Consider the following 72,089-nt stretch of genomic DNA (forward strand, 5'->3'; position numbering starts at 1 on the left):
CCCAAGATAACACCACAAATACTACACGCCCAGAATCAGTCAAAGAGAATGTTTTTACCCATGCAGCATATTCTAGTCTGGAGACACAGATGTCTGTTTACGCACATTGGAACGTTAACGGCAGCTATCTATTATGTCTATGAAGGCAGCAACAGGTCTCTGTGACCCTGGACACCACAGTGTTGAGATAGACTGGCATCCAGTCAAAGACAAACAATTAATACTGCTGAGGACCTCAAGACCCACACGTGACCTTGTGTAACCTAAGGATAGAAAATTCCATAACACTAAAATATGTTGCATTAGTTAAAGATTATGTAGATACATATTTGACAAGTAGGGGGCACAAAAATATCAAAACACAACTAAAGACCTATATGGACCCAAACATCAACACGTCTATGGACGAGCGACTATTAAGTAAGCAATCAATTAAGTTCGACTATTGTTAAGTATGCTCAAGTATTTGAGCAATTATATGAAAAACAACCAGCAGAACCATAACTTCAATAAAAAAAGAACTTTCCCCTTGAACGTGCCCTTCATACATTTCAACCATAGACTGTGGAACATATGGACGTCCTATCCGCTCAGTGTGGTGGCTCTGGCCAGACAGGGTTCATGGGCGGACCTGAGGTGGGCTGAATGAAGCCTTCTTGCTCAGAGAAGCCACCTGTGACAGCATCCACCTGTCAGCCTGTTTTAATTATCTAATAAACTATTAACTTTAAGCCTTAATATAATTTAAACAGGCAGTTATGAACAGTCACCTATACCGTTATTTTTTAGGTAAGCACATCTCTTTCATCCTCCTTGAAGCCATATTGTTCTTTGTAGCCTGTCTCCTGTTGCCGGGTAATAAATTGGTTGACACCAGACATTTAGGCCCGGCAATGGAAATATCACACCCAAATATCACGCTGACCCTTCTGAAGCACTCTCATTGCCCATCCGGACATTGTCCTCCTTTGTTCTTCACACACAAGAGGACAAGAGTGAGGAAGCATGATGGAGAGAGGAAAGGAAAGAAAGGTTTAAGAGAGAATATTTAAAAAGAGGAGGAGGATACAGATGGAGACCGAAAGGAGAATCCGACATTGGACAGATCAGGTGTTTGATTATTGTAATTTCATCTCGCTCTCTCTCTTGCTCTCTGAGGGGTCCATAGCATCATTAAAAGCTCATTTGTTCTTTTCACAAACCCCTCCCCCTCTGCATCAATTAGATTAGACGTCTCATTGATGCTCCGGTGATTAAGACAATGATTGTCAGACTTTACCATGTCAGACCTACCATCCAACACACATTTACATGTTTTTCACATGTTGTTTCACCTTTATGACCAAATGTAATGTATCCACACATGTATCTGACGAATACTCAACATATTATGCATATTTATTTTTTATATTCCTGCAGTCAGTTGGGTCCTCTGAGGTAAACGCAATTAAGCTTCATGGACTGGAAGTTTGAGTTGCTTCTTGTATTTCTCTGATTTTGCCCATTAAAAGAGAAGAAAAGGTGACGTTAGATCATAATTATGTTTCATTAATTAGTTTTAAATGACATCTCTCATTTCTCACATCTCAAGTAACACAGAAGAAAACAATGGGGGAAACAGATTTCTGAGATGCTGAATCCTCGTTTAACGGTACCCACAATGTCACCTGGATGTGGGTGCATCTTACATCATCTTGAACTACCTTCTACACTATATGAGACACTATCAGCTCACCTTTGCTGATCTTCACTTTGGGGATTATGTTCTCGTTGTCCTTCAGCCTCTTTTTGGATGTTTGTCCACCCCTATCCACTTTTTGTGGCTCGCTCGGTGGCGGCAACTTTTGTTTTGTTCAGTCTCTTCTCAGGGGTCTCTGGGTCAGCTCTGGCTTTTCTTTTATGTGCCCTGACCTCGTCCAACTACACATCGCTGGGTTTACCAGTGTCAGTGTTTTTGTACCTCCCCCTGTGTCTCTTCCTCGGTGATGTTCTGTCAGGGCTCGCCTTCCTCTTGCCCTGACATCCTCCATGGACACATATCTGACGCATTCCTCACAGCCCCCTTCCAGTGACCGCACACAGAACAGAACCAAAACTGATTTATAAACAGGGGAACGGGAAAACAAAGAATTTTAAATGTGTGATTCAAATGTAGATACTGTTCCCAATGCAGCAATATAAATAAAAAATACATTGTTCAACCACCGTCACACGGGAAACATGACCTTATCCTCTTGAACAAAGACTTTTCAATATATAGATTGACTGGTAAATGATAGATGGTTCACTCTTATATCAAGCCTGCACTGTTTTATGAGAAGGCGTATCCATCAGCATGTTAAAGAAACTTTGATAAATCGTTGACAACATATATATATATTCATTTGTCTTCCTTCATCACTGCATCTTGGTTTGCTTGCTATCACGCCTCTACCCCCTACTTACCGCAATCATCTCCTAACTCGCTTCACTTAACTGTATCTTGCACAGTTGCGACACTGCGGCGTTGACAGATCCGTCTACAGGCAGACAAAGTACTTGAAACCACTTGTTGAGCTATCACTTGAACCCCGATCGCTTCAGAAGAAATTAAATACTGTTTCTTCAAGTTGACAATTACACTGCAGCGATCACAAAGGTAATCTTGGCGACAGAATTATCCGTGAAAGACTTCAGATGACATTTCAGTTAACAACCTTTCCAGAGCGAAAACACTGTATGTCATTTATTTAACCACTGATTGACTGAATTATTATTATTATTGAATTACCCACAGGGGATGGTGTTGATTGTGATGTAACAGATTGCAATAGCAATTTCATAGAAGGCTGCTGAGGAACAAATTGTTTCTTGTTGCTATGTGAACAGGCGCTTTCTTTTTTCTTTTCTTCTTTTTTTTTGCGTTGCTTTGTGTTGCTGCATTTGATCTGTTTTGATTCCTTGACAGTTGGATTGAATCCGATGACAGCTCAGGGTCTGCGATGCTCCGTGTGTGTGTGTGTGTGTCTTCTGTAATTGGTAATGCTTGATTTTCCTGTTTCAGAGGAAGAAATACCAGAGCAGCAATCTGTCTGCGCACATTCAAACAGTCAAACCATCAAGGCAAGTTTTCTTTAAGATGTAAGAAGTAGAAAGGAGGAGAATATTGCTACTGATAGATCAAGGCTAAAATCAATGGAGCTGGCGCAAGATGGGGATTCGCTCTCTAACATATACACACAAATACACGGGCTAATTAAAGGAAAGCCAGAGTGAAAGAGGATGAGACAGGCAGGTATGCCGATGGGATGAAGGAGACTTTAGACTTCATAAAGAAAAGCGAGCAAATTGACCTCCTGAATGAGGGAACTGTTTCATTACACGTCCCCCGGGTGCGCAGGATAATAAGGTTAAAGCTCGGGGCACGCACTACAGGATTAAAAGACACAAAGACACGGAGGCAGAATGGAGTGAGGATGGAGATGAAGCCATTGCAGCACTGTAACGACACCTCTGACATTCATCTCATGAGAATACCTTAAATTTAAATTGCATGTAAGATAAGAATCATATTCTTTACTACCAGCTTATGAGTCTGAAACAGGAGTTCGTTATTTGTAAATCATGTGCAAACGCTGCCTAAAAGGTACGCTGTACGTTTCTGACGTCTGTCTCTCGGGAGAGATACACTTTGATTTTTACAAATGTATGACTCTTCATCACCAAGGTGACATGCGTACGATCGCACGGCGATCAAGTTAAAGTCTATTTGCTTATTGAAGAATAAACTTCACAGCTTCATAAGTGAAACAACAGATTCATTCTCAAAGTGGAGAATATGCATCATTTAGGTATTTTATTGTATTTGGAATTTTCTCAAACACAATTTCTGAAATATTTTGTACAAGTCATGCACTACTTACCTACATCATCATCATCATCCTGCTACAATATGATTTTAAATGTATTCATAGAGAATAACGGTAGCATTTTTTTTAAATGGCCTTAGGTAATTAAACTTTATCTCTGTTTAATAATGTCAACAGAAAGTGTAACCAGCCACACTTACTTCTTTTAGAGGCCCATGTCTTTGAACAGCGTACAGATATCGTGGCAGAGACAGGACTACAAATCTGTAACTTGTTATGGCCACAGTGCCACAGACGAACATACCAATCCAACCCTGGTCCACCAGGTACTCATCACAATCTGATTCGCGGCCACGGGAACTTTCCAAAGGGACAGGAACCAGATCTGGTGTGTGTTGTGTTTATCTTGGTCATCAAACCATTAAAATACCGTATAAATACTGTACAGAATAAAGTCGTATTTTATATTAGAGACTGTTAATTACACAGTAAAACGCTGTGATATTTAATGTCATATTTTACGGTCTTTTACTGTCACAGTTTTGGCAGTTTTTCACAGTACAGTCGTCCCTCGCTATATCGCGGTTCACTTTTCGCGGACTCGCTATTTCGCGGATTTTTTTCAGTGTAATTTTGCATGCTTTTTTTTACAGCATACTGTACAGTATGAACGCGCATTGTGTTCTGCGTCCTAAATTGGCTAAGGGAGAACCGCACATGTGTTCTGCGGCCTGTTTAAGGGAGACAAAATGCGTGTAAAAAGCTGTATAAAAGTGTGTGGTTAGGGGTTTTACGGCCTTAAAACGTATAATAATTGTAAAACTTACTTCGCGGATTTCGTTTATTGCGACTTATTTTTAGAACGTATCCCCCAGCGATAAACGAGGGACCACTGTAAATGTTTTAAATTATTGAATAAAACACCAACCTTAGATGTGAATTCAACACGACTGACATCCTTTTACCGTAATATTAGAAAAGGTTATACCGTATTTATTATGGTAAGATTCTGGCAACCACAGCTGACGGGTTTTTTTTACCGTAAAAACTTTTTTACATTTCACGACACCTCGATTCAACCCACAGAGTAGACAGAGGTTCTCATATAACAAGCGTCATACGTGCACCCGAGCAAAGGGGTTTTGAAGGCCAGGTGGGTGCGCCTTGACACAGCTGGTGGCAAGCTGCTCTACAGCCCGGAGAAGGCATGTCGGCTTATTTTAGCATGCTGTGTATTGCATAATCATGCAGTGCACCTGCAGAGAACATGCCAGATGACCCCCTACATTAACCACGCCATCATGTAGAGGGGGGGGGCGTACAACTTAATTGCATGACTCTAGGGTTGGTGGTAATGATGCAGGTCATTGAAGATAATCAACGGCTTTATTCGGACGAAGATTTATTAGTTTGGATTTTATGATTTATTTTTAACTCATCAGCTATACTCGCCTGACACGAATAGTTTGAAGACATTTCAACATCTCCTCCTGCTTTTTTAGACACCACCTGTGAGCGTGGGAGCCGACGGAGCATCAGATGGTCCTGGCTGTGGTGCAGTGTCTAATTGATCTTGAACCGAATACCACTGACAATTCCTTCCTTCCCACATAACGTACATTTACAACAACGTTGTTACGTTCATACATTTAAAAATGGGAAATGGTTTTACATCATACCATTATGTCAAGCCTATTTGCCGTAAGTTGTGGTCCTTTGTTTCAGTTCCTGACAGTACAACATCTCCCATTAAAGCACATATTCTGTCATCAATCTGATGATGGGTACCTCCTTCCACCTGCCTTGCTGTGGAAAGATGATTTTTTTAAAGCCATTTTTATATCAAACCAATTCTTCTTCATTTCATCGACAGTGTGAACCTAAGGTGACACGGCGTTAACAGCACTCATTATTTTTTTCCCCCATTTCTGGGCTTCAACAGGTCCCTTAATTCGACTCCTGGAGGTATTAAAAATGATAGATTTTCTTTTATGGATCTCCAAATGCAGAAAGTTCTTTTAAGTTCTTCTTTTCATTTTAAGGTGCGATTTTCGTGAATGAACACTTCCTGACGCGTCGGCCAGGAGAGCTTTATCTGCTATTACCGGGGTGTTAAAGGTCCAGGGTGTAGGATTTAGTCGCACCGAGCAGTGAAGTGAGAATAGAACCAAATGAATACTCTCCTACGCCCTCTTCTTCCAAGCATGTAGGAAAAACTGCGAAATTCATATAAAAAGCAAAAGTCCACATTTAGATCAGCGTTTGGTTTGTCTATTCTGGGTTACTGTAGAACAACGGCAGTTTTTACGAGAAAGAAACATATAAAATATAAAAGAAATGCAAGAATCTGAAAATGTCTTTTCTGTCATGTTTTGATAAATCATGTTATCCTTATGTCTCACCTCCTGTCTTGTCTTTTAGGTCTCCACCTTCCCCTGTGAGTCATCACTCCTCCCTGATTACCTGCCTCCCTCAATGTGTTGCACCTGGGCCTGATTGGGTTTCCCCTCCCCTTTTACCTCTGTATTTAGTCTCTGTGCTCCCTTTGTTTGTCGCCAGTTCGTCTTGTCTTGTGCAGCGTCCCAGCGTTTCTTTGTCTTGCATTCCTAGTTTTTTGATTACCTGATCTTCGACCTTTAGCCTGTTTTTCTGACCATGATTATTGCCTAAGGTATTTGTACTTTTGCCTGTGCTCTTTTGGTTTTCCTAGCTTGTCTAGTAAACTTTTTGAATCTTTACTTTTGTCTGCATTGCGAATGCTTCTTTGAGCCCCTCTGGTATTTTCTTGTGTTGCGTAGCCTGTAACATCTCCGTCATGCAAACATCATTGCATCTTATGTTGAATTTCGGTCAAGATATCTCACCATAAGACTTGGTCATTGGCATTTATACATTTGAAAGACTGTACGGTGCAAAATTAAAGGATCTGCATGATGATTTAAATACACACATTTTTAACAAAGGTCACTGAAGTGACTGACCTCAGTGAATGTAAATAAAAAGAGTCAGTGGTAATCAGTCTCACTGACACTCCACGGTTTTGTTACAAATCCCTCTCTGCGTCTAAGTTATGGAACATTTCTTGCTTTCTTTAATGAATTTCTGTTCCATTAAAACATTGTACAATAAAGATACCTACATGTGACGCCTATATTTAGATAAAGACCGTCCTCTTGAGAAGAACGACAGCATCTGTCATTTTAGCAAGTGCCCCAAAACGACATATGCTTATGTGCAAGTGACAAATCCCTCTAGTGGCTGTCATAATTATGTTGAGAGAAAAGATGTAAGTTAGGTGATGTTATTTAACAGAAACAAAGTCTATGTAGGTAGATGGTCGCGGGTTTTAACAATCTCTGAAGCTACAAGGAAAGTCTGTCATGGTCATGGTCAAGGTTAGAATCACAAATGATGTGACTTTTTGATGAAGGTGGTATCATAAAAACAATTCACTAAACTCCCAAAGCTGTCCAGACAATCAAAAAGCTCAATCGTTTAAGTATGTCACACATTTTCTGTACATACACGGTCTGAACACGTAGCTGCGTCTCTCGTTATCGCGTGACACTTTCCATATAGACCGTACTCTTTATAATTTTGTCTACAGAGACCCAACAATTTGGTGAGGAAAAACTTCCCTTTAACAGGCAGAAACCTGAAGCAGAACCAAGCTCAATGGTGGACGGTCATCCGCCGCAACTTCCATATTACACTTGCTCTTTTGAGTAGTGCATTCACACTTGAGTACTGAGCAAAGGTGATCATAATGGTCTAAAAGTTGAGTGATGAACGGTGGTCACCATTTTGGATACTGGCGTTGAATACCACTGTTGTGGAGAAATTGCTAAAGTCAAAGGTCAGTGGTGAGGTCAGGAGGGAAGAAAGTGTTCAGGAGCCTCTGATGTCTTATGCTGTATTATTTATTGCCATTAGAGACACTTTCAAAGTTCATCAGAAGTGCCTGAGTCGGTCTCACATTCTGCCCAACTCATCCTGGTGGATCGACTTTAAACCCCAAGATAACACCACAAATACTACACGACCAGAATCAGTCAAAGAGAATGTCTTTACCCATGGAGGTGTTATTGTCAGCATATTCTAGTCTGGAGACACAGATGTCTGTTTACACAGATTGGAACGTCAATGGAAAGCTATTATGTCCATGAAGGCAGCAACAGGTCTCTTCGACCCTGGACACCACAGTGTTGAGATATGGTGGCACCTAGTCAAAGCCAAACAGTTAATACTGCAGAGGACCTCAAGGCCCACACGTGACCTCGTGTAACCTAAAGATAGAAAATTCCATAACAACCACAATATATAAATGTAAGTTCTTAGCCAAATGTTGGCACCAATGCTCCACCTGGTTGCAGTTTGGCAAAGAAGAAGTGGTAATTTCTTGTAACAACACTACCCTCCTGAAATTAGAGAATTACGCCAGGAAGTACATACAGAAGTATCCGAATTAAGACACAGCATTACACACAGGACTGTCATTACACAATACCAACTCCCGTCATGATGGATATTGTGTAATGATATGAGCTATAATTTAAATTCTACTTTGCATTAGTTATATTATATAGTTTCAGCAATTATGCCAAGAGTTAGATTGGTACCATTCTCATTTCTGTACAGTAGCTACAGCCAGCAGGCCAACACCTCTAAAGAAATTAATTACCATGTTATATCTGGTTTGTTTGCTCCATAAGAAAAGCAAAAGTGTGAAAATGACAGAAAGTTCTTGGAGGTTTATGTGCCAGACTATTTCTCGTTTGACCGTGAGCACTGACTTCCTAGAGTCACTGCTTGGAGGTTGCCTGGCAACATCTCTGTGACAACTCCTCATCTCCTGGTTGTGGAGAATGAAAACACCCAACAAAAATTATATAATATATATATATATATAATCATATATAATATATATAATATATATATAATATATTATATATCTATATCTATATACTAAATCTGTAGATTTTTGGTCCCACCCCTACCATGACGGTAAAAGACTGTAAAATATGCCATTAAATATTACAGTGTTTTACACTCTATAATATAAAATACTACTTTATTCTGTATAAATTATCCTAAAATGGCGTATAAATAGACGCTCTGAAATATGACTGTGTTTTACTGCATACAGAAAACTTTGTGGCATGTTTTACAGTCTCTTACGGTCATTGTTATTTCACCGTAAGACATTTTAAAATATCGAATAGAACGGGAACCTTATACATCCTTTACCGTAATATTAGAAAAAGTTATTTCAAAATATATTTTAAATATGTTTTTTTGTGTACATCCAACAGCAGCATTTCTTCCACATCTTTGTCCCTGAACTTGTCATTTTGTTTTGTTACAGAAATGCTCCACGTCTTTGAGACCAGCACCGATGCTTGATGATGGTTTGCCTCGGGGTGCCGTGGTGAAAGTGAATTTTTGATGTGTTTTCTTTGTCAAAGCAAAGGTTAAATTAAAAAAAAAAAAAAGTCTACAAAAGAAGACTGTTTGGAAAAAGTGAGAGGTTTTTAGTTGGCCGTGGTCGTCTGTCACTCCTGAATTTTTTATAGCACAGCTGAATGACCTACTGCTCTCACACACACTCACACTGTCCATACACTGACTGGAGATGGGCAGTAAAGACGGGCATACACACACACACGGGATAGCCTGCTGTTACCGCCATACACATGAAATCCCTGGCTGAATGGGCAATGAGAGTTCATCACACTCACACACACACACACATACAGTGTGCACCCAGAGTGAATAGTACTGGTTTGAAGGGCAGAGGGGCGGGGTTGAGAGGTCACCAGTGTCCAGGTGTGCCTCTCCAATTATCTGCTACCTCTCAAAAGTACACACACACACTTGCGAGCACACACACACACAAAAACACACTCTCCTAACTCGAATTCCCTTCTCAACCCTCCCCACGATGCAATTGAGGCACATCCCTGCTCCAGCACCTGGTCTCCCACTGCAGAGAGGAGAGAGAGAGAGGGAGGCAGGTACAGGAGGAGAAAGATCAATCTGATATCCTGTTTGTGTTTGTCTCTACCTCCCTCTCTCTTTTATTTCTTTCTTTTTTTTTGTATTTGAAGTGAGATGGCAACCTGTGTGAGTCGACCTGGTTCTATGAAAATATGAAATCCGTGAGGAACGGGAGGTGGGGAAGGAGGAGGAGGAGGAGGAGGACGGGGAAGGAGTGGAAAGAGCAGGCGAGATTGAGGAGGAGGGGTCTGAACACGGTGATGTGAAGAGGAGAAAAAGAGGACAGGTGATGTGAACAATGTGGAGGAGGTAGAGAGAGAGAGAGAGAGAGAGAGAGAGAGAGAAGGGGAGGTGATGGGAGGGGGCCGGGGTGAAATTGTTAAACAAACAGAGAAAGTAATAACAGGAGCTGAACGTGAGAACGTGGCGGGGGATGAAAGGAAGCAGAGGAACGGGAAGCGGATCAAAGCGAGATGAAATGAAAAGGAAGCTGGGAAAATGAGTTAGAGCGACAGAACAGGTGAGGAGGCATCCGGAGGGAAGTGTCTATGCACGGGGTCAGAGGTTACCACCACACACACTTCCTGTTGGACTGTAAAAAAAACGCTCAGTTTCCCGTCTTGTGTTTTTAACGTCAAGTTATCTGCAAATCCGCGGATGGCGCTTTCAGTCGGTTTGTTTGTTTGCACCAGCTGTGTGTAGGTTTCTTTCCTCCACCACGGTTTGGTGCTTTAGTGATCCGCACACAGTGTGAGAGATCAGGCGGTTCACTGCAGCTTTGTTGTCGAGGTTTTGCTCTTTTTGAACCGCTTGCCGCCCGCCTGCTTGGACCAGGTCAGCGGTGTGCTACGTATGTGTTGAGTGTCAGTGTAATTGGTGGAGGTGCACCAGCATAAACCACCGTCGAGTCACTCAAACATCTCCCATCCCGTCCCGGGAAGTTTCTAGCCCGGCGAAAGTTCTTCTTTTGTTTTCTACAGTTTTAGGTGCATTACCAGGCCAAGGAGGAGCCTGGAAGAGGGTTGTGGAGAGCTTCCACTTTTCTTAAATTCACATTTTTGTCTGATTCTCTGCCCTCTCTATCACCATGCTCTGTCTCTGCATCTCCTCTTTCCTTCTCTCACACGCTGACTCTCTGACACTGAGGCTCTCTGGGCAGAGAAGATGATTTATCTTTGGATGAACTCCCTCAGCTGCTTCGATAATACAGTAAAGTCAAATACTAGGTAAGCACATTGTAATACATGTGTTAAATTAAATATATATATATATATATTAGTGCTGTCAAAATTAACGCGTTTAACAACATTTTTACGCAATTAACATGTTTTGTTACTTCCGCTGGCAGCTGACCCTAACCTTTGGGTCACATGCGCGGTCAAACATCTATCCTAACTAAAGGAGAGTCTGTTATATGTCTATGATCTATCCTAACTAAAGGAGAGTCTATGTATATATGTCTTGATTATCCTAACTAACGGAGATGTATATATCGTCTATGATCTATCCTAACTAAAGGAGAGTCTATTGTATATATGTCTATGATCTATCCTAACTAAAGAGAGTCTGTATATATGTCTATGCTTATCCTAACTAAAGAGAGTCTGTGATATATGTCTATGATCTATCCTAACTAAAGGAGAGTCTATGTATATATGTCTTGATCTATCCAAACTAAAGGAGAGTCTATGTTTATGTCTATGATCTATCCTAACTAAAGGGAGTCTGTCATTATGTCTATGATCTATCCAACTAAAGGAGTCTGTGATATCTGTCTATGATCTATCCTAACTAAAGGAGAGTCTATGGCGGAAGATGGATAGACGGACTTTTAGGGAACATTTCATTTTAAAAAGTTGCCCGACGGCTCGTTGGACAAACACAAGGCAATTTGCACAGTTTGCAAAGCCGAATTTAAATTCCACAGAAGTAACACGACTTTAACATATCACCTCAAAGCAAAACACCCAGTCTACACTACAGGAGTGTGGCACTCCTCAGTATATTTCCTCATTCTGGCTTTTTTCTATTTGCACTGTGCATATGTGCACCTTAAGCCAATAACATGAATGAATTTAAATGTACTTTCTCTCTGTTTATTCTACATTAATTGGATCATTTTACATAAATAAATATTCATTATAAGCTTCAGTCTCAGAAAAATGCAATTAATTTATTGATAAATTAATCACGACTAATCGCGACTAATCGCGATTAATTACAGAAAGTTTTGCGATTAATTAGTTTTTTTTATCATTTCACAGCCCTAATATATATACATATAGGATCTCACAAAAGTGAGTACACCCCTCACATTTCTGCAAATATTTCATTATATCTTTTCATGGGACAACACTGACAAAATGACACTTTGATACAATGTGAAGTAGTCAGTGCACAGCTTGTACATTTACTGTCCCCTCAAAACAACTCAACACACAGCTATTAATGTCTAAACTGCTGGCAACAAAAGTGAGTACACCCCTGAGTGAAAATGTCCAAATTGGGCCCAAAGTGTCAATATTTTGTGTGGCCACCATTATTTTCCAGCACTGCCAACACTTCACCCTCTTCCACTCCTCCATGACGACATCACGGAGCTGGTGGAGACCTTGCGCTCCTCCACCTTCCGTTTGAGGATGCCCCCACAGATGCTCAATAGGGTTTAGGGTCTGGAGACATGCTCGGCCGGTCCACCACCTCTACCCTCAGCTTCTTAAGCAAGGCAGTGCTCCGTTATCATGTTGGAATACTGCCCTGCGGCCCGGTTTCCGAAAGGAAGGGGATCATGCTCTCTGCTACAGCCAGATATATCTGTCAAAGTGGAAACAAAATCTGGATCACCTAAACTTGATATTAGACGTGTAAACGGGGTGTAGCTGCATTTTGTGCATTCAGCGCTAGACTGTGCTATTGCGGCTGGTTGATGATGTGAAGTTTATGCAGCGCAAATCAGCAGGTACGGTGCATGGCGGGGGGAACGGTTCACACAGTTCAGTGAGAAATGATTAGACGGATGAAACTTCTGACAAAAAGTAGCGCATGAATCACCTGCATGAACAGAACCACGCAGCACATTATCAACCCTTGGCAACGCATTTGGACTGGAAACTCTAAACACTAAATAAGACTCCCTTTGCCTTCACTGCTACGCCTCCCCACAGGTGGATGTTTGTGTTATAAAAGCTGTTTCTTTGACGCACAGCATGTGGTCCTGCAGGCTGTCAGTTTAAGATCCTCCTCTGACTCCTTTTTCCCTTTGTGCTATTGGCTGGAGATCTGCAGCCAATCACACACTGTTTGGTGCTATATAAAGGCACATTTTGTCCATTTTCTGCTGCACTGTTACTCCAGGATTATTAGTGTCGTAAATGCAATGGCGCTTGTGTAAAATAAGTCCACATTTACCCTGTAAGTCTTGTCTTAGCTGGTGTTTTATTGTTATGGTGTTTTTACTGGGTTGTAGCTCTTTCCTTGACTCCTTGCAGGTTTTTCTTGTAGCGAGAGCTGCTTTTTAACCTGGACCCTCCTCCTGAAGCTCCGTTTAAACTTTCATATTTGGCAACGACAAATCATGTTCCTCTTCTCTCTCTCTCTGGATGGGCCCCTCATACACACTTCCTCCAGCACCACCTAACGATAACGCTAATTAGGCTGTACTCACACCAAATCAGGTGTTGTTAGATTCGAGCGGGGTGGTGCTGCGGTGTGTGTGTGTCCTGCTATCCCCTCCGAGTGGTACCAGTCTAAAATTGGAGTGACACACCGGCATCTGCACTTCGGCAGGGTCTCGTCATAGTGGCCCTTACGGGTACTCCCGTGCTGCTGGCTCCATCACCGGGGTCCCCCACGCTCCCCTCTGTGCTCCTTCATGCTCTGCCTTGCAGTGCTCCTGCACACCTGACGCTCAGTCCTGCCGGCCTGTGTGTAGTTCAGGGTCAGGGCAATGCCTGGTTTGTGTGTTTGCATATGTGCAAAGTGTGCTGGCCCTTTGATTACTGGGCACCGCACATTTGACTGTGTTCTTCGCTCTAGTAATAATAGAATCCAGAGAGAGTCCCAGTGGATGTTTCCAGTGAATCCTGCTCACACATTAGCATACAAAGTGTTATACTACAGTCCATGCTCTCTCTCTCTTTCTCATATATGTGCAGCTGGTAGCTGGTAGCAGGTACGGTGATGCGTGTATGTGTCTCGGTAATGTAGGTGTGATTAAAGTGTAAATCAGCCTTCTGAAGTGGAGCGGTCCTTGTCGCTTTAAGTTATTAATAACAGACCTTAATCTTGGCGCCATATGCGTGTGCACATATTTGTCTTTATTTGTCTGCCATCTGCAGTGTTGGTGAGCATGTACTGTGTGTGTGTGTGTGTGTGTGTGTGTGTGTGTGTGTGTATGACTGGCCCCCCGTATGTGCGTAACATCATTAACGATGGAACCGTCGTCTCAGGTAAGTGAAGTGGTCCATCTCTGTCAGTTTAGCTTCTCACCTGCCTTCCTTCCCCCAACCCCCGACTCCCACTGTTACACACTCACACACACACACACACACACACACACACAAACAATGCACACAGGTGCACGCACATGCAGCGCGGCGCACGTTCGTACAGAAACGGCAATATCCTTGCATGAGGATGTGAGAATGAAGCACAGGAAGCAGGATAAATGAAACGAGATGGAGCTGTGTGGATGGACAGATGCTGCACTGTGTTGTTGTTGTTGTTGTTGTTGTTGCTGCACTGTGTTGTTGGTGGCTTTCCATCGATGCATGTCGTGTTGTGTAACGTACACAATCTTTGTAACGTTCAGTGTGTAGAGCATACTCACTTACACTTGTGATTCCACCACCTACCAGTTGTTAAATCAGGGATAATTGGCATCGGAAACAAAGCCCTCAGGGTAGAGTTCCTAACGTGAGGTGTAGGCAAAAGACGTGAATAAAAACAACAGGAGATAATGTCACTGTAAATGTAAACAGTTTGTGAATAGGTTATTTACTACCGGACCCAAAGATTAATTGTATTTTTTTTTCCATTTGCACTGGAATCCTAGTTATCGTGTATCTCATTTATGTGTTTGTAATTATAAATAAATTAAATATTGTGTATCGTAATGAATATATTCTGGATTCAGAAGCATAGAAACGCTGCTAGCTGAGTTCATCATCATTAGAATATGGGAGATTGTGTCTGTCGTTGCTCAGAGGAGAAAAAGAAGCAGTAAACACAAACTCAGATTTACTGGTGTGAATTATTTTGTAAAAGTCTATGTGAAGGAGATTTCTTTCAGAATACATTAAATGTTGGAAAATAGTTGCTGAAAACATGTGAAAAGATTTTGAACCATATATTACTGGAATGTGTGAGTTAGAGGTTCAAACAGTTTTTCACCAGTTTTCAGTCTCAGGATTTTTGTGGGCGGTCCTTAAAGGGTGGCTCGATGACACGCTGAGGCCACCCTGAGATAGAGAGATAGAGATGAATTCATCTCAGCTCACCGCCACCTGCCTTTTTGTGTTAATACTCCAAATAAACTCCATAACACAAAGCCATAAGGTAACATCAGACAATGCACTGGACACGAATGGAAAGAAAGGACGTCCACCTGACATCAGCACCAACATCATCATTGCTCTTTTGCTTTGCCTTCAGTTCAGTGCAGATGAGCAATCCATGCTCAGGTACTCGTCACAGAACCTTTTTTAATCAGCTTCTTTCTACACCGACGGCAGATTCCATACAAGGTGCCGATTTCCCATCATAATGAACTAATCCCATTCGTACAAACTCAAACACCGATGGTGCAGCCTTCAGGAACAATTTGGGGTTCAGTATCGTGCCCAAGGACACTTCAACATGCAGACTGGAGGAGTCTCTGATTAAACCACCGATCTTCTTATTAGTGGACGTCACGCTCGGCCTCCTGAACCACAGCCACCCAAAGTTTGTTGTTGTCTTTTTTTTTGCCCTTGAAAGATTTCTGTATTTGTGTTTTTGTCTGTTTTAGGATTGTTTTATTTATACAGCACTAAATCAGAACAAAGGTTATCTCATGACTCTTTTATATAGAGCAGGTCTAGACTCTACTCTTTATAGTTTAATTTACAGAGACCCGACAGTTCCCACCGTGAGCACGCACTTGGCGACAACGGCAAGGAAAAACTTCCTTTAAGAGGCAGAAACTTCGAGAAGATTGTGGTGGATGGACATCAGCCGTTGAGTTTAAAGAGGGAGAGGAGGAAGGCAGGAAGATATAAGCTTCCAGACTGACAAACAGGTCCTGGCTAACCAACCGGACAGAGTGGTGGTGGACAAAGACCAGAAGAGGGTAGTGGTGATAGATCCCAGCTGATGCCAACATCAGGAAGAAGGAACATGAGAAACTTGAGAAGTATCAAGGGTTGAAAGAGCAGCTGGAACGGATGTGGAAGGTCAAGGGTTGCGTGGTCCTCGTGATAGTGGGGGCACTTGGGGCAGTAACCCCCAAACTGGGAGAGTGGCTCCAACAAATCCCAGGAACAACATCTGAAGCCTCCGTCCAGAAGAGTGCAGTCCTAGGAACATCGAAGATACTGCGCAGAACCCTCAAACATCCCAGGCCTCTGGTAGAGGACCCGAGCTTGAGGATGACACGGATACCACCCCGCCAGGGTGAGAAGGAGATAGATATATATAATCAGTTCTTCCATTATAACGCGCCACACAGGATAAAACAAGCGACTACTACACCTAATGATCATTACATGTCTGTCAGATCTTATTATCTTATCTTATATATCAGACCAATATTGCGTGAACATTTAGCATTGTGTTCATGGACTGAACACCTCTTGTAAACAGCAGGATTACAAGGTAAGCTACCAGGAACGTGCACTTGCAAGCAGTGGATTGCCAGAGAACGTTGCAAAAGTTGAGCCAGATGCAGATGAATCTTTGACACTATTGTTGGTGTGAGGCATTGCGCTTTAATGTAATACATCTTACAGATCATTTCATGGATTTACGACTATGGAAGTAGTCAATTCTCAAATTAAATGTGATGAGACTGCATTCTGCTATGAATTGCTTATAGTAACTTAGCTGGCAGAGTCTGAAACAGATGGTTTCAACTAAATGAAGTCTTCATTGGAGTCTCTCTCCAAAGAAACTTAAATACATAACTGTCCAATAATCATTTTCAACATTAATAAACTGTTTTTGAAATGTCAGCATCATTAATAAATCCCTCATTATATATTTCACTCTTACTGTTTACATGTCCTGCAGTAGACACGTATAGAAGGAGTTAGGTCATAAATTCTTAATGTGTAAGGAGAAACCAGACAGCTACAACACACACACACACACACACACACACAGACCGCAGAGCTCTGTAGGTCTTTACTTAATGAGCTTCAAATGCAGTTCTCCCCTACTGCGCTGAATAGAGAGAGAAAGATGGACGCATTAGAGAGGAGATGAGGGAGGAGGAGAGAAAAACAGAGAGGCAGGGAGGGAGAGGCGGAGACGGAGAGAGAGAAGAGGTGTGGATGAGGAAAATGGATGAAGAGATGAGGAGAGACAAAGTGGGAAGGAGAGGGGGGAACGTGATGTCTCAAGTGTCTGGATGAGTTATCGCCGTATTTATGTTTGTTGGTCTTTATGTTGTGTTATTGTGAGTGGTTAAAGGGATTTTTTTTTCTCTCCTCTGTGGGATTTGAACTTGAATCTGGATCTGAAGGGAAGTACCCAGTGTACTATAGGAGCTGTCATTGTTTGGGAGTTCACATGTGGCTTCACAGACTGACAATAATTCAGCTGGAAATGTACGACAGCACGACTGAATCCTTATTTAATTCCTATTTTAGAGCAGTTTAAAGGGGAAGTGTGCCAGTCTTATATATATATATATGTGTGTGTGTGTGTAAATGCAGGAACAATCCTCTGAGCCGCAGCTCAGTCTGAGCCTGGTGACACTTCACGTGTAAAACATTTTACCTCGACTTTAAGTGAGTGATTCCCAAAGAGTTTCTTCAGCACAGTCTGTAAGTCGCTCGCCGTTTGTCACTTAACAAAAGCTAAAAGTCTTTCCGTCAATTACCACGACCTGCCACTGCAACAGCCGCGCGACAAAACCTAAATGTCTTTCCATTAACACGAGTTGGAACATAACACTCCGGCTGATTTGGTGGCTGAAAAGTGTCAAACATAAAAGATCGTGCTCTCAGGTGACTTCACAAATATTTATTTGGAACAAGAAAAATGACAAATAGCTTTCAAATGACTTGAACCGGCCACGGTTGCAATAAATTCACATTATCTTGTTTCTTCGAGATGTTTTATTCTTCGTCATTTTGTCATAATATAGTCGGTTCATTATCTTCTCGTAACTGTATGTCATGTTAACTGGGGGTAACACTTTTTGCTTTCTTGACATAATACCGTGATTATCTCGTGAATGCATGAAGATAATCATTATGTGTTTATCACAAAAAAATGATGTGGTGTTTTGTTTTTTGTTGTTTTTTTGGTTATTCTAAGAGACAACAAAGGGAAGTGACAGACTCGACGCTGATCTTTACTCCATTCATATGTGACACTATGAACGCAAAATAAAAACTATATTAATTATTTCATTATGCTGTACATGTTTGTACATGGCCTACAGAGGACACGATGAAAAATCACTGATAAAATATGTCAAATTGTGAAATAAAACTCAACTATTATGAAGTGTAATTCAGACCAAAGCAACAGCCAATCACCTGATCTGAAGGATTCGTTCTGTTTGTCTTGGCTTAAACGTCCGTACATCTTTAACAACAACCACGATAAAAATGATTCTAGTGAATTTATCTATTTGTTTTAATCGCTCCAACATTAATCGTGGATAATACTCGGCTTGTGTGTGTTTCTTGTTCTTCCTCTTGTTTTGTTGCACGTGAACACGGCGTGGCAGCCTTGACCTGCAAACACACTTAGAGCGTGTCACTGCCTTTGTCTTTTCTTCTATGTGTTTTCTCTGCCTTCCTATGGCCCTGCACGCTCCAAACAGACAAACACACACATACGTATATATTTACGACCCCTCTGTCCCATGTTCTCTGTGCTGGTTCTGACTCCGCCGGCAATTACCCAGCGGCTACGGCTGCAGGGCCCTAAATGGGTTGTAGCACCGAACAGGCATGTCCGCAATGGATCGCCCAGTGGGAGGGAAGGAAGAGGAGAAGGAGAGAGAGAGAAGGGGAGGGAAACAGAGAGGAGAATGTTGAGTTAGAGTGTGGATAAGGTGTGAAAAGCAAAAGGATGAATAATAGGAAGGCCGAAAAAGAGGAGGAGGTCCAGGGGAAGATTCAGAAGCTTGGGGGAAGAGGACGAGGAGACAGAGGAAGGAACTTGGATGATGTGTGTTAACATGTCAATGGCGGTCTTCCTCTCAGGTGTCCAATATCTTTTTCTTCCCATCCCACAGTCGCACATGATTAATCTCTCCGCGTTTTTTTATGTCATATCTTCTACCCTTCTGCATGTTTTCTCTCCTGTCTCCCGCTCTAATACCTCTTTTCTCGTCCCTTCCCTCTTGTCTCTTTTTCAGTTTGTGCGGAGGAAAAGGGATAAGAGGAAGAGGAGGAGGAGGAGACAGAGGAGAAGGAAAGCAAGCGGAATATAAAAAGGCCAGGAGTGGGTGAGGATGAAAAGGAGCTGTCTTTTTCCTACACAGCTTAAGAAATGATCTTACTGAGCCTAATGCAAGATACAATTTGTGTGATTTATACTACATAGAAATAAAAGCAATTTTTTTGCGTTATTGGTCTATTTTTGCATCCGGAAACAAAAATGCAACATGAATGGAATGACATCCTGCTGCTGCATGCGTTCAGTCCTAATAATCTTAATAAAATTGTAGCAATAGATGAAGTCAAAACGACTTCTATCTTTAATATTGCTCATGATTTGGCACAATTAGAAGGAGAGCGGCTGTCCTGTGGATTTCTGTTGCTTTCATTGAGAAAAAAAAAACTGCAGGTGAATAATACAAAATAAATAAACTGTAAAATATAAATATAATTACGATATCGTAACATTATGTCATGTAGTTACTTTCACCCTCAGCCCCCATTTATTATTAAAAAGCGGTATCGACACTATAATCTAGTTATACGCAGATCTATGTTTATGTGTTTATTACTGTATTTGTCAACAACTATTACTCGTTAAAGAATGAATAATGAATGAACTGGATAATGTAACTGTAAGTGTTAATTGTTCAATTATGGATGCACTACTTATGATTATAGACTCTGGGGGACCACAGTGACTGCAATACAATCATTTCAAACAAATATTTTTAAATTAAATTATCGAGTTCTTAACTTAACTCAATATATTTGATAACGTACAGATCATTATTGCAAAATAAACCCACAACAGAGCACGGCTCATTGTGTGTTGTACCTTCAGTGAGGTATTATTAAACAAATTATAATATAGTTTGTAATGAAGAAGTTTAAAATTCTTAACCTAAGGTTCAATTCAATTATTTTTCTCCTTGATCTTCATCATGAAAGCAGCTCGGTTGTCATGACAAGTGCAAAAGATTATTCCGAAATAAATCAAGCAAATACTTGATATAAAAAGCGTACGTTATATAAATATAATTGATATAATAAATAAGTGAATACTTTATCTTTAATATAAAATATAATATAAAGACACATATGACTGTACTCATTCTATACTGTTGGTCAAGCATCTGTTGAAGATGTTTTAGTCTTTGATAAATAATAAATACATCTTCATATCTCCATTTGACATTACAGTTTGTTATAAAACGTTTATTAATTATATACACTTATAATGAATGTGAAACATCCGTATGTCGCAGTTAAACCGGATGTGTACCAGCATGTATCATGACACACGTGTAACATTTCATATCAGAATAACAATTTCATTCATTACACTGCACCAGAGATCCTTTGACATTTCATACTTTCTTTTTTTTTACTATAAAAAGCATCAAATGAACTAAATGGCTGTCAGTAAATGAGATGTATTCACACCTGTCAGACTCACAGGTTTATAGTACGCATAACCAGGAGGCTGAAAGATCCCGGACCTCATTATTCACATTAACATGAACCGATGAAGCATCCAGTGCCTCTGTGAGCTCTTTCTATTGAACCCTGACAGTCAACGTTTTCTGCTTTACCACCTGCCATGTCTCGTAAACTGAGGCGTGTTAAACGCCGTGGTGACCTGTCACGTCTTTTATTGTCTTTATCCTTCAATCGCCTTTTTATTCTAAACCCTGTTTCCGCACCAAATTTCTTTTACACGGGCAATAAAGCGCTGAATTTACTCAATGGCCTTAATAGAAGCAGGAGAAAGTGTGTGTGTGTGTGGAAAGGTATTTTTCTGCCCACTTCTACAGAACAATAGTATAGAAATATTAGGTGATATTAAAGACAACACAGCAGTATTGGATCAGGGTGTAATAAAGGTAATAAATAAATAATAAATGTAATATTTTTGTGTTTGTGCATCTACTGATAGATCTCTCTCTCTCTCTCTCTCTGTGGAAATAAACACACAGTGCAGCATAGATTATGCATTAAATGACATTAAAGAGGACATAATGTGTCGTTATAATCGCATAATGACAGATATTACAGTCGCCTAATGGTGGAGAAGGATCCTGAACACCTGAGACCGAGCAGAATTTTTACTCCAATAAACGTGGAGCGCAAAAGAAACACCTCAGACGCCTGCTGTCGTTAGTTCAGATAAGATATTTAAATAACAGACGCATGTGACTGACATTAACCTCAACATCAACAACGTCAGGCAGTGACATGTAACAGTAAATCACATGACTACTCGTATGAATAAGAGCTTTAAGTCATAAACTGACAGACCTTTTTAGAGTCTTTCAGCTTGTTGTTTTGATTTTTCCATCCCATAACTTTACTGTTTTTTTTACCCAGCGCTCCCTCAGTGTCGCTCTCAGCTGTAGCAGGCAGCTGTTTTCATCAGAAAGGCTTTAAAAACACACTCCACACACACACACACACTTGCTGGTGAACATTCTGGAGCATTTAGCAGCTAAAAGAGCCAAATATTTCCCTCGGGAGTTGGTGTGGGGAAACACACAGCTAAAAAGGAGAGCGAATATTGGATTTACATTCATGGACATGACGCCAAATGATTGCTAACACTTCTTCATATCTGCTGGATGTGATATAAATCATTGTTTGCTAACAAGTTTGCCATATCAACAAGGGTACACTGTAAAAAAAATAGAAATAATAATAAAATAAAATGAAACAATCGGAAAAAGACAGGCAATAAAAGGCTGCCAGACAAAACCCCCAAAAAAGTTTAATTACAGAACATTTTTGTCATTTTATGTTTTTGTAGTTTAAGAAAGCAGAAAATATACTGTAATATGTTAAAGTCCAGTTATTTTTCTGTACAAAAAATTATTGGCGTAATACTTCAAAGTACAGAGTTTTGTATACAATTAAAAGAAACAGGAAATAACTGTAAAAATAAAGAAAATAGTTTGAATTTCGGTATGCACTAATAAGATTTACTTTAAATTTTATTGTCATTTTAATTTGAAGAGGGAGAAAAGTAAAAGTAAATTTCCTGAACAAAAATGGGAAATTTGAGTAAAATTGGAATATTACAGGACTTTGGTTGTAAATATTACAGTTAAAATTGTTTTTTCTACAGTGTGATTGTGTTTACATCTTGTTTCCGCTGCCCCCAAGTGGCCAAAAAAATAGTGCAGGTTAAGAAAAAAGGTCAAACAAATAACTCATAACCCAAACTTCACTATTTAATTCATGAACAAAACATTATTTCCTGATATTGAGCTGTAGCGCCTTTTTTTGTATGTTGCACCGCTCACGTCCCACTGTAACTCATTGTGTCTCTCTATTTACACATCAGCCTGTTAATTAGTTCAGATGCAGTCACAAAAATAAAATTTGAATAAAAATTCAGCGAGGGACTGAAGCATTCATCTGGATTTAGCTCATCAAAGGTGAAAGGGTGTGATCACAGCTTTCTGCATAAAGATTCACATCACTTTACGGGTTCGTGCTGCAGATTACAGATCAACCAAAGAGCTGTAAACACGAGGTCACGCGACAGGTAGCTCGTCCTAGTCTGTCTTCTCCTGTTGTCTCCACCAGACATAATGTTTTTTGACTCTAGACAGAAAAACGCTTGTAAATCTTTCTGTCCTCTCACCCACCGCTGAACCAGTGTGTGTGTGTTTCCATATTTTCAGCATGAATGTCTTGTGTTCGTCTTTAGCACGTGTGGGCGGGTGTCTGTCTTTGTGTGTGTCTGTGTGTGGGTAAGAGACTGTTTGGGTGTGTGTCCAACACCAGTCGCACATTCTGCATCACCATTCATCTCAATTTAACAGTGCTCAATGTGTGACTCGCTGCTGTGCATGTGTGTGTGTGTGTGTGTGTGTGTTTGCAGCCATCAGAGCCTGTAGATGTATAAATCATTGGTCGAGATTACGGCTGTTTTATTATTCATGATGCAGGCCTTTTATTGCCAGTGATATTTATCTCTTTCCTATCTCCCATGACCTGCAAGAGAAAGAGGGAAGGAGGGAGGAGGGAAAAAAGTCAGTGTGTTCCTGCGTTTGGAGGGGGTGGGAGGCTTTAGCTGAGCTGTACATAAATAAATTTGTTAAGTGGGCGGGTGTGGTTGAGTATTTGTGTGTGAGTGTGTGTGTGTGTGTGTGTGTGTTTCTTTGTGAGTGTTACCTTCCATTCTCCCAGCACGAGGCCCAGAAACCACATGCAGCAGTCTCGCTCGACACATTTCGCTTTTCCCTCTCTTTCACTTTTCTTCCTCTTCACATACGCGTCTTCTTGCTTGTTTCTTTTCGTCCCTTGTGCTGTATTGTTGTCTGTTTTTGCTATCTTCGGAAAAAAAGTTTAATATTTCAGGTAATGCATAAAAAGGACCGGCGCGTTCGTCATCTTGTCCTTGTTCCAAGGGTGAAGAAGAAACTATGACGGCCGAGAGATGCTTTAGAAAATATGTGAAAGGCTTGATCTGAAGCCGGTATTTAGTAGAGGCCCCTCATCTTAGGCAGTTTATGTATTTATATGTATTTTCCATCATGTAATAAAAAGTGTTGAATCTGCTGTAATACTCATTCCTTCATAATCCTTTTATAATGTTTATAATATCGCAATCTTGATCTGTTTCCAGCACTGAGAGGGTCCACTTCAGTTTGATTTTATTCCAGTGGTGTAGATGATAGATTGACGTTTCACCGTCATAGTTGTTCATTCTGTTGCTCAGTCCATTCAAATCATTTTGTTCCGGTGCCAGACGCTTGTCGTTTGACAAGAATGTCGATACCGGACGACTCCTGCAAAAAAAACTCTGAGTTATGTTCGATGACAACAGAGTAATAATTCTTGTTTTCTGCAGCATCTGTGCGCGGCAGCTACGGTACGGTTGAAGTCAGGGAAGCAATACACATGTAGTTTTTGGTGTCGTTGAGGTTAGGCGGCTTAAAAACTGGAGTTAGGGACAGATAATCATGATCAAGATTAATAAACATGCAACAACAGAACTCCAGACTTTTGCATCAAAGTCAGTAGTGCTACATGCCCATGCATCGCCCCGATCTCCACGCTCATTAAATATAGAGCACACATACTTTGTGAATCACATTCTGGCTCTGTTGCGACTGCCGGACCACCGGATGCATGAATTACTGTATTAATCCCTTTAAGAAAATCATTTTTTCATCCACATAAGGATGAGGTAAGTGTGGATGTTAATGATGGCTTTGTTGTGTTTAAGTGTGTCGGTGAGTCACGGCAGTTTGACTCCATGAATGCCTCCAATGATGCCTGAAAGGGAGGCAACTAAAAGGAATTCAGCCCTCATTCACTGTGTGGCATTGTATGATTCGTGTCAATAGCTGCGCCGCACACTCGCCTAAATATGATTGGATTTGATTGGCCGGCAGTTTTGTGAAACATGAAAGACACAACTGAAGCCAGTCTGAAGCTCACCTTCAGTCAGTGTTGCGGTAAACACCAATGAACCAAGACCAAGTTTTGACCAAGACCATAGTGTATCAAGACTGAGACAAGACCAAGACCAGACTGTATATACATCACCTACTTAGGTAGTGTTCTTCTGGACGCTGTTCTACCGATAGACTCTTTCCAGTTTAGGAAATGGTGTCACCTCCCAGACAGTGAACAAATAAATCAGGCAATGAGCTAAAATCCGGACTCCTCTTTGTCTGAGACAAAACCGAGGCCTTTAAAAAGTGGCCTGGTCAGGCACGGTCATTTCTGATGCAGCTAATTAATAAATATTGATCAGACAGACCGACAGACTGTAAACCGTACAGGAGAACAATGCTACATCTTGTAGTTCTCTATTTCCAAACACAACATCAGTGTTTCTATCGGCCTGCCGAGCACTTCCGCTTTGAACAGCGAATCTTCCGGAAAACTCTTCGGTATGCTGGTAAAACCTATAAAATGGTCATCAATGGACGGTTGACGTGAGGGTTGAAGTTGTCATATTCTCCTTATAGCTTACAAATAAATAATGTCTGCTTCCTCTGGTCTCTCTTTAGTGTTCTTCTCTTGGGTTATAATTGCTTTTTCATTCATTGTATTATTAATAAAGGTCCTTACAGGCATGTGTCTACTTGCGTCTTCCTTGGCATGGACTCTGCCGTGAGACCGTTTTAACTAAGTGGTCCCCAAAATACTGTAGTAGTAGTGTGTCTATCTCCATCTCTATCAAACACACACACACACACACACACACACACACACACACACACACACACACACACATGTGGAACTAAAGAGAAGCATGTGTCGCAGGTCAACCTCCCTTTCACCTCACAGGTGGCAGTCACAGCTGTTCACACACAAACACACACACACACACACACACACACACACACACACACACACACACACACACACACATCTGTAGCTGCAGTATGGAGCCCCCTGGTGAAGCACTGACGCAGTTTTCACTACGTTTCACCGCCTGTCCTGTTTTTTACATTTGGACTTTTTGATATTTGCAACTGACACGACGACTTCACCTGAATTTTCACATTGATTTTGTTGGAAAATGATTTGAATGTGTTTTGAAATATGATGAATTCTCTGTCTACCTGTCCAGAGAAAAAGTGTCTGGTACTCTCCACCGGCAGGATTTCAGCAACATACTGGTGGAAACATTACAGTAAAACTAAGCAGTACAGTACAGTCTATCTGTGGATATTGCTGTCACCTCTGTCTCTGTCTCCTCCCCCCCCTCTCTTGCCTCCCTCCCTTTCTCTCCACATAATACAACAGAATGAACTTTAATAAAGACAATATTCCTTTGCTGTGTGCGCCTGGACCTCAAATAATGAAAAATATTGATTTGAAACATCTTTAAGTCGATATTACTCTCTGTCATCAGGGAGCACGGACAGAGTCAGAGAGCTCAGAGCTGAGTTGCCATTCTGAAGCTTGCAGCACCATCTAGTGACTGCTGGTTTGGAGCAACAACTGGCTTGTGTCTTACAGATTAGAATAATGTGTATGTATTAAAAATGATCTATTTTGTTCAGATCTCTTTTAAATATCTTCTAATCTTATTAGTGTTTAGTTTGAGATTGTTGTCTTCCACTAGAAATGTACGCAAATCTCTTCTGGCAATCTAAAATCATACACTCATCCAAAACATCTAATATTTATATTAATCTTTTATTTATTAAAAGGCTATTTATTTTTTATTGGCCTGCCAGGAAACAGACTTTCACAGGTCCGGTGTGTCAGATTTAGGTGGTTCTGTTTGGAGAATATGTCCGACTATAATATTGTTTAATCACCTGAAAATAAGACCTCAGAATGATTTTTGACGCTGCAGGTGCTCTTTCATGGAGTCCACCATGTTCCTACAGTAGCATAGAGCGGACAAACGGTGGCTCGAGACAGAGACTTTCATATTTTTCAAAAGTTTTACAGGCACCATAGTTTCTCCATCACGCTGGGAAGGAGAAGGCGAGGCAAGAGGGTTGTGATCAGCGACTACACCACGAATAACCACCAGATACGTAACACGTAAAAATATTAAACCTGAATCTCCCATGAAGAAATTAAGTCTAACGTAAATGTAGCTGTTATAGAAGAGAACATGTTGAACTCACTCAAAGGGTGACAACTGGTTTCTTTTATTATCAAGATAGAAACGTGGGCAAGATCAGAAGCTTTGGTCATAATTCAGAGCCACCTGGCTGCTGGTACTTTTATGTCACAGCTTCCTGTAGGTGATGTCATAGTTAGTGTCTCACAGAGATGGAAAATGTTCTTCAGTCTTTTAGTGCAATAATATACTGTAATAGGAAATATTACTGACAGTAATCACACTCCGTACTGTCAGCAGATCACCAAAAATCAAAAAGGTTGTGGAAACTAAAGAAACATTATGAAAGCTGGAGTCAGTCCTGCTGGAGATCATCGGTGAGTCTCATCCACACGTCATCACATGCAGATGCTTTTGGGTGGTTGTGCATTTTGTAAATGGAGAATACGCCATAACAGGTGGTGTCCGTGCTCCCGAGTCGTCAAATACCAACACTTTGGGATGATGTCTCGAAGTTAGTTAATTGTTGAATCTCATTCCAAGCACAAACGCCATCTGTTGCTCGCACAGAGACACTTTGGCTTCCTGTATACGTCGGCAGTCGACAAGCAAAGAGTGAGAAACATTTCACCTGAAGGGCATGAAGAATTTAAGAGTTCACCCCAATTTTAACATAATCTGCTTAATGGAATAATAAGTTTTACATGTGTCCATAAAATATGGATGTCAGTCGAACTGGATTGACTAATTTTTTTTGTGCAAGACATTCACCCCAAGATGCCCGAGAGAGCGACAACAAATAATGGCATGGCAACATGTAGCAGAAGAGATATCAAAGCTCAAAGCGTGCAGAGGCTTCCATCCTCCGTGTTTGGTGTTGTTAACCTTCTTGCACCTCATCATTGTTTCATTCGTGACACAATTAGATGTTTAGCCAGCAGGCTAAGAGGTTCCCATGGCCCGCAACACTTGGTAAGAGTGATGGTAAGGGTGGAAAAAGGTGGGTGAAACTTAGTAAGTGTCGGCCTACTGTAAGTGTAGGTGCAGTGTCGGCGTGGTGACGATGAGATCTGACTGTACTGAGTGGAGGATGTGGTTTTACAACAGAATAAATACATTTTTCTATCGGGCCTTTGGTGATATTGTGTGTACATGAGTGAATAAAACATGTGGGATGGCACTGAACATCCTGACAACTTCTTCACTCAAACTCCCACCGTTTCCTTTAAAGTGGAGCTTTGTAACTCTTAAAAAAAAAGAAAAGAGAAATAACACATTCTTACAAATCAAAAGTAAACAATAACCCACCCTTTCTCACTTCAGTGCGCTCCGGAGTTTTGCTACCACAGCTTTACTTGGTCTGGTACGACCAGTGGCTTTGTGAAACTTGAGACAACTGACATCACTTTGTCGACTTTCTACTTCTTCATCTGCACACTACAGTTTGCAGATGTGTTCTGCAAAGTGTTCTGTTCCGGTACAATTGTGCCGAGTTATTTGATTTTAAAAGTGTCTGCTACTAGGGATACTCTTCAAATGTAAAAACATGTTAAATACGTGATGAGTCCTGAATAACAGATCAAAATATCTGGGAATGCTGTGAAGTTTACAGCAGAATTGTTTTGCTGTGTCTTCTGAATTCAAGACTTGAAACTGGCACGGAGAAAGCATCACTAACACACTCAGTGTATGCACCGAGTTCAGTGTATTAACACAGAGGTTCCCACTCGGGATCCGCGTCCCTGAAGACAAGAAGTCAAAATTAGATTTGCACATCATGTTAACTAAAATCATAACACGCTTAGCTGATAATTTAGAGGAAAAAAATGCATAAAAAGTATTAAAAAAAACATTTTAATGGCCCTTCTCATGACTTGCCATACCTCTGTGACCTGTATGATTAGTTTCATCGGGTCGGCTAGCTCATCCTTGTTTTTCCTGCGTTCAGAGCATCACTATTTTATGAATGAAACATGTTTGACAAACATGAAAATGCAGGTGGCTCCCCAAAAAAATAAACTATATGGTTATATCTCGAGAGTTTTAATCAAGCATAGGTCAAGACGGGTCATGGCAGGACTGTAGTGGCTGTTAGTTTATGAGTGAACAGGAAGATGTTTTGATTGTTATGAACCCTGTTCAGTGTAATTCAACGAAGAAACTGAACTGACAAAATGTTTATTTTCTTTTACGGATATGATTTTTAGCAGTGTCAACTGTAAAAACTGACAGATTATTTGTTAATTTGAAGTAAAAAGTGAGATTTGATTTGATCCTACTGAAGATATGTATAGAAACCAGGGATGGAGGCACTTATTTATATATATATATTGAAAACTACTCACTGATTAAGTGAGTAAGTACTCTACTTTTAAGAGTAAGTACCCTACTTTTATTCTACTTTATTGTTAAACTATGTTTAAAATTGTAATTCGAGTGTGTTGGTTAGCTCAGTTGGTAAAGCGTTCGCCCCATGTACGAAGGCTCAGTCTTTGCCGCAGCGGCCCAGGGTTTGAATCCGACCTGTGGTCCTTTGCTGCATGTCATTCCCCATCTCTCTCTCCCGCCACATTCCTGTCACTCTTCAGCTGTCTCTGTCAAATAAAGTTTGAAAAGGGCCAAAAAGGTTTGAAGAGGCAAGAGTTGGAAATCAAATCGAGACAGACGGACTGTGTGTTTGTGGTGCATTGGGAGAAATGTATATGAATTTGATGTGCAAAAACATTTTAGTAGCTTTTAACAAACACTCCTTCTTTATGTTCCACGTGGATTTCTCCTTTCCACTGAAAGCCTGTTATTGATAATGCACTAAAAATCCACAGTTCAACTCGTACTCTGAGTTGATTTTTGACAAGAATCAGTAGTAGTAGTACTTGTAGGTGACTAAGTTTCAGTAACGTTTTCAGTAATCGTCAGATACCGTGCTTGCAACACTTTGCAACACAAAGCTGTTTCACTTTTCCATCATCGTAAACTCTTTTTGCCGTGCCATCACTCGAACTGCTTAATTTCAGCTTCACGTCGAGCGCATATTGTCTGATGACGAGCTGCCATTGTTTTCTTGCTTGCTTGTCAAAACAAAAACAGGATGAGTCCAGAGGAGGGAAAACATTTCCTGCACAACAGGATGACATTTATACGAAACTGCCACGCCAGCATCTTTAAATCTGTACAGAATTAATGCTGGCAGCAGTACAGCTTGAAATATTTCCATACAAAGTTTCATCACTCATGATGTTCATTTCCCAAACATGTCATTGACCACATGCTTACTTATCATCTCACTTTTACACACTCACAAAGGGGAAGGATCTATTAATACTTTCAACTGATGTAAAGACTGACACATCAAAACAGAAGCAGTACACGTACATTTATGTCATCAGGAAATACATGTAAATATGCAGACACCCTTGAAGACCTGCGTGCAATATGTAGACGGCTGAAATTGTTTAATCGGTGTATAATCACCTGGAGATAAGAATAAAAAAATTATGTTTTTGTACCTTACAATGAGGCCAGGAAATCAGGGATACAATAAACAAACATAGATGTAATGTGTAAACATTAGGACGTTGATGTGGCAGAATAAGATATATTTGTTCTGATGACTTTGCCTACATGAATTGTGACCTTTCAAATCTCGCCAACCCGAATCTAAATTCTGAAACTTGAACTTTTGAACTTCAACTTCAAGTTGAGTACAGACATACCTGTACAGTCATATTTTAAGGAAAACCTTTATTCATACGGCTTTTTAAAGGTCCGGTGTGTAGGATTCAGTGGCACCTAGCAGTAAAGAAAGTAATAAATATCCATGCCTCAGCCTTTCCTCTAAAGCATGTAGTAAAAACTCTAGCTGCCAAAGTCACATTAAAAGCAAAAGGCCATCTCTTGATCAGTGTTTAGTTTATCTGTTCTGGACTAAAAATATAAAGGACTTATTTTAAGATTCTTATTTTCAGGTGTTTATACACTAATAAAAAGGTACTGATGAATATTGTATTCCATTGCTGCCTATAGATACTTGCACACTGGACCTTTAATGGAATTTATACAGAATAAAGTATATTTATATGTTTGTATTTATATTGTACAGTAAAATACTGTAATATTTCATGGCAAAACTTTTATTTTATACAGCATTCATACAGCAAAACAGTGTTTCTTATGAAAGACAAAAAACTTGTATTTATATGGTAAAATGTGGAATAAAACACCGACCTTGAAATCAACAGCAATTATATGCAATTACCATAACAGCAGAAAAAGTTATCACGGTAAATAAAAAGTTTTTGCAGTGTAGGTAGGTATGGGTGTGTGTGTCCATATCTGTGCGCTAACTAAATGAATTATGAACCATGTAACATTGGTGTAAGAGATGTGTGTTTATGTGCAGAAGTGTGTGTGTGTGTGTTTAGTCTTCTTCTCCATGGATGAGAACAGATGTCTCTCTGTGCTCTCTTTTTCACTACCCCACTTTCTCCGTCTGCCCACTTCCTTTTCTCTCTCTCATTCAGCGTAGCACTTTTTTTTTACCCTCGTTCCTTACTGGGTTTGTGTGCCTCTGTTACACCATTCCTCTGGAAAACAGATTGTATCTTTATTACATCACAGAAGTGGGCGCATTGAGACGGCGTCTGAAGGTCAGAGGAGAACATTTGTTACCAGAAGGCTCTGTCCTTTCCAAAAACAACAACAACAAGCACAAAGAATGTTCAGACAGCTGACACAACAATCACGTCTGTGCTCATTTTAAGGGATTTTTAAGGGTTAGCCAAGTAGGATGTCTGTGGTGTCTCATTATGTCCACACTCACATTGTAATAATGTCTAAAAATGTGCTTATGTAATAGCTTTGATGACAATAATAAATAAATACTGTATAATAAATACAGTTATCCCCGAGCAGCTCCTTCAGCAGCAGACTTCTACACCCGCAGGTCCTCCGTCCCAGCTGCTGTCAGACTTTACAACACCTGCACCACCTGTAACATGATGTAGTCTCTGTTTATGTTTTTCAATTACCACCACTACTCACCATAGCTTTATTTTATTTTTTATCTGTATTTATTTCCCCATCCGATTACTTACCATGTGCAATATTACTTATTACGTTTGTAATATTACTTATACCTTGCCACTTTCACCTTTACTACTCATTCTTGCACATCTGTACACTTCTACAGTCTGTCTGTTGTTTGTTTACTGGTTTCTTATTTACTGTATAGGCTGAAAGATACTTTGCTTTGTTGTTGTTTTGCCCTTTCTATTTTTTATTCTCTATTATACTTCTATAGTGTATATTACACCCTTTCTGCTGCTGTAAGAAGAGAATTTCCCCGTTGTGGGATAAATAAAGTATAATCTAATCTAATCTCTAAAGGTTATCAGGTTGGCATTTTATTCCATATTTTAAAATGTCTGTATATTTTATGACAGAAAAGACTGTAAAATATGTAAAATAGCATTACGGTGTTTTACCGTATACATATATATAGAAAGTCTAATGAACTTACCAGATAGCAGCGGATAAATATCATTTGCACACTTGTGAAACTCCAGTGTCTGCTTTCATCAGATAACGCATCCGTCTAGTTCACAAGCCGTACTGAAGACTGTACTATCCCTCTTTATCTAACACAACTTTACGTCTCAGTGTAAGTGTGCAAACCGCCGCTGCACAGCACTGACGCGTATGAAGAATTCAAACGTCAACATCAACTGAAGTGTTACTTCATTTGTAATTTCCTGCTAGATACTAAAACAAAACAAAAATTGTAACCTTTAGCCTGTGGAGTTCCCATTAAGTCCAGCACCAGTGATAAAACATGTTTTAAAAACTTGTGTTTGTTCATGGTAAACTGATTAAACACAACTTCATTTGGAATATATCCTGTGAGCGCAATATGACCTGAAATATTTCAGTTCTTTAAAGTCCATTAAGACACAAGGTCCCTTTACAAGACATGGCCATGGCTTAGAGCATATGTTGTTTTGTAGCAGAGAAAATCTGCAGTGGATCAAATCACCAAACCATGCAATGAACCTGGGCAACAAGTGGAGTCTGCATGTGCTCAGGTTCTCTGCAGGTACTCCGGCTTCCTCCCACAGTCTAAAGACTTATGTCCTGCACTTAACAGGTGAGTTGGTGACTCTAAATTACCTGTAGGTGTGAGTGTGAGTGGTTGTTTGTCTCTACGTGCCCCGTGATAAACTGGCAACTTGCCTCTCGCCCAGAGTCAGTTGGGATAGGCTCCAAGCCCACAGTGACCACGGTAAGCAGTCACAGATAATGGACTGGACGGATTTATTGCCAGAACACTGAACAGTGGGTGGTGTAGTTGTGTTTTTTAATATTTGTGATTCCCTTCATATGAGATGTATAACTCTGATTCTTTTCTGACAGACAGACAGACAGACAGACAGACAGACAGACAGACAGACAGACAGACAGACAGACAGACAGACAGACAGACAGACAGTTTATTGATCCCGAGGGAAATTCAGCCATCCAGTAGTAGCATGAAAGACAAACATAATCTTCATAGGTCTAACAAGTTTGAATATAAATTAAACCTATGCAAAGATATGACTAGAAAACAAAATATTAATTTATTATATGTGTATGTATATATGGAATTAAGAAATAGAGATTTAAAACTATGTCATTAGAATTACACTTTTTTTTTATTAGTAGTTGCAGTGTTGGCAGGCTTTAGATAGACAGATAGATAGATAGATAGATAGATAGATAGTGATAGATAGATTAGATAGTGATGATGATAGATAGAGTTATTTTATTTGAAGGAATTCAAGCATCCAGCAGCAGCATGCACACATACATTGAACATACATCAAATTAACCTACAACACAGTGACCATGCGTTAAAATTAACCTTAATTACTCTAAATTTAAATATGTGCAGAGAAATTAAACATCTGCATATAAAATAAATATATAAATATATATAAATGTGTTAAGAAATTAACATCTGTACAAAAACTATATTTAAAAACAAAACAAAACAGAAAGTATTTGAATGTAATTAATAATAATAATCTGTATATGCTGATTGCCATGGCATCAGCTAACACACACACACACACACACACACACACACACACACACACGCACACACACACACAGGTGTAAACACGCGCATTAACGCACGTTGCTCCGGTCTGGATGTGGGTCAGACCTGTTGACGTTTGTTTTTGTTTACACCTGGACAGATAAACATCAGCGCGAGGACAGGAGCACGCGCTTCGAACACACCAAGTCGTGTTTTGATGACGCTCGCGCTGGGACTTTCCGGATACGTCACTTCGGGGCTTCCGCGTTACCGAGCTCGAGCTGCCTCTCCGCGTCCGCGTCGTTAAGACTCCGGTAACGAGGCTTCGTAGCTCCGGAGAGGACACACCGTAAACAAAACAAGAGAGAGAGAGAGACAGCCATGAACACGACAGAGTCCCCGCAGCAGCAGCAGCAGCAGCACCGAGAGGTTTGAACCCCGGGGACGCCGTTTGTCACACCGAGAGGCGGAATGTCAACAACGCGGCCCCTCCTCGGGATGAGGCGAGTCACCGAGCTAACGTGCGCGGAGCAGCCGGCCAGCAGGCTCCCTGCGCCGGCCGCCAGGCAGCAGCAGCAGCCTCCGCCTCCTCCTCCTCCTGCTCCTCCTGCTCCGCAGCAGCAGCTAGAGGCCCCCACTGTGGACGAGTTCACGGTGCTGGAGGAGAAACAGGAGGAGCTGAAGTGCGCCAAGCCTCGAGTGGAGCAGGTCTTCAAAGTGACGTTCACCATCATCGGTCTGCTGGACCACACGGGACAGCCGCACGGCAGCAAGACCTCACGGCAGATATGGCTGCAGCTCCGGGGGAACCGGGAGGACGTGTCCAAGGCGAAGGTAGGTGTGTGTGTGTGTGTGTGTGTGTGTGTGTGTGTGTGTGTGTGTGTGTGTGTGTGTGTGTGTGTTTCACCTGCATCTTTTGAATAAACAAACCAACGGTCACACACACACACACAACTGATATATACTGTATTAGAGCGTCCACTGATCAGATGATCGGCGGTTCGATCCCCGGCCTCCCCCGGTCTGCATGTCCAAGTTGCTTTTTATGTATTTATTTTTTTCGATAAAAGCTAAAAAAAGACTAAATGTGAATTATATTATTAAATATAAGAGCTAATAAGTAAGGGAGTACCGCGAAATGTCTGTGCCCAGGTGAACAGGTGTGTCAGAGCCTCCTGATTGGCTCTTTGTTTTATCACCTGCGTGATCAGAGAGCTGGCAGACTTAATAATCTTTTATATTATAGTTTCTTTCAGTATGTTTCTGTCACATCATTACACACACCTCTATTAGTTTGATACTCCCTTTCATCAGCGTGTAATCACCTGAAATTAATTGAAAGGGACTTTGAACTCTTAAAAAAAAGAAAAGAGAAATAACACATTCTTACAAATCAAAAGTAAACAAGACCCACCCTTTCTCACTCAGTTTTTGCTACCGACAACGCTTTACTTGGTCTGTACGACCAGGCTTTGTGAAACTTGAGACAACGACTCACTTTGTCGACTTCTACTTCTTCATCTGCACATAACTACATTGGCAGATGTGTTCTGCAAAGTGTTCTGTTCCGGTAACATTTTGTGCCGAGTTATTTGATTTTAAAAGTGTCTGTACTAGGGATACTCTTCAAATGTAAAAAACTGTTAAATACGTGAGAGTCCTGAATAACAGATCAAAATATCTGGGAATGCTGTGAAGTTTACAGCAGAATTGTTTTTGCGTGTTCTCTTCTGAATTCAAGACTTGAAACTGGCACGGAGAAAGATCACTAACGCACTCAGTGATGCACCGAGTTCAGTGTATTAACACAGAGTTCCCACTCGGGATCGCGTCCCTGAAGACAAGAGTCAATAGCATGTTAACTAAAATCATAACACACTTAGCTGATAATATAGAGGAAAAAAATGCATAAAAAGTATTAAAGTAGTAATTAGTTTCATCATGTGGTTCCGGCTTAGCTCATACTTGTTTTTCCTGCATTCAGAGCATCACTATTTTTATGAATGAAACATGTTTGACAAAATGAAAGTGCCGGTGGCTCCCCAAAAAATAAACTATGGTTATATTCGAGAGTTTTAATCATGCATAGGTCAAGACGGGTCATGGCAGACTGTAGTGGCTGTTAGTTTATGAGTGAACAGGAAGACGTTTTGCATTGTATGAACCGGTTCAGTGTAATTCACGAAGAAACTGAACTGACAAAATGTTATTTTTCTTTTACGATATGATTTTTAGCAGTGTTTAATGTCGTTCAACTGTAAAACTGACAGATTATTTGTTATTTTGCAGATAAAAGTGAGATTTGATTTGATCCTAATGAAGATAGGTATAGAAACCAGGGATGGAGGCACTTATTATTTATATATATATATATATATATATAATATGTATATGTATTTGAAAACACTCACTGATTAGTGAGTAAGTACCTCACTTTTATACTACTTTATGTTAAACAGTTTAAATCGTAATTCGAGTGTGTTGGTTAGCTCAGTTGGTAAAGCGTCCGCCCCATGTAGGGCCGAGTCTTTGCCGCAGCTGCCCAGGGTTTGAATCCGACCTGTGGCCCTTTGCTGCATGTCATTCCCCATCTCTCTCTCCACACATTCCTGTCACTCTTCAGCTGTCTCTGTTTAAATAAAGTTTGAAAAGGCCAAAAAGGTTTGAAGAGGCGACTGCACTGACGAGTTGAAGCAAGAGTTTGCGGTGCATTGGGAGAAATGTATATGAATTTGATGTGCAAAAACATTTTAGTAGCTTTTAACAAACACTCCTTCTTTATGTTCCACGTGGATTTCTCCTTTCCACTGAAAGCCTGTTATTGATAATGCACTAAACATCCACAGTTCAACTCGTACTCTGAGTTGATTTTTGACAAGAATCAGTAGTAGTAGTACTTGTAGGTGACTAAGTTTCAGTAACGTTTTTCAGTAATCGTCAGATACCGTGCTTGCAACACTTTGCAACACAAAGCTGTTTCACTTTTCCATCATCGTAAACTCTTTTTGCCGGCGCATCATTCGAGCTGCTTAATTTCAGCTTCACGTCGAGCGCATATGTCTGATGACGAGTGCCATTGTTTTCTTGCTCGCTTGTCAAAACAAAAACAGGATGAGTCCAGAGGAGGGAAAACATTCCTGCACAACAGGATGACATTTATACGAAACTGCCACGCCAGCATCTTAAATCTGTACAGAATTAATGCTGGCAGCAGTAAAGCTTGAAATATTTCCATACAAAGTTTCATCACTCATGATGTTCATTTCCCAAACATGTCATTGACCACATGCTACTTATCTACATCTCACTTTTACACACTCACAAAGGGGAAGGATCTATTAATACTTTCAACTGATGTAAGACTGACACATCAAAACAGAAGCAGTACAACATTTATGTCAAGGAAATACATGTAAATATGCAGACACCCTTGAAGACCTGCGTGCATATGTAGAGGGCTGAAATGTTTAATCGGTTATAATCACACTGGAGATAAGAATAAGAAATTATGTTTTTGTTACCTTAGAAGGAGCCAGGACATCAGGGTACAATAAACAAACATAGATACTATTTATCAATAAAATGTGTAAACATAGGACGTTGATGTGGCAGAATAAGATATATTTGCTTGATGACTGCCTACAGAATTGTGACCTTTCAAATCTCGCCAACCCGAATCTAAATTCTGAAACTTGAACTTTTGAACTTCAACTACAGTTGAGTACAGACATACAGTCAATATTTTAAGGAAAACCTTTATTCATACGCTTTTAAAAGGTCCGGTGTAGGATTCAGTGGCACCTAGCAGTGAAGAAAGTAATAAATATCCACCCTCACTTTCCTTAAAGCATGTAGAAAACTCAGCTGCCAAAGTCACATTAAAAGCAAAAGGCCATCTCTTGATCATGTTTAGTTTGTCTGTTCTGGACTAAAAATAAGGACTTATTTTAAGACGTATTCTTATTTTCAGGTGTTTATACACTAATAAAACGTACTGATGAATATTTATTCCATTTCTGCCTATAGATACTTACCACGGACCTTAATGGAATTATACAGAATAAAGTAATTTATGTTTGTTTTATAGTACAGTAAAATCTGTAATATTTTCATGGCAAAACTTTTATCAACAGCATTCATACAGCAAAACAGTGTTTCTTATGATAGAAAAAAAATTGTATTTATGGAAATATGGAATAAAACACCGACCTTGAAATCAACAGTAATTATATGCATACCATAACAGCAGAAAAAGTTATCACGGTAAATAAAAAGTTTTTGCAGTGTAGTAGGTGGGTGTGTGTGTCACTTCTGTGCCTAACTAAATGAATTATGAACCAGTAACATTGGTTAAGAGATGTGTGTTTATGTGCAGAAGTGTGTGTGTGTGTGTTTTGTCTTCTTCTCATGGATGAGAACAGATTCTCTCTGTGCTCTCTTTTTCACACTACCCCACTTTCTCCGTCTGCCCACTCCTTTTCTCTCTCTCATTCAGCGTAGCACTTTTTTTTCCCCCTCGTCCTTACTGGGTTTGTGTGGCCTCTGTTACACCATTCCTCGGAAAACAGATTGTATCTTTATTACATCACAGAAGGGGGCGCATTGAGACGGCGTCTGAAGGTCAGAGGAGAACATTTGTTACCAGAAGGCTCTGTCTTTCCAAAAACAACAACAACAAGCCCAAAGAATGTTCAGACAGCTGACACAACAAACATCACGTCTGTGGCATTTTAAGGGATTTTAAGGGTTAGCCAAGTGGAGGTCTGTGGTGTCTCATTATGTCCACACTCACATTGTAATAATGTCTAAAAATGTGCTTATGTAAGAGCTTTGATGACATAATAAATAAATACGGTATAATAAATCAGTTATCCCGAGCAGCTCCTTCAGCAGCAGACTTCTACACCCGCAGGTCCTCCGTCCCAACGCTGTCAGACTTTACAACACCTGCACCACCTGAAAACTGTTGTAGTCTCTGTTTGTGTTTTTCAATTACACCACATACTCACCATAGCTTTATTTTTTTTTATCTGTATTTATTTCTCATCCGATTACTTATGTGCAATATACTTATTACTTTAAATTACTATATTTGCCACTTTCACCTTACTATCTCATTTTGCACATCTGTACACTTCTACAGTCGTCTTTGTTTGTTTACTGGTTTCTTATTTACTGTATAGGCGAAAGATACTTTGCTTTGTGTGTTGTTTTGCCCTTTCTATTTTTTATTCTCTATTATACTTCTATAGTGTATATTACACCCTTTCTGCTGCTGTAAGAAGAGAATTTCCCCGTGTGGGATAAATAAAGTATAATCTAATCAATCTCTAAGGTTATCAGGTTGGCATTTTATTCCATATTTAAAATGTCTGTATATTTTATGAAAAAGACTGTAAATATGTAAATGCATTCCGGTGTTTTACCGTATATATATATAGAAAGTCTATGAACTTCCAGATGCAGCAGATAAAATCATTTGCACACTTGTGAACTCCAGTGTCTGCTTTCATCAGATAACGCATCCGTCGTTTCACAACCGTACTGAAGACTGTACTATCCCTCTTTATCTAACACAACATTACGTCTCAGTGTAAGTGTGCAACGCCGCTGCACAGCACTGACGCGTATGAAGAATTCAAACGTCAACATCAACTGAAGTGTTACTTCATTTGTAATTTCCTGCAGATACTAAAACAAAACAAAAATTAACCTTTAGCCTGTGGAGTCCCATTAAGTCCAGCACCAGTGATAAAACATGTTTTCAAAAACTTGTGTTTGTTCATGGTAAATTGATTAACACAACTTCATTTGGAATATATCCTGTGAGCGCAATATAACTAAAATGTTTCAGTTCTTTAAAGTCCATTAAGACACAAGGTCCCTTTACAAGACATGGCATGACTTAGATGCAGTGATCAAATCACCAACCATGCAAGAACCTGGAACAAGTGGAGCTGCATGTGCTCAGGTTCTCTGCAGGTCTCTCGTTCCTCCACAGTCCAAAGACTTAAGACTTGCACTTAACAGGTGAGTTGGTACTCTAAATTGCCTGTAGGTGTGAGTGTGAGGGAATGGTTGTTTGTCTCTACGTGCCCCGTGATAAACTGGCAACTTGCCTCTCGCCCAGAGTCAGTTGGGATAGGCTCCAAGCCCCACAGTGACCACGATAAGCATCACAGATAATGGACGGATTTATTGCCAGAACCAACAGTGTGTGTTTGTGTTTTTTATTTTGTGTTTCCTTCATATGAGATGTATAATAGCATAGATGAGATAGATAGATAGATAGATAGATAGATAGATAGATAGATAGATAGATAGATAGCTTTATTGATCGCGAGGGAAATTCAGCCATCCAGAGTAGCATGAAAATAAACAAATCTTCAAGGTCTAACAAGTTTGAATAAAATTAAACCTATGCAAAGATATAACTAGAAAACAAAATATTATTTATTATATGTGATGTATATATGGAATTAAGAAATAGAGATTTAAAACTATGTCATTAGAATTACACTTTTTTTTTATTAGTAGTAGTGCAGTGTTGGCAGGCTTTAGATAGACAGATAGATGATAGATAGATAGATAGATAGTGTAATAGATAGATAGTGATGATGATAGATAGAGTTATTTTATTTGAAGGAATTCAAGCATCCAGCAGCAGCATGCACACATACATTGAACATACATCAAATTAACCTACAACACAGTGACCATGCGTTAAAATTAACCTTAATTATCTAAATTTAAATATGTGCAGAGAAATTAAACATCTGCAATAAATATATATAAATATATATATATAATATATATATATATATAGTATATATATAATAAAATAAAACTGTGTTAAGAAATTAACATCTGTACAAAAACTATATTAAAAAAAAAACAGAAAGTATTTGAATTGAATTATAATAATAATATCTGTATATGCTGATTGCCATGGCATCAGCTACAGACACCACACACACACACACACACACACACACACAGGTGTAAACACGCGCTTAACGCACGTTGCTCCGGCTGGATGTGGTTCAGACCTGTTGACGTTTGTTTTTGTTTACACCTGGACAGATAAAACATCAGCGCGAGGACAGGACACGCGCTTCGACACACCAAGTCGTGTTTGATGACGCTCGCGCTGGGACTTTCCGGATACGTCACCGCGGGGCTTCCGCGTTACCGAGCTCGAGCTGCCTCTCCGCGTCCGCGTCGTTAAGACTCCGGTACGAGGCTTCGAGCTCCGGAGAGGACACACGTAAACAAAACAAGAGAGAGAGAGAGAGCCATGAACACGACAGAGTCCCCGCAGCAGCAGCAGCAGCAGCACCGAGAGGTTTGAACCCCGGGGACGCCGTTTGTCACACCGAGAGCGGAATGTCAACAACGCGGCCCCTCCTCGGGATGAGGCGAGTCACCGAGCTAACGTGCGCGGAGCAGCGCGGCCAGCAGGCTCCCTGCGCCGGCCGCCAGGCAGCAGCAGCCTCCGCCTCCTCCTCCTCCTGCTCCTGCTCCAGCTCCGCAGCAGCAGCAGCTAGAGGCCCCCACTGTGGACGAGTTCACGGTGCTGGAGGAGAAACAGGAGGAGCTGAAGTGCGCCAAGCCTCGAGTGGAGCAGGTCTTCAAAGTGACGTTCACCATCATCGGTCTGCTGGACCACACGGGACAGCCGCACGGCAGCAAGACCTCACGGCAGATATGGCTGCAGCTCCGGGGGAACGGGAGGACGTGCCAAGGCGAAGGTAGGTGTGTGTGTGTGTGTGTGTGTGTGTGTGTGGTGTGTGTTTCACCTGCATCTTTTGAATAAACAAACCAACGGTCCAACACACACACACACATAACTGATATATTAGAGCGTCCACTGATCAGATGATCGGCGGTTCGATCCCCGGCCTCCCCCGGTCTGCATGTCCAAGTTGCTTTTTTATTTATTTATTTATATATTTTTTTCGATAAAAGCTAAAAAATGACTAAATGTGAATTATATTTTCAAAAATAAGAGCTAATAAGTAAGGGAGTACCGCGAAATGTTTGTGCCCAGGTGAACAGGTGTGTCTCCTGATTGGCTCTTTGTTTTATCACCTGCGTAATCAGAGAGCTGGCACACTTAATAATCTTTTATATTATAGTTTCAGCTTTAGGTCTTTCAGTATGTTTCTGTATTATGTATTAGTTTGATACTCCCCTTTCATCAGTGTGTAATCACCTGAAAATAATAAGTAATCAACCAGCTACAATAAATCCTTTCAAACATGAATGTCTGTGGATTTTACGGTGAAAAATGATAGTAAAACACCGTAAACTATGCCACCGTGTCTTACAGTTAAACAGCCACATTTCATACAGCCTTTTCTGGGAAAATTACACAGAATAAAGTATTGTTTTATCTTAGAAACCGGATATTTCACAGTGAAACACCGTAATATTTTGTGCCATATTTTACTACCATTTACCATATTTCATCATTAAAATCTAAAAGTCAAACGGTGACAGTTTAACACTATATATATATATATATACACACACACAAAATATGCCACAGAATATTACAGCGTTTTACTGTAAAATAACCAGTCTCTAATGTAAAACAATACTTCATTCTGCCGTATGAAATGTGTTTAACTGTGTACTGCAAAACACGGCGACGCAGTTTACGCCCTTTTACTGTCATCGCTTCACCGTAACGTCTACGGTGTTTGAAAGTGTGTCAAACTATGCCGCCGTGTTTATTTTAACGGTGTTTTACCGTCACGGTTTGGCATTTTTTCTCCGTTAAAATCTACATGACGTTTTAAAAAATATGGAATAAGGGCGGTCGGTAGCGTAGTAGTGGGTTAAGCGGCCGCCCCGTGTGTGGAGGCTATAGTCCTCGCTGCAGCTATCATTAAAGGCATAAAAAGGCCAAATAAATAATCTTTAAACCAACTTTTTTAAAAGTGAAATCAACAGTACTAATATCCTGTTACTGCAATATTAGAAAAGGTTAGACTGTGAAGTTGTTGTAGCTGTCGTTAAAACATATATGTGTATATATATGATGAGCGTCTCTTCCCTTTCAGCCACCACATCCGCAGTACAAACAGGGCTTCCTTAGACATAATATCACCCACTCGTAATTTAGATCAGATATTATATGAAAGTGACAGCAGTCATAACGTTACCAGATCTGCCGCCACACCACTGTCACTGTGGTGTCTTTGTCAAAAAAATGTCATGACATTTTTGTTTTTGTCAAGCTCGCTATCAGCCGCAGTTTGGCCAAAAAAAAAGAGATGTCACGGACGCAGTCGCACCTGTCCTCGTTTCGCTTTCAATATTTGTGTTTTGACAGGTTTGTGACAGACGCAGGGCGCACGTACTCACTGGGTTTGTGTTTGTTTGTGGGAAATAAAAGACATTTACTGTGTGATCAGGGGGAGGAAAGCAAGCAGTGGCTTAAATGACAACACAGCGCGATCACAGTGTGAGTGTTCGTCACGTTAGACGCAGGTCTGTGGCGGCTACTTTGCCAGACAGTGAAAGAAACATTATGAGGTGGAGGACTCGTGTTATTATGCAACGTCTACATGTGTGTTGTCACTACGATAGACTGGCAAAAGTTTGAAATTAGTGTGTGTGTGTGTGTGTCCCGGAATATGTGCACAGATGTTACAACACTCGCTTTGTTTCTCAATCATCCGAATTTCTCTTTTTGCAAGGACGTGGTTATCAAACGCTGGTATCAGTTATGAAACTCATGACTTCCAGGGAAATCTCTTTGCCGCCCTGAAACTGCTCATCTCGTCTCATCTTAAGGTGTGTTGGCTCCCGAGGAAGTCGCCTTGTCATCATCCTGCCATCCACCTATTTTGATTATTTAAGGAGTAATCCGAGCGTGATGAAAACAAGACTTCATCTCAAGTCCTGCCGTCAGATCTGCCCGTGTGACTCAGTCACATCATCTTAAACCAAAGGAGACTCATTCAGGGATTATGCACTATGCTTACACATGCAAAACAGCTGTTAACATCTGTAGCATTTATTTATTCCTGTGTGATTTCCCATAACACGAGTGTCGTTCGCACTTCTGCATCGCGTGTCATGAGTCTCTCTCTCTCTCTGTCTGTGTTTTTCATGCGTAAGTCTGCCAGTCAACCGAGAACGCGACGCAGACGTGGTAACTTCTCCGCGGATGGGGTGTCACAGGGGTCGCAAATGGTTTTCATTTTAAAACCAAACCGTCAGTGCTTCCTCTGTTTTGGGAAATCACTGCCATTATTCCCACGACAAGCTTTTACTGTAATAAGAAGAAGAAAAATGCTGAGAAACTTGTTTGAAAGTAGTCCTAATTGTCATTTTCTCTTTAGACAAGCCGCCACAGCTGCTTCTCGCACAACACGCAAGTCAGCAATGTGAAGCCGTCAGCTCGGGCTCACAGACGGCGCGCCGACAGTTTGTCAGCGGCTGTATTAGTTTGACTGAAAATGAATCATAAATGAAAGTTTGTGTCTTCTACCTGATCGTGACATCTTTTGCATTGTAATGTATTTTGGCGTCGACAGAAACAGCGTTGACGGTTACAGTAAGTGATGCAAGCGGCTTCAGGTCTTTCAGTAGGCTGTCGGATTAGTTTCTGTCGAGTCAGTCACATCTTTACACTTACTGTATTGGTTTGTGCTCCCTCTACTCGGTGTGTAATCACCTAAGAATGATAAGTAATCAGCAACGACAATAAATCCTTTCAAACACTTTTAATATACAGTTAAACTGCCATATTTCATACGGCATTTTAAGGGGAATTTATACAGAATAAAGTATTGTTTTATATTAGAGACCGACAGATATTTCACAGTGAAACACTGTAATATTTTGTGCCACACACCGTAAATCATCATAAAATCTGCAGACATTTTAAAATATGGACTAAAACGCCAACCTTAAACGTGAAATCAACAGTATTAATATCCTGTTACGGCATTATTAGAAAAGGTTATACAGTTTTTTTTTTTTTTACTGTAAAAACAACTTTAACATATACACATTACATATTACAGCGGTTTACTGTAAAATGACCAGTCTCTAATGTAAAACAATACTTCATTCTGCCATATGAAATGTGTTTAACTGTGTACTGCAAAACACGGCGACGCAGTTTACGGCCTTTTACTGTCATCGTTTCACCGTAACGTCTACGGCGTTTGAAAGCGTGTCAAACTATTTTAACGGTGTTTTACTGTCACGGTTTGGCAGTTTTTCACCGTCAAAATCTACATGACATTTTAAAAAATATGGAATAAGGGGCGGTCGGTAGCGTAGTGGGTTAAGCGGCCGCCCCGTGTGTGGAGGCTATAGTCCTCGCTGCAGCTGGCCCTGGTTCGAATCCCACATCGGACGGCCAATTTACTGCGTGTCACTCCCCCTTTCTCTGCTTCCTGTCTATCTTCAGCTGTACTATCAATAAAGGCATAAAAGGCCAAAAATAATCTTTGAAAAAATGGAATAAAACTCCAACTTTTTTAAACGTGAAATCAACAGTATTAATATCCTGTTATGGCATTATTAGAAAAGGTTATACAGTTGTTGTTTTTTACGGTAAAAACAACTTTTACCACGAACCAGGATTTAAAGACTATAGCTGCTTGTATTTAGTATTTAGTCTTCTCGTGCTGCCAGTCGACTGATATCAGCCCAAACGACCAAAACTCTGTTCTTTCATCACTTCGGTTTATTAGACGTTGTGTAATGCACAGAGGTGTGTCTGTGCCTGTCTGTGTGAGCACTGCTGTTTAATAAAACTGTGAATAAATGATGACGTTTGTTGGATCACAGACAGAAGAGCAAACGATAAGGATTAGCATCTTGTAAAGGATTCATTTTGAGCCAGTTAAGACTCACGGTCCTGGGAAAAACCTGTATAACCACCACTGCGAGCAATCGGGAAAGAATTGAATAAAATAAAGCGATCATCATTTGTCATTTCAGATATTCTTTTCAGAGAAGTTTATTTATAAATCAAGCCCAAACCACCAGCAGGTTACTGCAGACGATCTGTGGAAACCTTATTTAATGTTACTGGTTGTCATATTTCAAAAGCCGCACCCGAATATTTGTGAGCGTCTTACATCCTTTCTTTTCTCGCCCACCACATCACGGTTGAGTCATTTTACACTCTCTCTGTAGTCACATATCTGTAAGGAAGTCACCACGGCGCCCACCTGCGGCTGATTCTTCCGAACATTTCCCATAGCCACGAGATTCCCTGAATCAATGACAAGTGTTTGGTTTCAGCACGTGTCGCCTCTACAGCGACAGGGGCATATCTGTGTGTGTTTTTGTGTGAGTTCAGCAGAAATCACGGAGACACTTTAGTTTTGGCACCGTGTGACTGCTGCTAGTCCAGTTTGGTTTCTGTAGTTTTTACCAGATTGTTTGTGGTTGTTGTTGTTTGTGTCTGCTTTCATTTTTAAAAAAGCCACATCCATTTTCACTGCGCTCTTACTTTTTTCAAAAATTCCAGAGTTTGTTGTCGAGCAGCTCGTCATAGATAGTAAATCTAGTTGTTTTTATTAAAAAACATGTTTTTTATCTTCTCTTTGTCGTGCAGGAATACATTCGAGGACTCTGCGACCCCGAACTGCAGAAAGAAGAGCGGTACCCGGTGGACATGCACTGTATTTTCGCCGGCGCCCGCGGCCTCTTCCTGGACAGACTCATACGTGACACAAGCGCTGAAGTCCTGGTGCCCGAGCCAGGTCGCCTGCGGTTGCTGGGCCGGGCTGAACCCGTCGTGATGGCCCAGAGCAGAGTTCAGCAATTTGTAGCACTATTCCAGGTAATCTGTGATCTCACACACACACTTTTATTATAAAGCCTTTATAAAGTAATATTCTTTTGACTCTAAAGATCATCAATCAGAAGCATGACGTGTGTGCGTTTGTGTTTGTATCCAGGAGAAACGAAGTCTACCCAGCGACAGAGAGCCCGCAGTGAAACGAGCGTTCAAGTCCTTCGTGGAGGAAAGGGACGACAAATACACTATGGAGCTTCTTCTGCTGCCCAGTGCCCTGAAGGAGGAGTTACTGGGACTGGCTCATAGCCCCACTACAACTAACACATCCTCCCTGGTTAGTGTATGCACCTTTTTTTTAAATTGTGATTTATCACAGCACAGTACGGTACAACCACGGCGGTCTTTGACCTTTTGGCATGTTTGCGCTCGCTGTTGCCAAGTGACTTGAAGAGTCGCAAATATCTTTACGTGTTGGAGGAGGGAATACCGTCTCACCCAGCCTGGACTGGTGTCACTTTCAGATATTCAGCGGTGTGATCGGTTCTAGTCGATCGAGCGCAGTAAGGAAAACAATGCAACGGTCTCATAACGGAAGATAAAGGCAGCATCCACATGCCGACGCTGGCTGATGAAGATGAACCCAAACTGGTTCCTGTTTGTCTTCGTTACATAAATGATGTTGCGATAACAGAGAGCGCTGTTGGGTTTGTGGAAACTGCTGACATGTCAGCAGAGGGAATTTTCACAGAGGATTCGCAAAGTGCTTAAGCCGCTGGATTTGGACCCAGCGCCGTGCGTGGGTTCCTGTTTTGACAGTGCCTCTGATATGTCAGGAAATAGAGGAGGGGTGCACGTTGGTTAAAGGCAGACATCTTAAACATGCAGTTCTAGTTTTTAAGTCACATCTATGGCAGGTGCCAGCAGACTCTGGATCAGTCAGTAAAGTGCTGATCCTGCTGGTCTGGAAGCCTGGAGCAGATCGAGACCCACAAAGGTCGTATTCCTTTGGACCGATATAGAAAAACCTCAAGACTAACTTCATGAAGTTCAGAGATGACGCTGACAGTAGTTTTGCCAAAGTGCTCGAGCTCACCGAGGAGCCGATGACATAACTAACTGGGACGTCACTGCTTCACGGAAGAAATCATCAGGCGTCGAGAGAAGCGGCGTTTTACAACCGATGTCGAGTAGTATGTCAGACAGGCAGATCTGATTCCGTTTCAGGAAGCAGCGGCGACTTTCTGAAAGGTCGAGAAGTCGTACGGCGCATCAGTGTCCCGTGTTGTTACTGAGCAGCTGAAACACAAAATAACGTTGCGAAATGCTGCCCGTTCTTCCGTCACGGATGCACGAAGATTTTTCCCAGAGAATAAATTCACTCCTCAGGGTCACTGCCAAACATCTTGCAGCGCGGAGGATTAAAACGCCATACCAGTATTCAGTGACCAGCACTTCTGTCTGAAGTCTGAACAACTCCACTGCCGCCGGGACGTGAGCTGGCAGATCAGACGTATTATGGTGAGATCATTTCCGTATTCGCCGCCAAGCCCCGCCGCCTGCGCCTTCTGACTCATGGTGAAATAAAATACAAAATCCCTGGTGATTAACAATGAATACGATGCGCTCACTCAACCGGAGATTCAAGATTGTTGTATTGTTTCTCATTGTGACGGCGTTTAAAGCGTTAAAGTTCATTGTTTTCTGCTCGTCTGAGGTCGACTCTAAGCCGCTCCACGGCGTCGTGTCTTTTTCTACTATGAGAGCTTATCACAGCTACTGCATGTTAGAGCTCATTGTGTCTTGATCAGGTGTTCATAATCTGCCAAAACAAGAGAAATGACTACTTTCTGTCTCTGTTTTGTTGGTATCACCTCCGTGGGTTTGGTAGAATGTAGACCTGAAAATGAAAAGAGTCTGCCCCGTCCAGTTTTTTTTTTTTTTTCCATCCAAATGTTTGTCTGCCCACGCCTCTGCTGTGAAGGCCTGTTTGTCCTTAGCTGCAGGATATCTCTCTGTTAGTCACAACAAAGTTGCTATTGTTCATCTTCTGCCGAAATCTCTTCAAGTTCAAGAACCAGCAAAGCTTGTTACGTGGATTCTTTGACAGCCGCTATTGTTCTGTGTGTTTTTTCGGGCCTGATCTCAGGGTCAGTGAACATGTATGGTATCTTACAGGAGGTCATCCAAGGTTTTTGAGAAACTTGAGCTTTCGTGCTGGTCCGCATGATTACACAGTGACGCATCTCTAGTGACAAATCAGGTCCTGTCTCAGAGACGTATAATCGCATGATGTCCAGTTCTTTCATTTCTAAAAACTCGGAACTTGGGTTTTAAGTTTGAAGCATATAAAATCCTTATAAAAAGCTCACCTTGTGAGTATTAAAGATCATTTTTGGCAGCTGTGCAGCAAGTAAAAGAGAAAAATGTCATGCTTCTTTGTTTGTGACAGAAACTTTGTGTAAGGAGAAGCACATAGTGCACACAGGGAAGTACGCTGCGATCCAGACCAAGCGTGAATGTTTGAGGGGAATTTTTACTGTACTTAACCGTGGTGCTTTAGGTGACAGTCATGTGTTTCCTCTCTCGCAGGCTCAGCTGAACCAGACGCTGCATCCCAGCGTGGCCGAGGTCGACCAGGACCGCTCGCAGAGCAGCACCCCCGTGACGGAGCTCTCCAACCGCATCCTGGACACCAGCTTCGAGGAGAAAGGGGCCGGTAAAGCGGGGGGCGGCATAGCCTTAGGCCCAGAGGCCGTCCTCCTCAACGGCACCCGGCCCTCGCACAAGCGGCGCTCGTCCGAGAGCGAGACTCGGGACACAAAGAGACAGTACTCTCTGGAGCGGAGGGACGAGTCGCCGGAGAGGGCGAGGGAGAGGGAGCGACAGAGGGACAGAGAAGGAAGAGGGGGCAGTAGCAGCTATAGATCCAAAACCCCCTCCGCGTCGTCGTCCCTCTCCTCTTCAGCTAAAGCGAACACAGTCGCCGGTCCGATCATGTTGGAGTCCAGTGAAGGAGTGTCAGACGATGGGGAAGCAGTCAGCCCTGAAACCAACCTCCGCTGCTTGGTCAATTTCTTCAGGTAAAGGTCATGAGTCAGTCTCAGCACACACATCCCCATCTGTGCATAGAAAGCTTACTTCTTCCTTCTCTAACCGAAACATTCATTGAAACTCAATTTCCCCAGAACCATGGGTTACCAACAGGAAGTGGTGGAGCGCGTCGTCAAGGAGACGGGACAGACCGAGGACACCTTCCTCGTTTTGGAGAAAATCGTGGAGGAAACCAAGCGCTGCGAGGAGGGCTCGAAAGGAGGCGAGACGGAAAGACGGTCGAACCTGGCGCGCCCCGCCGACATCCCCTCCGCGTCCTCGTCCACGGTCTCCCGTTTCCGAGAGAAGGAGCGCGAGCTGAGCCGAGCGCTGGTCGACCCGGGCCGGTCGAAAGAAAACATCATGCCCAACCAGCACGGAGGCAGCAGTAACGGCCTGGGGCACCGGAGGCAGTGCAGCGGCAGCGAGACCAGCACTCAGCAGGTACAGCCCGTCACAGTTCAGCATCTTCTTTTCCTTTTAACGACACACATTTCACATCGTATAACACAAAGTACCGCGTGTTTCCTTCATCTCACCTGCGACATCCACGTTTAGTCTGTCACCACATTTACATCTCTCATATCTGAACTCCTGTGACACATCTAATGTTTTTTTTTTTCAAAGCCACCTTTTCCCCCTTTTTATCTTCTACCTCTGATCTCTTCATCTCAAGTCATTTCCAATAAATCGCTTCATATCTCATGACTCACCTTACTGGATCTTAAATATAGTTTCTTTTTTTCTTTCTTTGTTATCACATTCTCATTTTCATTTCAGCTTTATCGTCAAATCACTTGGATCAGATAGATTTGAAATGATGTTGACTAATCGGTTTCACTTTGTTTTTGTCCCAAATAATAATAAATAATAAATTAAAAGATGAAATCTTTTTTTCAGGCCATCACTATCAAGCGGAGCTCGAGCGCTCAAGGCGGAGCAGGAAACTACGAGGTCATCACCATCGACGACGACGACGACATCCCCACGAACACCAAAACGGCGGATAGCAGGACGTCCCGGATGATGACGGTGGCGCACCTGGACGCCCAGTCGGGATCCAGAACGGACTACTTGGCGCGGGGAGGGAGTGGCGGCGGCGGCGGCGGCGGCATCTCACAGAGGGACTACCTGTCGAGGGGCGGGACTCAGACTCTGGGAGGATCGGTGAAAGTGGAGAGCGTGACGGCGCTGCGCAGCACGCCTCAGTGGCTGACCGCCACCACCAGCTCCTTAGCTTCAACCCCCAGTGTAGGTATTACCTCAAAGTCGCCCCTCATGTGTTTTACATGTTGTTGAAGACCATTTTCATATGCCGAGTGAAGTTTGTTTGAGTTTAAGACATTTAACTGAAGCCAGAATAAAACTTCCACTTAGTTTGATGCCCAAACTTTCAAAGTTTCCTTTTAAAATTAAAAATTTTTACATATTCGTGTGTGATTAGGGAGGAGTAGATGTAGTTTTAAGTCATTTTAAAAGGATAATTCAACTTTTTTGTGTTTAAAAAGTATTTTGATGTCTTATGTCTGAACATCCTGAACAAGTCAGACTTTGACAAAGCAGTTCTAACAGAATGACTTCACAATTAGTCAGTTTAATAATTTGGACATGGATCCTGGATGAAAGTGAAACAATAATGAAGAGCTGAGCTGGAGACAATACAAGTCTGTGTTAATCACACACACACAATACAAAATCATCCATTTGTACAGCTGTGTATATTTTAAATATTTAAATAAATAAATATAACTCGCGCTGACTTCTCTGCCTTGTTCTTATTTGTGTCCTCCTCAGTCAGCTCAGCCCATCACCCGGCCCTCAGCCTCTCCCTATCAGACCATCGGCCACATGGGGTTTCACGGGATCGGAGCGAGGACTCCGCCTTCGAACGACCCGCCGCCGCCTCCTCCGGTGACCGGCTTGGCTCGTTTCCACCAGTCGCTGAGGACCCCTTACACTCTGAAGCTGCCAAATGAGCCTGGGCGTCAGGACCTCAGGCACATCATCATAGATGGAAGCAACGTGGCGATGGCGTGAGTCTTTACCACACACACACAAACACACACAAGCAAGTGTGAGCTGTGTTGTCTTTGCTCAGAAAGTGTGTACATGGATGTATGAGGACGTTTAAGTAACGCTGGACTAAAATGTATTTTTAATATGAAAAAATGAAGGTTCAGCCCAAAAACTCCAAGAACCAAACAAACACCAAACTGAGCCTGTCTCCTGTGATTAGTGAGATTCAGAGAGCAGAGCGTCCTCAGGTTTGATCTGTTGAAAGAAATCTCTCATCTGTGCTCGGGCACGTATCGCGCTTCTCGATCAGGTGTCAGTCTGACAGCGTTGTGGCTTTTGGTCAGGGGATTTTCTGTTTTATTTTTGCACGTCCGCCGTGTACATCGCGTACTCTGCAAGTACGTTAGTCACTTGTGGTACTTCCTACCTCCAGCGAAGACACCGATGTAAATGAATATATAGATATTAATAAAACTGAGAACAGAAATGCAGATTTTGAAACAGATCAGGGGTGGAATATTTTACATGCAGTCTGTTTCTGCTTTTTAAACTGCAGTTCCTCAAACGTCCACTTGAGGCTGGCTCCAGAAGTGAGTCAGTCTCCATAAGTCCCCATGTTAGACAGCAGAAATAAACATGTTTACAGCCTGGTACAAAAAACAGTTTTGGTCTCTGTAGCTAATTTCCCCGTTCATGACAACTGTACTGAGGGTGAATTTATATACAACTCACCTGTTCACATTATATTAAGGCTTAAAGTTATGCAGGATTAAGAGCGTGGCTGCTGTGATTGGCTTCAGCTCGTCCATGTCCGATCCAGAACAGGACCAGAACCAGAAACTGAATATCTGTCAACGAGGAATCACTGGGGAAACGGTCTGCCGCTGAATCTCTGGTTTGGTGCACAGAGCACTTGACACCTGGAGTGAGGCCTGTAACCATAGCAACGGCAAATGAAAGTTTCAGAAAGACTGTGTCAGGCCACAAGACTGCTACAGACTCGGGGTTACGTTTAACCATTACACATGGCCTCGTTATGACTGGTGGTGATTCTGTTTTTTTTAAATAAGATCCGAATGTCATCCAGCTGAGTTGTAGCTTCTGTGATGACAATAACAATCCTCCACCTGAAGTACGTTCACCACGTTTCCCCTTTTTTAAACGTGAAATGTCAAACTAAACGCTGTTACAGTAGCACAGGTTGCAGCTACCTTCTTATCACGTGGGCGTACCAAAACCCGCCCACGCATTCGCACAACGTTACTCATCACTTTTTGTGTGAGTGTGTGAGCGTGCCCGCAGGATGTAAAAAAACAGTCGAAACGGTGCGATATTTGACGTGCGGGGGCGAAACACGGGGGCGTTTTTGAGAAGAAAGGCCTTTTCTAGTAAAAAATCTTTGCAGTTTCTGTTTTGTCCAGAAATTGTGCAGCCGTTTTGCGTTTTTTTTTTTTTTTTTTCTTATCTTCCCGTCACTCTTTGTGCTAATGTGCCGTCACAGCGTTCGTCCCAGATGACCTCGTCATGACTTCTCACTTTCTTTTCACATTGTGCGTCACTACTACTCTCCCTCCTTTATTCCCTCTCGGCCTCCCTCGCTCGTTACCAGAAACCTCTGACTCGGCAAAGACTGTTTTCTGAAAAGATTTCATCATGCGTATTGTAATTATTATTAATTTTTTTATATATGTCACGTGACATTAGATACACAGTTCCTGTGCGAGAACTTCACTGGAAGGAAATGTGCATTAATGTCACATAAACTAAAATTCACTAAAATTACACGTGAACTTTAATCTGCCCACAAAGTTGCAGAAATATTAAAGTTCTCTCGACATGTCACATAAACATTTTAACGTGTTGTTTCCTGCGGCTTCAGCGATTTATTATCTTTTTAAACATCTGACCGTTTAGTTTGGTCTTCTAAATGTTATTTGTGTGTACAATATTTAAACTTGATCCATTTTTTAAACATCGTCACCGACCATGGATTTACCACACTTTTGTTTTTGAAACTTTAAACAGTCGGAGTGTTTTACACTCTGTTACAGTTTCAGCTTGTCACTCGTGCTTCCCCCCTTCAACCGTCCTGCACACTCCAAAAGTCTCCTCAACAAGTGGATACAACAAGTTGGGTTTGTTTGTTGTTGAGGTGAACACCCAGGTACTTTCCCTCGATCAATATCCAGTCCCTGCACGTTCACCTGTTTTACTGCTGTTAGGCTCTAGAGGACCGCCGTGGAAGCAGCATTAAAACTACAGCGATCACCTTCCTCTACTTTGTAAGAGTACAAACAAATTATTGTAAACCTTTTCCTTTCTGTGTGCTCGTTTCTATGAAAAACAAAAAGGCCACATTCAAAGAAAACAGGTAGAAATACAGGTCAGAGGACGTGTCGTGACCCTGATCGAGGTCGTTGGGTTTACTCGGGTTAACTTTATTCCAACGTGCTCTCAGATGGGTTTTTTTTTTTTTTTTTTTTTTTTAACCCCATCAGGTTCTGTCCAGGTTTCCACGGTAATTTTACTGGTTGCATAATCTCTTCCTGCTGTGGTGTCATTCATCACTTTCTCTTTCAACAGCCGGTGGAACTTCCCCCCTCGAGTTTGCATTTGCGGTTTTGACCGCAAATGATCTCATTCTCTGTGTGTGTGTGTGTGTTTCTGACTTAGGCTACCTTTAGAGACACATCACACTGAAGCTGATTTTAGTGTCAGTGGTTCTGGATAAGACTAAGGTCTTTAATGTTCCCAAAAGTGACGTGACACTGCCACAGAAAACAAGTTTGTAATCTCGTATTGTGCAAGTACCCGGCCCAGTGAGCAACGTCGAGCTACACAATGGAAAATTTCCATCGACTTCCACAATTCTCCTTGTTTCCAGGAAGAGCTCGTCTGTTTACTCACTGTCATTTCCCGTCAACATGAAAGTGTTGAGGCCAAAAAACCTGTTTTTTCTCGTCCACATTCAGCCGGTCACTTTGAATCATTATCTGTCGCCTCAGCCGCTCGACTCCAGCGCCAGCGTCACTTAGACCTGTTAAATATTTGGTGGCGAGCCGCTTTGAGTAACAAACAGCCTCACACCAAACGAGTTTGTGTTGCTCATGTGAGGCCAGATCACCGATCGAGATCAGTAACCCGACGAGGCACAAGGAAGTAACGAGCAGAGACGCGACTGAAAATTCACATGACGAGGGAGAAAAGAGGCTGAATGAACAGAAGCTCCATTCATAAAGTTTCTCATTCAGCCCGTTTTTTACCAGCGGGCAGGTCGGGGTTGAGCTGTATTCCATTACAGTGTGACATGTACTTCTAGCTTTAATTTCAGGTCAGATATTTCCCCTGAAAATAATCAAGCAGAAATAAATCCCCCCCCCCCAAAAAAAAACACTTAAAAATAAATCATTTCCGAAGATGTCAGTTGAGCCTGTGGTTCGAGCAGCGGCAGCCGGCTTCCTGCTCGGTGGGCCTGGCCACTCTCGGGGAGTTTCTCATCTCCGCCGGGCCGTTTGTTGTTTGTGTTGCTCTTGTGGTTTTGCCGTCTTAGCTACGCGTTTGTCGTCGCACAGCTGTCTTGACGTGTGCGCACAGACCACGCACGTCACTGCCAGCAGTGTGAGTCAGCTGATGTGTGTTTGAGTGTTTTAATTTAGAAGCACTGAAATCATTTCTAGAGGCCGCTTTCCTGCCGATATCTAAATATTCTCAGGTTCCATCGATGTGTCTAGTTTTTCTTCCTCATGCTGATTCTTTAAAGGCCAGAGGTGCTTTCAGTGCAGGCTGATGTGAGCACAGACTGTTTCCTCGACACCTCAGCTCATTGTATCAAGACACGTCACTGGAAATCTTTGTTTTGTGTTGTCGTCAAACTCATTCTTGCGTCTCCTCACCGCGTCCCTCTTCTTCTTCTTCTTCTCATCCCCGTCTTCCCGCAGTCACGGCCTTCACCGGTTCTTCTCGTGTCGAGGGATAGCGCTGGCCGTGGAGACGTTTTGGAGGCGAGGCCACAGAGAGATCACCGTGTTTGTCCCTCAGTGGCGTCAGAAGAGAGACCGCTTCACAACAGGTACTCACTCACATGCAGGTGTCCACGGGCCTGTCCTGAAGTGTCTCCTTCCATTTTAGCATCATGTAACGTTCGAATATAATGTAATCTAATATGTTGTTGTTATTTTGTCCTCAGAGCAACATTTTCTGAACCAGCTAGAAGATCTGAGGCTGCTCTCCTTCACTCCCTCCAGAGAGGTCTGCGGCCAGAGGATATCCTCGCACGACGACAGGTACGAACACGGCTTCCGCTGCTGTTGTCATGGTAACGAACTTTACACAATGTGTCCTCTAACTTTGTTATTTGGCTATTTCATATTTTATGTTTACCTACGTGGGTATTTTTGAGTGAGGAAACGATGTTTCACTATTGTTACGCTACATTATATAATGATGCAGAAATACATCTGCTTTTAATACATGTCCATCAATTAAATAAATATATTTCATGAAGTTTTAAGCCTAAAAATATAAAGGTGTAGTAGTAGTAGTAGTAGTAGTAGTAGTAGTAGTAGTAGTAGTAGTAGTAGTAGTAGTAGTAGTAGTAGTAGTAGTAGTAGTTATCTTTATTGTAATGTGCCTTATGTGTCTCTTTTTTAGGATTATAATTGAATAAAATACAAAAATATTGAGACAAGTTTATGATATTTAGTTTGGGTAAAGTAATTAATCGAGTAATAATCTTTAGATGAATCATTTAATCCAAATGAAATGAATAAAAAAAAATAATCATTAGGTGCTGGGAGAGAATTCTTTGTATCTGGATGTTGGAGTCGAGGCCGGGAGTTGAACCTCTCGGTTATCTCTGGACCTTCTGGCTCCGTCCGTGAACTTATCTTCTCCCACACCTCCTCCGTCATAATCGAGAAGTTACCTCAGCAGACGGAGGGAAAATCCAGCAGATATCTGGTTAAAAAAAATAAAGGTGTATGTTATGATTAAAGAGAGTGCAGCCGTATCGCTGCTCACGGATGTGTTACGTCATTCTGCGTGAGGTGTGAGGAAAAACAAACGTACCTGCACACTCGTCCTGACTCTCCCGGTGGATTCCCCCCGTGTGGCACGAGCTCCCGACCTTTGAACTCGTGGAAAATCCTGAGTGCCTAACCCACACCCTCTCTCTCTCTCTCTCTCTCTCTCTCTCTCTCTCTCTCTCTTTCTCCGTCAGGTTCCTGCTCCACTTAGCAGAGAAAACAGACGGGATCATTGTAACCAATGACAACCTGCGGGACTTCGTCGACACCTCTGACACCTGGCGCAAGATCATTCAAGAGAGGTGATTGTGTGTTTTATGTACACACACACACACACACACACACACACGTTCCATTACACAGTGCGATCCTGGAAATCCCCTCGGCTTCCAGTGTGGACAGCTACTGGTCATAAACAGAAGAGCGATCAGGAAACCAGTGCGTGCCGAGCTCTGCTGGTTCGGCCGCTGCACGTTGGATGTCACCGTTAACACACACGGTTGTGTCGGACCAGTCTGACCAGTCCAGGCTTCACTTGTCTTGTTACCGTGTAGTTAAATGCCTGGACTGAGAATATTAATACAGAGTGTTTAAGCTGCACTCTGTAGATTCATTCGGTAGCTAGATATGAGCTGACATTTATTTGCTGTAACTTAAGCCAATCAGGTCATGAGTGACTCTCTGTGCTGCGTTTATTCACGTGTCCTGTTACGGAAAGTTAAGGTAGAAATTCGATGGACACAGCCTGTGACTAAACACTGCCTGACGTGTTAACACGCTCTACTATTAGATCCACTTTAGCCTGGATCTCTAATGCGAGCACTTTACAAATCTGCAGAAGGACGGTGAATCAAAGAAAGTCTGGACTTTGTTTTTAACCCTCTGTGTTTGCGGCTTCCCTCCGCGCTGACAGGTTGCTTCAGTTTACATTCGTGGAGGACCACTTCATGATCCCCGACGACCCTCTGGGGAGAGACGGACCTCACCTGGACGTGTTCCTGCGTAAAGACAGCAGGTGTGTTTTTGTCTGACTGGCTCTTTGCTGTCATCACTAGTCAGTTAGTAAACGAACTCACCTGATTACCTGATCTGATCATTTTCGATCTAGTTTAAATGACACATGGGTTAATGATTGACAGTAACATTCCCTCTGTTTGTCCCTATCAGGAGGGCTCCATTCACCCCTCCCCCTCTGAGACCCCCGGACTTCGGGCCTCCTTCCCAGCAGCAAGTTTACGTCCAGGCCCTGCACTCGGCCCCGCGGACCCCGGCCTCCACGCCCCGTCCCCCTCCCTCCCTGATGCCCCACCCCACCACGCACTGGCCCCACTCCGGCCCTCCCGAGTGGCACCCGCCCCGCCGTTCCCCTTCCCCCTCGCCCTCGCCCCCTCCCCAGCGCTCGGCGGGGGAGACGTCGGAGCTGAAGCGAAAGCTGTACGACATCTTCCCCGACCAGAAGCAACGGATCGACCGCATCCTCAGCGACAACCCGTACATGAGAGACCTGAACGCCCTGTCGGGGCTGCTGCTGGGATGAATGACTGGCACACACACACACGCAAGGATATATGTATACACGTCAGCATAAGAATAATTTATTTTAGCATTTCTTCCAGCCCGGGAGACGTGGAACTATTGTTTTCATCATCAAACTAGCTGCTATTGGCAAAGATTTTTTGTTGTCGGTTTGTTTTCTGTCCCACATTTTTTGCTCCGGACTCGATTTAAAGTGAACAACACTGGTGTGTACAGAAGCAGAATGCTGACAAGTTGCCATATCTGTCCACGTCATCGACAAAGCGTCCAGTGGGATGAGACGTTTGCCATCAGACTCGAACACAAGCTCTCTACAGTTTACACTCGTTATGTTCTGGATCAGAATGGACGTTACATTATTACATTACATTAACGAACTCTGCGTCGCAGTTTCAGCAGTTTGAAAGTTTGTTTTTTTGGGGGCGGCACACTTTTTAGAAAGCATGATTACATCACTAAACTTTAGCACCATCAGTGGCTGTTCGTGCTGGGCAGCAGCAGTCGACGTTTTTAAGTTTCAGCTTTGCAGCTCACCACGAAAAACACCTTCGAGGACAAAACCCAGCCTGTGTCCCGGCCTTCATTCAGATTATCCACAAGCTTTTATACCAGTTGTTCCTTACGAGGACCGTCGTCTGTTTTCAGTCACAAATCCCACGTTCTGTTCTGTTCTTTCAGTAGTTTGCATTTGTCATTACGTCAGAGTGCTATTGTTTTGACACTCATCACTGTGACATAACTCTTCAGCTCTCTGTCGCGTCTCTCACAAGCTGTTTGTTCATGAACGATCCCCGAAGCGCTTGCGGACGAACCCGGCCCGTGCCGCCGAAACTTAAAAATTTGCTGCTCCCAATAACCTGTGATTTAGAAAATTTGAGTTGTTCCAGTCGGACGCGCTGTTGAACTGTTTTGAGGAGGACGCAGTCCCGAGTTCCACATCAGCATTTTTCTGTTCCTGCGAGTCGCGTGCCTCGTTCTTTTAGGCAACGTGCACGAATCCGTCTGGATTCTGGATGGAAACACTACAAGAGTTTGGATTGAACCTTTCTGTTCAAACGGCCCACTTCTATTTAAAATCACACACCACACGTTTAAGGACGACAGACTTACTTAAGTTCCATTTGTAATTAGTGTTTAATAGATCCATTTAATGCACTGAAGGTAAGTTACGGTGTAGTGAGTGAAACAAGGTTTCATTGATGAATCTTCAGAAAGCTTTTCTTCTTCTTTTTTTTAATACTGGCCGTGCGAGTGTTCATACTCGTGCGCTCAGAGAATGTGGGCCGCAGCTTGCATATTTGATGTGCATCTGAGTTTTGTAATATACATAAACACTTTATTTCCTTGTAATAAAAGAATATCTGCACAAAAACTTTACAAGGTGTCAAAAAACAAGTTTTGTTCGTATTTGCTCTGTCGTTGTTGTGAGGATTCCTGAAGGACTTTTTTTCTTTTGTTGTATTATAATTATTCCAATTCTTTTTGTGTATATCGATTTTTCTTTTTTGTAAATACAAAGCATTTTTGGCTACGGTGCACATATGGTTTTATGTATGTGGAAAAACTTAAATAAATGCGGCAGTCCCCATAAAACCTTTTATTTTCCTCGCTTGGCTGTACAGTGATTATTGTTTCTTAACCTGCTCTTCTTTGACGAGTGATTTGCTTCTTGAGGTAATTTTTCAGAGGCAACATTACTGTGATGGCCAAAAAGTTTCGTGTTAACCATTTAGAATGAGATATTTATTTAAAAACTTTTACCTGATCACATGTTAGTTAGTGAGCCGTAGAGATGCTGATCGTTTAATTTGATTCGGGCTAATTGTTTTAGTACCTTAGAATCTCTCTTTTAATTTAGAGAAAGGCAGAAGTGTTTTTCCTAAAAGTAATCCTTTGAAAGTCGTTACAAGTTTATTAAATTCTTCAGTTTATTAATAAAAATTAACACATCCATTACCAAAATGCAATTAGCTAAATTTTTTTATAAACATTTCCACTTTTATGAATCGTCTCTGGAGTCAAAATGTTCTTCGATATATTACAGCTGTGTTTTTTTTATTCTGTTCTCTCTTTTTTATATTTGATGTTTCAGAACAATCACACTAACACACAGTATTCTTCTGTGCAGCCTGCACAGTGTTTTACTGCAGGCAAACTCGCCTGGAAGCTGCTAAAACTAGACATTTATAGTTTTCAGTGATATATCTCAACATCCTCCCATGCATTGTCACACACGTGCTGCAGCCATTCCTCATACTTAAAAGACAAGAGTAAGACAGCTACAAGAAACATGTTGGAAAACTTAGTAATGAAACATACAGTAAAAAAAACACCTATGGTACAAATATAGAATAAAAAAACATTTAAAATCTTTCTGGATAAAGAGTTGTCACTCTGAATGTTTGTATTTGCACAGCCTGGATCTCTCATGTTGGTGTTAACACCTTAAATGTGATATTAAGACACTGATAGCAGCCCTGTGATGTTACTGAAGCATTCATAAGGCATGTCCTGTGTTTGACTCACACACTGCTTCAGCTTCAGTGTCACGTTAAAAACATCTGAGTCACTTCTGCAGATTAGTCACTAGAGGTCAGTGTGCGTTCGACTATGGCTTATTTCTATGTCACTTCACTTCACGTACAGTGTGTGACCTCACAGAGGAGTGTGTGGAAGTGTGCATATATAATATTATAAACATTATTATAGAGATATGTCAAACTCTACATTGAGCTATTGGATTTGAGAGTGTGCAAACAGCAAGTGCATCAGACATGGAGCCTCAAAACATACTCAAAGGTTATCATATAGTCAATAATATCATAACATTTGTACTTTAATGTGGACCGAGGACTATGCAGGGGAGGGACATCAGCCAATCAGGTGAGAGCCAAAAGCTAATAAGCAGCTCGGGGGCAGCAGGTGCGCAGACTGCAGGCCGCCTGTGGTTCTCTGTGGGCTCCCTCCATGTGGAGACGCCGTCGTTCTCCGAGTCTGTGTGTCTTTGTTGTTTCGTCATCTCTGAGCTGATCTTTGTGAAACACTGCTCCGGTCTGTTGGAGGCTGAGAGACTGAAGAGTCAGCTGAGATTTAATAAATAGCTGGTTAACCTCCTACACTGACTGCTGGGCCCCTTTTCATTGAAGCCCATGGGTCGATCCCTCAGAGGGGTTAAAGAGAGTGAGAAGAGATGTTTTTCCACCCACTGATCAAAGGTTGTATATAACTTTTACGCTGCATTCAGCTGTATTTTTCTAATATATATTTTATTTTAGTTAGTTATATCTTTGACTTTGACCGTAATGGCGAGACCACGAGACCAAAGCTGGCTGTAGATCTTTTTAAACTCTTTTACAAGCAAGTTAAGCTTTGTGAGCAGTGTTTATACACACACACAGTTTGCAATATGTTTTAATTGTAGTGTGATAAGAACAGAGGGTGACGTTTCTCTTCAGAGCCAAAGCTCGCTTTCGCTGAATAAGTAATCATGGTGGTCTCTTTGTGGTCTGTATATCATTGTCGGGTATGGACCAAAACCAAAACCACTAAGAGCTTCCATCTAACCCTTTTCAACTTTAATGTTGTTTTATCTCCTTGTTACTTTGTGAGTTTTCCTACTTCTTTGAGAACATCGCGTGTTAGAGAACTTCAGTTTGAGACCACAGCTGTAAAACACAATGGATTTTAATATGCTGTATGTGATTGGTTGTGACAGCACACCACAGCCCTCCCAGATCCCAAATAAGTGTCTTTAAGTTTTTATTGATTGAGCCCAGACGCCTCAGTATAACACGCTGTATGTTTCTGTGTCTGTGAGGCTTTTTGGCAAACAAACGTAATAAACCATAAATAAGTTATTGAAATCATTAAACCCAGTTTGTGGCAGCAGGAAGGCTTAACGCTTCATTATTTTTTTACATATTGGGTTTGAATGAGCCTCAAACGAGTGCTTCGGGGCGGTTGGTAGCGTAGTGGGTTAAGCGGCCGCCCCGTGTGTGGAGGCTATAGTCCTCACTGCAGCTGGCCCTGGTTCGAATCCCGCATCGGACGGCCAATTTACTGCAATCAATAAAGGCATAAAAAGCCCAAAAAAATAATATAAACAAAACAAAAACAAAAACGAGTGCTTCGACAGACAAGACAACGAATGGTGCCTCATACAGCAGCACGGTCTGTGGGTCATCGAACAATGAGACGATATGTCAGCAAAGTTCTGACCAGATACTGTAGTAAAGTTTCTTAATCCGTGAATCTGGACCAGGGGAGGTTTTTATTTTTAAACTGGTTCCCGAATGTATCATTCAAATCTGACAGCAGAGGGAGGCTGCCACTACTTTTCATTCATTCTCATCCATCCATTCATTCACTGCTCTCGTTGCACTCCTCCCATATTTTAAAAAGATATTTTCTCCACTTCCCATGAAACACCCGTACATGCGTAGGGCGGTGTGGGTGTGCCGCTCACAAACTGTGCCTGACTCTCCTGTTGGGTTTGTTACACCTGTTGGAGCCGAGCAACCTTCTTCTTTTTCCTTTTTTTCTTTTCACTTCGGTGACCTCGAGGAACTCTCAGCTCCACCCAACTTCAACCTGAGCGGAGCTACAGTGAGCCAGAATAACTGGAAACATCTGTTTGGTTGTGAAAACCCTTTAAACCAAACCAGCGATCCCCATCTGTGTACAACATCCGTATCGGTGTCGGACAAACATATTCCACATTCTGAAACTTGCTAAACTTGCTAAAACTCCCATGGGTTAAAGGTCGTGTCCATGGAGATGGGAAAGATGCCAAAATGAAAAGCATTCCAGCTGGACTGGAAACTTGATCCCGTACTTCCTGTAGGTTCAGGGGATCACACACACGTATGAGGAGCACACGCCTTTCAGCTGCCTCGCCTTCATGCAAATGTGTGTGTGGTCCATGTTTCAGGCTGATCCCTGCTGAAGCAGACGCTCAGGACTGAAATTCTTTTTTGGGGGGGATAAAAAGACGAAGAGATGGATGCTTAAAAAAGGAAATCAGTCCAGTCTGGCTGACAGACATCCGCGTTATCGTACCATCCCATATTTGATCCATTTATTCATTATCTTCCGAGGCCCCAGAGACACAACAAACTTTCGTGTTCTAACACATATCAGGTGCAACATTACGTAAGCAACATGCTTCTTGCAACCTGGCTCTTATTATGCAAATGCTCGTGGCTTGTGTTTCAGACAAAGCCGTTCCCCTCAGCACTTGACAATGTGTGTGTCCAGAGATTATTCCTCGACTGCGGTTGAAAATACCGATGCTAATCATAAGCAGATCTGGCTCGGCCCAAAAAAATAGTTTCAGGAAAATTCTCTCCAGGCCAGGCAGTCTAATTTGGGACAGATTGGGGTGCCTCATGTCGAAATAGAAAAAAAAAAAAAAAGGCCTTTGCATGCTTGCACAGCATATGGCTACTGCACAAGTTAGTTTGGCAGCACATGAGGTCCTGACCCAAAGGTTGAGAAACTCTGGATTATAGGAAAGGAGAATAAATAAAACATGCTCGAGAAGGCAAAATATTTTTGTCTCCCAGTGATTTTTTTTTAGGATTTGACACGTAGACTACACTACAGTGGTTTTCATATTCAACCCTTTTACATCAGGCTCCACGAAACAGTTCAATATAGAAACTATTTTTACAGGATTCATTATTCCAAAGAACTCTTGGGTTTCTGTAATGAACACTTGAGCTTCTTTAGGGGCACTAAATGGTTCTTTTGGGAGTTCTTGGGTTCTTTTAGACGGGTAGTCCAACATGGACCGCAGTATGGTAGCTGGAGAAGTGCCAGTCCATCTCCTGGGCACTGCAGAGGTGCCCTTAGCCAGGGCGCCACACAGACTGTCCATCACTCAGTCATTTCTCAAACCATGACAGTAAAAGACCGTAAAATATGCCATTAAATATTACAGTGTTTCTACTGTGGTTGCCAGAATTGTATGCAATAAATACGGTATAACTTCTTATAATATTATGGTAAAAGAATGTTGGTACTGTTGATTTCACGTTTAAAGTTGGCGTTTTATTCAATATTTATTAAATGTCTGTAGATTTTACAGTAAAACACTGTCAAAGTTAATTAATACAGTGTTTCACTGTACAATTTAACAGTCTCTAATATGAAATACTACTTTAATCTGTATAAATTACCTTAAAATGGCATATAACTAAAGCTTTTGAAATATTTCATGGCATATTTTACGGTCTTGTACTGTCATGGTTTGGCGGTCATACACTAAGAGCTGAAAGTTGAGCTGTTGCAGGCTTGATGTGAGCCGGGTGCATGCTTGCTACTTGACACATATTTACATTTGCGAGAGAAATGTTTTCTTCTGTCTGATTTCTTTTGTTATTCTTTTGTTATTTTTCTCTATTCTGGATTTTATTACCAAACTTGGCAATCCGTCAGATGCTCCATATAACAAAAATAGGACTCTTTAAAGGCCTGAGGGTGTAGTACTTGATTGTGCCTCCTACCACCACTTTTGAACCGAGAATGGGGAAACACTGATGCCCATTATAGGCTTGTGGTTTTTTTCCACACTTAATGAGGCCACTCAAATCCAAAATCCTGTCTGTGCCACTGTTTCCCTGTTTTCTCTGAGTCAGACGATCCTTAATTGCCTTTTCTGTTGCTCTGCGGGCCTCCTCTGTGTGTCATACACAACCCTGTAGTTATAAAGACATAAACAATGCTGTTTGTGCTGCACTTGTGCTTTGATCACTGCCCATGGACCCGGGTTTAATAGCTGGATTTCATAATCACATAATTACATTAATCCACCGTGAAGTCATTTGGTGACCAGAGGAAAAAACATGACGTTATGTAACGCTGAAGTTTCTGTCATAATTCTGTTGTCATCGTGTGGAAACCCACATGCAACAGCTGCGTCATGTGACCCATTTTGGACTCACAGGCAAAGAGTCACATTTAAAGGAATAGTTCGACATTTTAGGAAACATGCTGGGAGTTAGGCAGGAAGACAGTCTGATCTTTATATACTAATATATGAAGTGGGGAACTTTGGACCAGGGAATATAGATATGCATCCCATGAAAGTTCCTCTCGATGCGGAGGAGCAGCGGTTCTACTCTGAGGTCCTCGCGGATGGCCGAGCTTCTCACCCTATCTCTAAGAGAGCCCAGCCACCCTGCGAAGGAAACTCATCCAGAGGAACCAGTTAAGGTGGCTCGGGCATCTCGTGAGGATGCCTCCTGGACGTCTCCCTGGTGAGATGTCCCGGGCACGTCCCTCCGGGAGGCGGCCATGGGCAAGACCCAGGGACTATGTCTCTCGGCTGGCCTGGGAACACTTTGGGGTCCCCCTGGGAGAGCTGGAAGAAGTGGCCGGGAAGAGGGAAATCTGGGCTCCCCTGCTGAAGCTGGAGCCCCCGCGACCCGAATCCGGATAAAGCGGGAGAACATGAGATGAGAGATCCCATAAAAGTCCCCAAAAAGTCTTTTTTTAACAGTTTCGCTTTACAAGCTGCTTCAATAGGCATGTAATGACTAACAAATATGATACTGTTTGTTATCGACAACTTGATTCTGATTATGGCATCCTACGGTCTGTTATTTCTGTATAACAGAACAGTACTATGAATAACAGAACACTGCTATGGATGCACAACAAGCCAGCCAGTGGGTGGTTCCTGCAGTATTAGGTTTTTTTTTGGAGGCAGGGTTTGTTTTTGTTCTGTCAGGGTTTATTTCGTAATAATAACCAGTTTGCTGTAGATTATCCCGTGTATACTACCAGTGGCGTAAGTATCGCCAGATCGCAAATAGTACCATAAGAGTAAAAGATGGTAAGATGTAAAAGAAAGGAGACCAATGAATGGTCATGTTTCAGTAATATTAATTTAAACTTTACTGTCAGTTCACAGTTTTTTCTAGTAGTAAAGGAACACCTCTTAGTTGCATATGAGTTAGTTGACGTGACTTATGTTGAGGATGAGGGTTGCACAGCGATCCTTCCCATTGGTGACATAGCAACTGTCTGCGAGTGATTGTGTGTCTGTCTGAAGGAATGCTTCAGATATCGTTGCCAACATGGGCTGGAGTTTAAAGGACAGGGGTTCAAAATCCAGTCTGGATTTTCCACAAGAATCTCAGCAGTAAACAAGTCCTCAATGAGAAATCCACAGCTAAGAATTTGAATTGGTTTCAGGAGAAGAATCTCCTGCCAAACAGCGCTACGCCTGGAATCTGCTGATGAACACTTCTGCCGGCTCCCAATCACCTTTTTCCTCCCTTCTTTCTTTGAGTCTTTCCACTCCACCCTCTGTCTCTGCTCGTCTCCCCTCGTCCTTAAAACCATCACCCCTGTCTCCTCTTCCTTCCTTCCTCCCTTTCTCTCAAACTCCCACCACCACTACCACCGACAAACTTTCTCCCTTGTCTTCTTCCTTCCTCATTATCTCATTCCTCAGACCTCTCTCTCTCTCTCTTTCTCGCTCTGTCTCCTCACTCTGTTCTCGTTTTCATTCGGTTAAAACAAAAATAAAACAATATGTATACTGTTACATCTGACCAGAAATTCAAATTCCAACAGCATACCAACACAGCTTAACATTCTCTTGGGTTTGGATCTCCCCACTTCCTCTCCCTTTCTCCCCCCAGCCCCTCTCCCCACATTCTCCTTTCTCTCTGTGGCTGTATTCCTTCTTTGTTTGCCCACTGTAGAAACGTTCTCTCACTGAATTATGAAAACACAAACATCCTTTGGGTCCACATTGTCAGAACCCTGACACCTCTAATCACTTCAGTCTGCTCTCAGCATGCACTTTGCTCTGCAGAAATCCTCGCTTTGCATTAGAACATCTTTGTCTTGTACAGTACTCAGAAATTAGATCATATTACACCAACCATGCTTTGCTACTTCCCTGCCAATTTCCGAAGTTATTTTATTACTCACAACTGTTTAGATATTACTGACCCAGGTACATTTCAAACTCCGTATGAGCTGCGTCCGTCTTACCCCGGTTGCTGGTGTTCTGATTGTCCCATCACTGTAAAAAAAACAAGTGTTGTTTTTACGGTAAAAAGCTGTCAGCTGTGGTTATCAATGTTTTACCATAATAAATACGGTATAACCTTTCCTAATATTACAGTAACAGGACATTAGTTCTGTTCATTTTATGTGTAAGGTTGGCGTTTTATTCCATATTTTAGAATGTAGATTTTATGCTGGACAACTTCCAAACTATGACAGTAAAAGACCGTAAAATATGCAATGAAGTATAACTTTCTGTATACAGTTAAACATATTTTAAAACCTTTATCAATACACCATTTTAAAGTAATGTGTACAGAATAAAGTAGTATTTTATATTAGAGTCTGTTAGTTAAACAGTAAAACACCGTAATATTAAATGGCATAATTTACGCCAGTGAAGATCGGGTTAGCAAAGACTCAACAAAAACATTAATGGAATCTTTTATTTCCAATATTTTTAATGTTTTATTTTATATCTTTCTCTTTATTTTATTCTGCAGTGTTGATAGTTTGTGTTTCATTTGTTGCTTCTGTTTTATAACGTTGCAGTAGCCTACAGCATTATATATATATATATAACATATATACATTTTTTTTTTTTAAAGATTATTTTTTTGGCCTTTTATGCCTTTATTAATAGTACAGCTGAAGATAGACAGGAAGCAGGGGGCAGAGACACGCAGTAAATTAGCCGTCCAATGTGGGATTTGAACCAGGCCCAGCAAGGACTATAGCCTCCACACACGGGGCGGCTGCTTAACCCACTACGCTACCGACTGCCCCTACAGCATTATATTTTTAAACTGTAAAGCGCTTTATGGATTTGGGGAAAGTATTTTATTGTTATTATAGTAGTGGCAGCAGCAAGACTGCAATGGTTTATCTCACTTTTGTCCGAGCCCTCTCCTCTCCTCCGTCTATTTACCTCTTTGCGTTGACTAAATATAAAAAAATCACTTCACATTTGGTCTGAACACAAACAGAGTCTACAGCCATGCTAGCGCCTCTGTAAGCCTTTAATTAGATAAAACAGCGTTTTCAGGTATTATAACGTCAGCCTAACTAATATCAGGTGTACCTAATATATTATGTGTTGTTACTCTCTGCATGGTTACAGTAAGAAGTATACTGTACGTGCAGGGCTTAAGCCTTTGTTGAGCTCAGGACAATAGGATTATATTTCCTAAAGTCTGTCTCTCACTTTTCTTTCTGTCTGAGTGTCTCTCGCCCTCCCAGGCTGCTGCTAGCCTACTGGGACAATGCACTTACATAACCAATCCCTCTCTATAATCCGAGCCTGTGTGCTGTTTGTGTGTGTGTGTGTGTGGCGTGTGGGAGGGAGGGGGACTCCCTTATATCCAGATTACTATGGAAGAAGCGTCATGACCTCTTAATCTTAATCTCACCCAGTTACATGTATGCTCAGTATCAAGACTGAATCACACAGCTTCATTCTCAGCCACTGGCTGTGTGTTAGGAAGTGGTTGGAAACAATCACTACAGTGATACTACTGTGCATTTGATCGTGAGAGTCGCTTCATTGTAATTTGCTGTGAGAGATTATATATATATATATACGAACGTCACTGCCACCAGATTTCGCACTGCAGCACTCGTAGTGGTTAGTGGCCAGACTCCATTTACAAAACCAGTAATTTTATGTTGCAGATAATCGTAAAAAACAAATACCAAAACTATCTTTGTCAGTTTTTTGCCAGTTTTTCCAAAAATCATTACGACACAGGCTTGATTGAAATAAACCTTTAAGTAGTTAAATGTGAAGATATTTGCAAAATGGACTGCAACGGCGGCAACGTAAACTAATTCCTACAGAGATAGACTTTCGTTTTAACCAGAAACAGCAGATATATGGATCTCACTCACCACCAGACTCCACTGACAGAAAGATCACATCACATATCACCATAACATCATTTTAATCTACTCTGCAGATAAAACACACTTTGACCTGGACAGAAAAAAATTAAAAATGACCAAAACTATCTATCTCTGTCTTTTTACAGTGTAATCACTACTGCACAGCTTTGACTAATACAAACTTTAGTAGACTGCAATGGCAGCAACGTAAACTAATTCTAGGAGACAAATGCGCTGTCATCGTACATCCTAACAAGATTATGGATTCCTACAGAGATACACACTTTCGTTTTAACCAGAAACCAGCTAGTATATCGATCTTGCTCGCCACCAGACTCCGTTGACAAAAACAGTCATTTGTAACTTAATTTAAAGTGGATAGAAACAGACTAAAACTCACTAGAGTCATCTTCGTTAGTCTTCCCACCGTTCCAACAATCGCCAACTCTGCTTCGATCAAAAGAAATGCTTAATTCACAGAGTTAGATGAGAAAACCAAAATTTCAGTCACTCTCCTCAAAGCCAGAAGTTTCACATGGACGAGTGCGACATCAAATTCTCTTATTTCTTATATGTATATATATGTGAAATGTTAAAGGTACAGTGTGTAGGTTTTAGTGGCATTTAGTGGTGAAGTTGAGGATTGCAACCAACTGAATACCGCTCGCCTCGCCCTTCCATTCCAAGCCTGTAAGGTAAACCACAAAGGCCATGAAAACTTGTGAAAGACAGAAAAGGTCCTATCTAAAGTTTGTCTGTTCTTTGTGGAAACATGGTGGTTCAACATGACGGACTCTTCCTGTAGATATAAAAGGCTCATTCTAAATTCTAATTCTTATTTTCAGGTCAACAAACACAAATGGAAACACAATGATCATATTCCATGTCTGCCAGAAACTTCTCACTGGAGGTTTCAGGAAACGTAAAGGTCATCTCGGATCATTACCCGAACTTGTTTTTTGAGAATTCAGACTTCATTTAAATAATTGCACCTTTCCTTGAATTACAAAACAACACAGGTGCAAGAGGAAACTCGACTATAATGATCACTCATGATAAAGATTTGGAGAAGTGAAAGCAGAGCGAAACGTCAACATCACAGTTGACTGCTAACCTTGATTCTCTGGGGATGCTGCAGGTGTGTGTATGTCGGGGACAGTGGAGATATTTATGGATAATTGATGTTGACAGAGTGTAAGATTGTTTTTTGGGCTTTTTCAAAGGACTCGTTTCTATGGCGACAGCCTGTGGGGGGTGTTATGTGAAGCCACAGATGGGTCTGTCCAACTGGCCAAGCCACTTTCACCTCTTGGGTCATCTCTTGCAAACCGCATCACCAGCTGGACAAACAGAGCACGTCTTATGCCATGTGTCACGCCAGTAGCATTTGTCCATGCAAGGAAGAAAGTTTGAGGTGTTTGTCAGCATGACAACGTGAAATGACATGGACAACCTCAGAACTGAGCTGAGGAGCAACTTTATCTGTACTGGAAACCTGTTCCAGCTGAGCAGGTTATTAACGGGCACAGTGTGAGAGCTACTGGACTCTCTGTTCCAGTGAGTGTTCTCAACCTTCAACATCTTAGTGAAAAGCAACTCTTTTCTACCACGCTTATACACAGATAGCATCTCAACGTGCAACTACTTTAGACCGTGCTCAGGGGTCTACGGCTAGAGATATCGGCTACCTTGATTGGCCTGCTGCCACCACGGTGATCCAGACTCAGATAAGTGGCTAAAAAATAGACTGATGGGTACAAAGTAAAGTAAAAACCAGCCTGCCACTGTGACTTTAAGAAAACTTTCTGTTATACAGCAGTGATAAATTGCCTATATACATGCAACGTGCAATGTTGTGGCTAACTGTATGTCTTAGTTTAGTAATAGTTTTGGATCAACAATAAAGCTCCATGGCTGCTGTATATATCAAGCTTTTGCTACTGGGTTGGTTTTGATCTTCTCATGGGGTTTGTTTACGATAAGAACAATGCAGATCATCACCAGCTGTATCCTTAAACTAGACAGATAATGAACATGATCATTGTGGGAATGATGACAAACACCTCTGTCATTTCCTTTTATTACCAGAACAAAGAGGGAGAACCTACTCCAGGTTCAAGATTTGTCGCCTCTTTGTACTCCCCATTGCATTTTTCTTTTTCTTTTGAAGCCTTCAGCTGGATGGTGGAGCTGCTGATTACTCCTCATCTTCCACACCCAGAGGTCGTAGATAAAAGTAAACCTGAGTGAAAATCAGTCAAATGTGCTCCGGGAGGGAGGACGTGTTTATTCCCTGACTACACTTTCATCACTGTAACTTTTGGAAACAAGATTGAATTAGTAACAAGTTTTTTTTACCTTAAAACTATAACTTGCCAAACATTTGCACATCACATCCCAAAAGAGTTTGTGTTTTCTCTCATATGTCAGGGCTGCTTCCAACAACCACCTTTAACATTCCAACTATTCTTTTACATTTACATTTCGTTTCATTAAATGATAAATGTAAGTATAAATAATTGTTTGTTTTGTGCCACATAAGCTGCAGCTATATTTGTTATTATTACTGTTTATTTACTTATTTGTTCATCATATTTCCTATTCCTTTTCTCCATAACACTTCATAATGACTCTCCTTTGTGCAGAGAGAGGAGAATCATTCTGTGACAGTTAATATTGGA

At 41.6% G+C, this 72,089-nt stretch overlaps 1 protein-coding gene across 2 annotated transcripts; it reads left to right on the forward strand.

The window, feature by feature from the left end:
- Positions 1 to 34,091: 34,091 nt before the first annotated feature.
- On the forward strand, positions 34,092 to 60,111 carry n4bp1 (nedd4 binding protein 1). Of its 2 annotated transcripts, none has more exons than XM_027272717.1 (12): positions 34,092 to 34,893; positions 46,652 to 46,879; positions 46,998 to 47,171; positions 49,427 to 49,917; positions 50,023 to 50,371; positions 50,828 to 51,178; positions 51,722 to 51,960; positions 55,882 to 56,012; positions 56,130 to 56,226; positions 57,162 to 57,269; positions 57,881 to 57,982; positions 58,135 to 60,111. In XM_027272717.1, exons 1-12 carry the CDS (start codon positions 34,531 to 34,533, stop codon positions 58,502 to 58,504), a joined length of 3,003 nt encoding a protein of 1,000 aa, XP_027128518.1. In that variant the 5' UTR covers positions 34,092 to 34,530; the 3' UTR covers positions 58,505 to 60,111. The 2 variants fall into 2 exon arrangements, with proteins under 2 accessions (XP_027128518.1, XP_027128519.1); XM_027272718.1 differs by lacking the exon at positions 34,092 to 34,893 and adding an exon at positions 41,325 to 41,810.
- The last annotated feature ends 11,978 nt before the right edge of the window (positions 60,112 to 72,089 follow it).

The sequence above is a fragment of the Larimichthys crocea genome, chromosome XXI, assembly GCF_000972845.2.
Source record: "Larimichthys crocea isolate SSNF chromosome XXI, L_crocea_2.0, whole genome shotgun sequence".
Taxonomy (NCBI): domain Eukaryota; kingdom Metazoa; phylum Chordata; class Actinopteri; family Sciaenidae; genus Larimichthys; species Larimichthys crocea.

What these genes read in the sequence shown, in the direction of transcription:
- n4bp1 (XM_027272717.1), top strand. Translation starts at nt 34,531, where the DNA reads ATGTCAACAACGCGGCCCCTCCTCGGGATGAGGCGAGTCACCGAGCTA. An exon ending in TGCTTGGTCAATTTCTTCAG is followed by an intron (nt 49,918 to 50,022) that starts GTAAAGGTCATG and finishes CAATTTCCCCAG; the next exon opens with AACCATGGGTTACCAACAGG. An exon ending in ATATCCTCGCACGACGACAG is followed by an intron (nt 56,227 to 57,161) that starts GTACGAACACGG and finishes TTTCTCCGTCAG; the next exon opens with GTTCCTGCTCCACTTAGCAG.